Source organism: Lactuca saligna, chromosome 3 (genome assembly GCF_052625555.1).
Source record: "Lactuca saligna cultivar CGN05327 chromosome 3, ASM5262555v1, whole genome shotgun sequence".
NCBI lineage: Eukaryota > Viridiplantae > Streptophyta > Magnoliopsida > Asterales > Asteraceae > Lactuca > Lactuca saligna.
The window spans coordinates 10,651,520-10,723,608 of record NC_136419.1 but is presented as its reverse complement, the minus strand read 5'-3'; the positions used below and the strand labels follow the sequence as shown (position 1 = coordinate 10,723,608).

The window sequence follows — 72,089 nt, the reverse complement described above, 5'->3', positions numbered from 1 at the left end:
CAATCTCCCAACTCTTCAAGGTCCTCTCCTTCACAAATCTCAGTTTCTCGGCCAAACACAGTTCATCAATCTCACTCACTCTCACAAATCATCAAAACAATCATCACATCAAATCATAAATCCATCTGCAAAATTCAATCTTTACGAAATCTTGGGTGGCAGAGGGTTATGTAATGGAGAAGAAGGCCTTCAACAGGAACTGAAAAAGCCCCCACCGGAAAGATCACCACCGCCACCCACCACTACCTCCGATCAAGAAGATCTTGCCACATCAATTATACCTGAAGATGGATTTGATAAGGAGCTATTAGGCCTAACAGGCGGATTCCCAGGTGGTGAAAAGGGTCTCAGAGATTTCATTGAGAAGAACCCACCTCCTAAAAAGCCACCACCACCATCAACAACAACATCAGGTTTTAATGGGAGCTTGGTCCGGAAACCAAAAGCGCCGGAATTGCCATTGTTGATGCCTGGAATGATCGCAATTGTCAAGAATCCAAACAGTCCTTACCACATGTATTGTGGGATTGTGCAAAGGATTACTGATGGAAAGGCTGGGGTGCTTTTTGAAGGTGGGAATTGGGATCGATTGATTACTTTCAAGCTGGATGAACTCGAACGCCGGGAGAAGGGACCTCCGATGGTTAGCCCTCGATCAGTTGTGCTGGAGGATCTGGTGGAAAAGAGTTCTTGATCGATCTTGTGTAGTACCAAACTACCAATGGAACTTTGTATGTACAAAATCATGTTTGTATCTCAATCATGTATAGAGTTCCTATGTTTATTAATATGATAACTTTGTTTTGTCATTGCTTTGTTTCTTTTCATTTAATGAAAATGTGTGAGAACTATTATCTCAGTTTAATTAAAAAAAAATATGAAATTTTAACAATTTGAAAAGTTTGAATTTATAAGAAAAATGAAAAAAAAAATTGAATTATTAAAAGGGTTTAGGTCATTTTTTATCACTTTAACTTTTGGTTTTGTACTCATTTTGTCATTTAACTATTTTTAAGTTTTAAAAAGTTATCAAACTTTTGATTTGGTGCTTATTTAGTCACTTAACTTTTGGTTTGGTCACATTTAGTCACCTAACTTTTAGATTTGTGCTCATTTAGTCACATAACTTTTAAAATTGTGCTCATTTAGTCACTTAACTTAAAAAAAAAAATTAGTGACTAAATGAGTACAATTTTTAAAATTAGGTGATTAAATGTGATAAAACAAAAATTAAGTGACTAAATGCGCACAAAATCAAAAGTTCGATGACCTTTTAAAACTAAAAAAGAGTTAAGTGACCAAATGAGCACAAAATCAAAAGTTAAGTGATCAAAAATGACCTAAACTCTTATTAAAATTATTGAAAACTTTAATGTATTGAATACATTACATATATAAACTCTTTCTAATAAATACTTTACATATATATATATATATATATATATATATATATATATATATATATATATATATATATATATATATATATATTACATTATACATTAAATGTGCAATTTTAATTTAATAAAATGAAAATTACAATAAAATGACAAGTGGAAAATAGAAAATTTAAAAATTTTAGAAAATGCCAAGTGTTCAAATGAAGGAGAAGATGATATGTGGCAAAAAAAACTTTCATTTATTATAGTATATTACACATTAAATGTGCAATTTTAATTTAATAAAATGAAAATTACAATAAAATGACAAGTGAAAAATAGAAAATTTAAAAATTTTAGAAAATGCCAAGTGTCCAAATGAAGGAGAAGAGGATATGTGGCAAAAAAAACTTTCATTTATTATAGTAGATTAGTTGTTGTGATGAGTTAATATATATATATATATATATATATATATATATATATATATATATATATATATATATATATATATATATATATATAAATGTCAAAATATTTAAAAACTTAGAATTTATAAAAAAGTAAGAAAAATAATAAATTATTATAATGAAAATATTTTTTATTTTTAAAATTTAAACTAATAATTTAAATTTAAAAAAAAAAAACTAATGAACTTTAATTTTGGAGAACTTTAAAATTAAAAGTTAAATTCATTAATGAAATTGATATTCATTTATTATTATATTTAATGTAATTATTACACTAAAGTATTATGTGAATTTTAATAAAATAGAAAAACTAATAAAATAACATGTAGAAAAAGAATTAATTCAAAATAATTATAAAATGATATTTGACAAATTAAATGAGAGTGTGACAAGTGACAAAAAAAACCATTCATTTATTACAGAAGATGTGGACAAAACATAAACAATTTAATGCAAAAAAAATTAAAAATTAGGCTTTCTCCATTAATTCGAAACATTTTATAATTTTGATTTCATTTATATTTTTCATTCACCTCACTTGAGTTTGTATAGATACTAAGTTATAACCCATGGAATCCACATTTTAACAACTTAAAATAGTTAAAATAATACATAGTATAATAAGTGATTTGCTAAAAGAATAAACGACAAAATTTAAATCTACAAATATAAATAAAAACTAAGAAATTAAAAAAAAAAATAATAACAATATTTAGATTGTAAATTGACATTTTAATGAGAGATCAAATTATTGATCATTAAAATTTATATAATCCAGATAACAACCACAATCATACACGGTAACACCCTATTGTTTTTCTAAAAATTATGAAACATAAGTTAATCCAACAAAGTTACACGTACATCGTTTCCAAATCAGTCCAACCATTTGTTTTCCAACTCGGTCACAACTCGAATTGTAACACCCGTTCCCATTAGGGATGAGATTTAGAACCGCAAAACCGGACCAGAACCGTTAGAACCGGAATATATAGAACCGGTTCCGGGTTTAAAAATTATCTTTATCCGGGTTCTGGGTAATCCGGGTTTGGGTCCATCGGGTCTCGGTAAACGAGGTCTAAAAACCGAAACCGGTGTTTGGAACCAAAACCACTTTTAGGGATGGAACCGGTTTTTGTGAAACGTTTCAAAGATGCATATCTCATTTGTTTTAACTCCGATTGACATGCAGTTTTTTTCAACATGTACTTTAGAGTTTGTACATGATTTTAGACTATAAAATTGCCATTTTTAGTGTTATATTCATCGACTTACAGTCCCTCAAAGTCGAGATATCAAAGATGGAAGTTTTTAAAACATACATATCTAATTTGTTTGAAGTCGGATTGACATGTGTTTTTTTTTCAACTTGTGGTTTACAGTTTATACATGCGTTTAGACTATAATTTTGTCATTTTTGGCTTAATATTCAATGATTTACAGTCCTCCAAAGTCGGGTTATCAGAACTGAAAATTTTCAACTTTTCAGCTATTTGTTTTTGTACTTTGTATTATGTGAAAATGTTAACACATGCATATCTCATTTGTTAAAAGTCAGATTGACATGCGGTTTTTCCAGAGTGTATTTTAGAGTTTGTACATGATATTAGACTATAATTCTGTTAATTTTGGTTTCATATTCAATGAGTTATAGTCCCCCAAAGTTGGGATATCAATATGAAAATTTTCAAAGATCAACCTACTAAGCAGTAAGTAATTACCAAAAAATTCTGATTTTTTCGATTCTAAACCCACTTTATCCGATTCCAACCTACCAACTTTGATGTTTCCGGGTTTTCCAATTCTAGATCCACTTTATCTGGTACCGTACCCGGAGCCGAACCAAAACCGGTTCCTATATACTGGTCTGGTTTCTGGTTCTACAAAATCCCATTAACCGATTCCAAGTCCATCCGGTCCGGGTTTGGACCCACTTTCATCCCTAGTTCCCATAATAGACCAGATGAGGGGTTGGTGGGATCAAAGACATGACTTTTGGGAAAACTAGGTGCCACGACGTGGTGATGGGAGACCATGATGTGGCGTATATTATGCATGATTGCGTGTTTAGTTGGTCGTCACAACGTGGCAAGGAAAGGCCATGTGATGTGGCAGTTATGGCGACCCAATCCCATGATTTTAGGGTTTTTTCCATATTAAAACACATAATCTCAAGGATTAGGGCATCATTTTAGCATCCTATTGGATTAGATGTCTACGTCCATAACTATTATTGGTATGTACTCGACCCGAGAGTAGCATGGTCCATTTGGGTTGCACTTCACTGGAACAATTTGTATGGATAGTCTTTTGAGAATAGTATGTCTATGGTTTATTAATATATTATAAGTTCTAATATATTAATATGAAATCATATTATTTAATTAGTATTGATCATGAATTAATTTAGTGATCAAAAGGAACTAATAAAATATAGACTCTTATAGCATGGGCCAAGTTCATTTAGGTTGGGCTAATCTTGTATAGTATATGGAGTTTTTAACCCATGGATCCTATGGAAATGAAAGGTCATGGGTATTAGGGTTTACATGGATGTAACCCCAATCATCCATACTATATAAAGAGGTCTTTCTCACATGAAGTGGCACTAGTGTGTAAGTAAACAAGAGTGGGATTATTTCTAGTGTGATTACTATCCTCTCAAGTTTTCCAAGGTGTTTTGGTGATTTGTGATTCCACTTGAGGCATTCACATTATTGGTGTTAGGCTCTTGAAGCTCCAAGGAATCAACCACAAGAAAAGGTATGTCATCCCACTAAGTTTTATATTACAAGTACCCCATGGTATGTTAGTTAGGATGAGAACATTGGAAATATCATATTTGCATGTATAATAAAGAAAACATAGATCCAAGGTTTCTAGGGTTGCATGTACACCATACGAGTGTTAGAATGCTCAAAACCCATCAGTGGTATTAGAGCCTAGGCTTGGTTTTCAATTATACTTGATGCAATGGCTGAAAATTCGAATTTTTATGCTGTCTGGACTGGGGACTCGACAAGTCCAATGAGGGACTTGACAAGTCCAAACACAAATTCATCCAACTCGTCGAGTTGGTTTATGCACTCGACAAGTAGGACCCCCTGACAACATTTCTTCGAGTTTTAAGGCTGGAATTGGACTAGAATCATTACACTAAGTTGTTTTTGAACTTATAAACCTGTTTTTGATGTGCTAATGATCATTCTAATCCAATTACAATGATAATTGTCAAAAGTTTCATGTTTTGTATTATTTTAATGGTTAGGCTAATTACATGAAAATTATTTGATTTGAATTGTCTTGTTCATGTGAGTTTAATCTATATCATAGTTTTTCTTGACATGTTTGTTTTTTTATTAGATGATCTAAATGAACTTTAATGGATTCCATAACTTGTCCTCAAGTTATGGAAAACCAAAAGTTTTTTCTTTAAAAGAATTATTAAAGAGTCTTAGGTTATGAACTTGAAAAGTCTTTTCCCATAAATTGTTTTATGACCTCCATAACTTGTCCTTAAGTTATGGATTTTCAAGAATCTTGCCATTAAAAGCCATATTAAACTCATATGTTATAGAAATGAATTTTTTTAATAGTTTCAAAACTTGCCCTCAACTTTTGGAATTTGTAGAGTCACACACACACTTTAATTCCAAACCCTAGAGTTTTAAAAGTTAAAATTCAACCCTTATACTTTATAGTATTATAAGTTAATAATGTGTGTGTATATATATATATATATATATATATATATATATATATATATATATATATATATAAGAGCAAGTCAGTCTTACCGTTAGTAGGCCTCATTCACGAAGTCGGTCTATAGGGGGGGGGGGGGTATAAGTTTGTTGCCTATAAAATGGCAGCTTAATGGGTGTCCACTCTCACCCACCGCTTCCTTGACTGGTGAAAGGTCGTTAGCCGAATGGGTAGGACAAGGACTATAATTCTCATTATAAGTATAATGATAAATATAAAGTAACTAAACCTTTTATAAATTCCCACTTTAGTTACTTTAGGAAAATATGAATTTGGTTCTAACCCATGAAATTACACTTTGTACCTTACCAAGTTGTTGGTGGAGCGTGTGTGGGTAACCGACCTACTAACATGGACTAGTAAGAGTGGCAAAGTGTGACTTAATGTTTATCATAGATCGATGGAGCGCATGTGGGTAACCGACACATCGATTACGTGATAAAATTAAGGGTACCAAGTCAATTTGCATGGTTATTCACACATTGTTTGTGATCTTTGGCATCCCAGTCACAAACTTGAGAGGGCACAATCGAGATTTAAACATTCCATTGAAAAGTTCAATGAATCTCAAAAGATCTAGGAGTTTCAATCCAATTAAAAACTAATACCTAGTTTGTTTTTCATGGTGGAAATTGGTGAATCATCATTCGCCTACCTTCAAATATTTTGTAGCTTGGGTTACGACATCCCTCTTCCAAGTTATAAAATATTGTTTTGGATCCTAGCCTTAATATTTCATATTGGGTGCTCTATTAAGGACTTAAATCAACTAACTTGAACTTCTCCAATTGTAGATGTCTGGTTCAGACAACTATGGTCTTCCCTAATCTCTTGGAACAAGCTTTCTTAATGAAGATGATGTCCCGCGATTGGATCATAGAAATCATACTTCTCTTCCTCCACCTCCTCCAATTATTCTCCCTGACCCACAAGCTCGAAGACTTGAAAAGTTCAAGATCACTCAAGCCTTACTTGTAATGAAACATAAAGATGGAAGACCAGTGTGTACTCATGTCTTAGAGATGAAGTCACACATTGACAGGTTGAGAATGTTGGGTGTCGTTGTCCCAAGGAAGTTGGCTATTGACTGGGTTCTTTAGTCACTTACTGAATCGTATAGTGAGTTCATTAAGGACTACTATGTGACAGATCACGACATGAACCTTATTGATCTTTCTTATCTGCTTGTTGCTGCTGAATCATAAATGTTTTGGCGCACTGGAAAAGTAAATTTTGGTGGAAGGTCTATTTCTCAAACTTCCATGGACATTGACAATGGTAACATTGAAAGTCCAGAAAAGCTTTCTCTTCCCAGTGGAAAGGCATCGGCCTTGGTCAACCCGGTTGACCAAAAGGTAAAGGGAAAGTGTAACGACCCGTTTCCGGTATGTTAATTAATTTGAATTGGGCTAAGTTTTCAAGAGGGACTCGGCGAGTTCTAGCCTGACTCGCCGAGTCGGGTCGTGCATCTTGTGCACGCGGGAGCCGGCGACTCGGCGAGTCCATACCCTGGACTCGGCGAGTCCGTCCGTCTGGGTGAAACCCTAACTCCCCGGGTTTGCTCACTATTTAAACCCCCATTATAGCCTCCATCTCGTCACTTTCCCCCTGAGAGCACTGTGAGAAACCCTAAACCTCCCTCTTGTGAGCTTATAAGTGATCTTGTTCCATTTTGTGAAGGGGTGAAGAGGGAGAAGAAGAAGGAAGCAAGGAAACGAGTTCTAGTGTCAAGATCCAAGATCAAGTGTGAACTTATTGAGGTATTTTCGGAGTTCTCTTCTGGTTTCATGCTTAAACTTCCATTAGAGCTCTTTTAAGGGCTATTTGATGCTTGTTCCAAGCTTTATGCTTGCTTGAATGTGTTATTAAGCCAAAATACCTTTGGATCTGAGTGTTGGAGTGTTGTAGAGTCCAGATCCACTGTCTTTTTGGAGTTACATTGCTTATTAGCCATGGATCTACCCTTATTGTGCATATTTTAGTCTTATTTCCCTCATTCATGTGGTTGTGCACGTAAAGTTGGAAACTTTACGTGGTAAAACAACTTAATGGACCTAGATCTATCATTTGCATGTGTTGGATTCAAGAGAAATCGAGTAAAAATATGTTGCATGGCGGCGACTCGCCGAGTCGGAAGAACGACTCGACGAGTCAGGTCGCGAGTCCCGAGTTCTTCAGTTTCTTCAGTGTCGAGTGGACGAGGTGAGTTAGGGAGTGGACTCAGCGAGTTAAGAGTAGACTCAGTGATGGAGGGACTCGGCGAGTTTGTTCATACAACTCGGCGAGTCCAAGGCAATCTCCTTGAGGATTAAGAACAACTCGTCGAGTCTGTTCATCTGACTCGGCGAGTCGGATGAAGATCGTCTGAGTTCTTGGATCCAGAGGGTACTCGTCGAGTCGATGCCACACTCGACGAGTAACAGCATGTAAGAGTTGAGCGGAGAGTCTAGGACTCGGCGAGTCGGCCCTGAGTAAGTCAACTTTGACCAAGGGTAAAAGAGTCATTTTACCCTGAGTGTAGTGCTAGTGATTGATTGAGTGTGTTTATGGATTTGTAGCCGAGGAGATTCAGGAGCAGCAGCCGTTAGCTTTCCGAGCCGCACACTCATCCGCTAGCTTACGAGGTGAGTTTCCTTCCAGTAGGGACGGGTCTAAGGCCACAATGCCGGCCCGTTCAGTTAGCAGTAGTCCCGGACTTCGGTCCGGTGTAGTAGTTAGTATGTTTGATGCCTTCGTGGTTCAGACATGTTTTATGTGCTATGTGTATGTGTTTATGTTCCGGGCCACGGCCCGATGCAGTATGCAGTATAAATTGTTATGATATGCTATGCTATGTGCAGTCATTCCCGGACCTCGGTCCGATGCAGGGGACACGGTCCCAGTCAGTTCCGGACTTCGGTCCGATGCAGTCAGTTCCGGGCTTCGGTCCGATGCAGTTAGTTCCGGACTTCGGTCCGATGCAGTCAGTTCCGGACTTCGGTCCGATGCAGTTAGTTCCGGACTTCGGTCTGATGCAGGGGACAAGGTCCCAGTCAGTTCCGGACTTCGGTCCGATGCAGTTTCCGGGACCCCGGCCCGATGCAGTGGGCAAGGCCCAATATGTGTTTATATGTTGTGGTATGGTATGTGGTAAGTTGGGGGAGCTCACTAAGCTTCGTGCTTACAGTTTCAGTTTTGGTTTCAGGTACTTCCGCAAGCAAAGGGAAGAGCTCTGGATGACGGCATCGCACACACCACCGTTTCAGCTTTAGTCTGGATTTGATTTAGTTGTTGTTTTTGGATACAGTATGTTACAGTTTCCGCACAGTACTTTATTATATTTTGGGGCATATCACGCTTGGTTTATTTATATGATACTCTGATTATAGTTTTGATGGTATTAAAAACGAAAATTTTTGGGTCGTATTTTTGGGTTGTTTCAAGTTGGTATCAGAGCCCTGGTTTGTGGGATTCGGATACACTCTCGGGTGTATCTGAACTCAAACTAAGGGGAAATAAAAGATTTTTAATAAAATGTTTTTACAAAAGAATTTTGAAAACACTTAGAAGGAAAAGAATTGTTTTAAGAAAGAGTTGTGTGCATGCGGTCAACCGAGCTCAAGTAAGTACTCCCAAATTACCCATACAAGTTATTTGTTCAATTTCAGTTTAGTAGAACAGCATGCTAGAATAGGACGAAGGGTGTAGAGAGAACGCCTTATGTGCCTGCTTATGTGTTACAGCTCTATGAATATTGCATGCTAGAATTGAGTAGACAGCAGTAGGATAGCCTGTTTAGGTTATGCCTGATAGTATGAGCTTAGCATCCTATGCTAGTGCAGTTTCTTGTTATAAGGATAGCTTGCGTGAGTCTGTTTCCCTTGTCCGAATGCTGCTTGCTTTGTGCTTAGTGGGATTCCGAGTAATGGGAGTTAGCCATTAGGTGGACACGTCACACCACATGTAATCAGGTTTGAATAATCCCAGAGTGCTGGAACTGGCCCTACTGCGCAGCTCTTGTTTGAGTCCAACCGTTATAGGGACGGATCTTTTACTTGAAGGATTATCCGATCCTCATCACATGTGATGGTGTTCAGGTAATGGCTAACTGGCAGTGCAAGGAGACCTACAGCAGCTGAGGACCAGTCGTATTGAGCTCGAGTTTTCTCTAGGGCAAGCCTAGGGTGAGAGTAGCAGAGAATAGCAGCGGTAGAAGTGACTTGGGGAAGTCGAGGCAGTTCTTGAGGAAAGTATGGATAGATGTGGAAGGTAGTAGGGGCCCATACTACTGGAAGCAGAGGATCCGTACTCGAATCAAGGAAGGCCAAGATTAGACCAGGAAGCTAGTAGTCGTATCATGATCCCTTGAAATATTTCAATGTTCTGATGTTGTTATGATATGTTTCAGAATGGTAGTTTTGCGTCCGAGGCCAGCAGCCGGCAGTTCAGATGCCGGAGGAGGATCAGGATCGGGATCCGACCCGGAGGTCGGACAGATGGATGAGCAGACCAGAGAGTTCCTTTCTTCTGAGATTACTCGCATCATACTTGAGCAGACTCCTGTGATCTTCGGTTCGATCAAGGAGGGCATTTTGGAGATGATGGATGAGAGACTGAGTACCTTCCGTACTGAGATGGCGGCCGTGAAGGGGTCGCGCACACTCACTTTCAGGGAGTTCAGGGCATGCGGGGCTCCTGACTACCACGGGGCACGGGACCCCATAGCGAGTACCAGGTGGTTGGCGGATGTGGCCAACGCATTCCGCACTAGCAGATGTCCCGAGGGGGACAAGGTCAGATTGGCGTCCTGTCTCCTGAAGGACAGGGCACGTGACTGGTGGGAGGAGGTGGGACATACCATCGGGGATGATGCGGCATTGGATGCCATGACCTGGGCTGATTTCTCTACCAGGTTCAGAGCGGAGTTCGCACCGGTCATTGAGGTGCAACAGTTAGCCAGGGAGTTCCAGGATCTTACCCAGACTACCGAGACAGTGGCGGAGATCACCGCCAAGTTCAGGGAGCGGGCCCTTCTTGTTCCTCAGTATGCAGCAGACGAGGAGATGAAGAAGGCCCGTTATCACGAGATGTTGCGGAGCGACATTCGTATGTTTGTGAGCCGGTCCAGTTGCAAAACACTGGACGACATGATTGCTAGAGCCAGAGAGAGGGAGATTGATCTCGAAATGGAGAGGAAGAGGAAACCGGAGGCGGTTTCGGGTGCAGGCAGTGTGGGCAAAAAGCCCAAGGTTTCAGATCACAGGTCCAGGGGTCAGCAGAGCCACGGTCGATGTGGCAAGTGTGGGAGGTTGCACGAGGGGGCGTGCAAGGCAGGGAGTTCTGGCTGCCACAGGTGCGGTCGGACCGGGCATATGAGTAGGGATTGTACGGCCCCTGCCACTACGGTTACAGCATCGGATCTGATTTGCTTTCAGTGCAATCAGAGGGGACACAAAAGGTCCCAGTGTCCCAGTTTAGCTGCAGCAGGGAAGGTGCATGCACCTGCCCCTGCTACCTTGAGGATCACAGATGGCCGTCAGGGCCGAGCTGATGCGCCGGTAGCGAAGAGCAGGGCATTTCAGATGACAGCAGAGGAGGCGCGAGCGACTCCTGATGTGGTGACGGGTATGTATATTTCTTTCATCTCTTAATTATTAATATATCGTTTGAATATTATTTGATGGTACGCTTTATTTAGGGTCGTTCTCGGTGAACGGCATCCCTGCTTTGGTATTGTTTGACTCGGGGGCCACCCGATCATTTGTATCGCTTGCGCTTAGCAAGAGATTTAGCAGAGCTCCGGGGGAACTGGATTGTCCGTTAGAGGTTGAGATAGCAGATGATAGGACCGTGAGGGTCGACAAAGTATATAGAGGGTGTTCCCTTCAGATATTTGAGGAGCAGTTTTCAGTGGATTTGGTTCCGATTCCCCTGCGCGGGAATAAAGTTATTGTGGGAATGGATTGGCTAAGCCCCAATGGGGCGGTGATTGATTGTGAGCTTCAGCTAGTGAGGGTTCGCACTCCCAGTGGGGGAGAGATAGTGGTTCAGGGCGAGAGGCCCCAGCGAGGATTGACCTTCTGCTCTGCCGCTAGGGCGAGGCGCTACGTTCAGCAGGGTTGCGCCGGTTATGTAGCCTACGTCTTGGATGCCCGGGATAAGGGCAAGACGACGATCGATGATGTTCCTATTGTTCGAGATTACCCGGATGTGTTTCCTGAGGATTTGCCGGGGATACCTCCTGAGAGGCAGGTTGAGTTCAGGATCGACCTGGTTCCTGGTGCTGCTCCGATAGCCAAAGCACCATATCGACTTGCTCCCCCTGAGATGCAGGAGTTGTCTACACGGCTTCAGGAGCTGTTAGACAAGGGTTTCATTCGACCGAGCAGTTCGCCTTGGGGAGCGCCGATCTTATTTGTGAGGAAGAAAGACGGGTCACATCGGATGTGTATTGATTACCGGGAGTTGAACAAGGTAACGATGAAGAACCGTTACCCACTTCCGAGGATAGATGACTTGTTTGATCAGCTCCAGGGAGCGTCTTGGTTCTCCAAGATCGACCTACGCTCCGGTTACCACCAGATGAGGGTCAGGGATGAGGATGTACAGAAGACTGCTTTCAGAACCCGGTATGGTCATTATGAGTTTGTGGTGATGCCATTTGGGCTCACCAATGCCCCAGCCGCGTTCATGGATCTCATGAACCGCGTGTGTAGACCGATGCTGGATCGGTCAGTGATAGTGTTCATCGATGACATCTTGGTGTATTCCAAGACGCAGGGACAGCACGAGGAGCACCTGCGGGAGGTGTTGGAGACTTTGAGGAGGGAGAGACTATTCGCTAAGTTCTCCAAGTGCGAGTTCTGGTTACGCGAGGTGCAGTTTCTTGGGCATCTCGTTAATCAGAAGGGTATTTTGGTTGACCCGGCCAAGATTGAGGCCGTGATGCAGTGGGAGGTCCCGAGGTCTCCATCTGAGATTCGGAGCTTTCTAGGATTGGCAGGGTATTATCGGAGGTTTATTCAGGATTTCTCCAAGATAGCAGTGCCGCTCACCCGACTAACCAAGAAGTCGGTAGTTTTTCGTTGGGGGCCTGAGCAGCAGGCGGCGTTCGAGACTCTCAGGCAGAGATTGTGCGAGGCTCCGATCCTTACCTTGCCAGAGGGTGTTGAGGATTTCGTGGTCTATTGTGATGCTTCGATCTCAGGTATGGGAGCAGTGTTGATGCAGCGAGGCCATGTGGTGGCTTATGCCTCGAGACAGTTGAAGCCTCACGAGGCTAATTATCCTACCCACGACTTGGAGCTGGGGGCAGTTGTATTTGCCCTCAAGATTTGGAGGCATTACCTGTATGGGGTCCGCTGTACTATCTACACGGACCACAAGAGTTTACGATACCTTATGGATCAGCCGAGTTTGAATATGAGACAGAGGAGATGGTTGGACGTGCTGAAGGACTATGACTGTGAGATCCTGTATCATCCAGGGAAGGCCAACGTGGTGGCCAATGCCCTAAGCCGTAAGGTGTCGGCGGCCCCTATCAGGGAATTGTGTATGAGGATGACGGTAATCACTCCTTTGTTGGAGCGGATCAAGGAGGCCCAGATGGAGGGTCTCAAGGAGGAGAGGCAGAAGTGCGAGAGGATAGTGGGTCGAGTAGCTTCGTTCGACTACGACAGTCGGGGTTTGATGACGCTTCATGGTAGGGTGTGGGTACCGTACTGGGGTGGGGTACGGCAGGTATTGATGGACGAGGCTCATAAGTCTCGATTTTCTATCCATCCAGGGGCGAAGAAGATGTATCGAGATCTTCGACCTGATTATTGGTGGCCCTGCATGAAGCGGGACGTCGCTTGGTACGTTGAGAGGTGCTTGACCTGCCGGAAGGTCAAGGCGGAGCACCAGAGACCTCACGGCAAGATGCAGCCGTTGGATATTCCCGTATGGAAATGGGAGGACATCACCATGGATTTTATCACCAAACTTCCCAGGACCGCACGTGGAGTAGATTCGATATGGGTAGTGGTGGATCGGTTGACGAAGAGTGCCCATTTTATTCCGATCCAGGAGAGTATATCGGCGGAAAGGTTAGCCGATATCTATGTGCGAGAGATTGTGGCACGTCATGGAGTGCCGGTATCGGTAGTGTCGGACCGAGATGTTCGCTTCACGTCCAGATTCTGGAAGCGGTTTCACGACGAGATGGGTACTCGTCTCCATTTCAGCACCGCTTTTCATCCTCAGACTGACGGGCAGAGCGAGAGGACGATTCAGACTCTCGAGGACATGCTTAGGGCATGCGTTCTGGATTTTGGGGGCTGTTGGGATACGTATCTTCCCTTAGCGGAATTCTCGTATAACAACAGCTATCATGCGAGCATTGATCGACCTCCTTTTGAGATGTTATATGGTAGGAAGTGCAGGACCCCGATTTGTTGGGGCGAGGTCGGTCAGCGGGTTATGGGGAGCACTGAAGTGGTGCTCAAGACGACGGAACTGATCCAGCAGGTCTGTAGTAGACTGCAGACTGCGCAGAGTCGGCAGAAGAGCTACACCGACAAGAGGCGTTCAGACTTGGAGTTCCAGGTAGGAGACATGGTTCTTCTGAAAGTCTCACTTTGGAAAGGTGTCATCAGGTTCCGGAAGAGGGGCAAATTGGGCCCCAGGTTTATTGGTCCTTTCAGGGTTTTGGCCCGGGTGGGTCGGGTTGCTTACCGGTTAGATCTTCCTGAGGAGCTCAGTTTGATACACAACACCTTCCATGTGTCGCAGTTGAGGAAGTGTTTAGTGGACGAGACAGCGGTCGTTCCCTTGGAGGATATCCAGGTCGATAGCGGCTTGAATTATATCGAGAAGCCGATAGCAATTTTGGAACGGAAGACCAAGACCTTGAGGAACAAGGTAATTCAGCTGGTAAAGGTGCAGTGGCAGCATCGGAAGGGGTCTGAATGGACATGGGAGGCTGAAGAAGAAATGAGAACGCACTACCCGGAGTTATTCGCAGATCCAGTCGTAGCAGACTTCGACGACGAAGTCTGAAACAAGTGGGGGAGAATTGTAACGACCCGTTTCCGGTATGTTAATTAATTTGAATTGGGCTAAGTTTTCAAGAGGGACTCGGCGAGTTCTAGCCTGACTCGCCGAGTCGGGTCGCGCATCTTGTGCACGCGGGAGCCGGCGACTCGGCGAGTCCATACCCTGGACTCGGCGAGTCCGTCCGTCTGGGTGAAACCCTAACTCCCCGGGTTTGCTCACTATTTAAACCCCCATTATAGCCTCCATCTCGTCACTTTCCCCCTGAGAGCACTGTGAGAAACCCTAAACCTCCCTCTTGTGAGCTTATAAGTGATCTTGTTCCATTTTGTGAAGGGGTGAAGAGGGAGAAGAATAAGGAAGCAAGGAAACGAGTTCTAGTGTCAAGATCCAAGATCAAGTGTGAACTTATTGAGGTATTTTCGGAGTTCTCTTCTGGTTTCATGCTTAAACTTCCATTAGAGCTCTTTTAAGGGCTATTTGATGCTTGTTCCAAGCTTTATGCTTGCTTGAATGTGTTATTAAGCCAAAATACCTTTGGATCTGAGTGTTGGAGTGTTGTAGAGTCCAGATCCACTGTCTTTTTGGAGTTACATTGCTTATTAGCCATGGATCTACCCTTATTGTGCATATTTTAGTCTTATTTCCCTCATTCATGTGGTTGTGCACGTAAAGTTGGAAACTTTACGTGGTAAAACAGCTTAATGGACCTAGATCTATCATTTGCATGTGTTGGATTCAAGAGAAATCGAGTAAAAATATGTTGCATGGCGGCGACTCGACGAGTCAGGTCGCGAGTCCCGAGTTCTTCAGTTTCTTCAGTGTCGAGTGGACGAGGTGAGTTAGGGAGTGGACTCAGCGAGTTAAGAGTAGACTCAGTGATGGAGGGACTCGGCGAGTTTGTTCATACAACTCGGCGAGTCCAAGGCAATCTCCTTGAGGATTAAGAACAACTCGTCGAGTCTGTTCATCTGACTCGGCGAGTCGGATGAAGATCGTCTGAGTTCTTGGATCCAGAGGGTACTCGTCGAGTCGATGCCACACTCGACGAGTAACAGCATGTAAGAGTTGAGCGGAGAGTCTAGGACTCGACGAGTCGGCCCTGAGTAAGTCAACTTTGACCAAGGGTAAAAGAGTCATTTTACCCTGAGTGTAGTGCTAGTGATTGATTGAGTGTGTTTATGGATTTGTAGCCGAGGAGATTCAGGAGCAGCAGCCGTTAGCTTTCCGAGCCGCACACTCATCCGCTAGCTTACGAGGTGAGTTTCCTTCCAGTAGGGACGGGTCTAAGGCCACAATGCCGGCCCGTTCAGTTAGCAGTAGTCCCGGACTTCGGTCCGGTGTAGTAGTTAGTATGTTTGATGCCTTCGTGGTTCAGACATGTTTTATGTGCTATGTGTATGTGTTTATGTTCCGGGCCACGGCCCGATGCAGTATGCAGTATAAATTGTTATGATATGCTATGCTATGTGCAGTCATTCCCGGACCTCGGTCCGATGCAGGGGACACGGTCCCAGTCAGTTCCGGACTTCGGTCCGATGCAGTCAGTTCCGGGCTTCGGTCCGATGCAGTTAGTTCCGGACTTCGGTCCGATGCAGTCAGTTCCGGACTTCGGTCCGATGCAGTTAGTTCTGGACTTCGGTCCGATGCAGGGGACAAGGTCCCAGTCAGTTCCGGACTTCGGTCCGATGCAGTTTCCGGGCCCCGGCCCGATGCAGTGGGCAAGGCCCAATATGTGTTTATATGTTGTGGTATGGTATGTGGTAAGTTGGGGGAGCTCACTAAGCTTCGTGCTTACAGTTTCAGTTTTGGTTTCAGGTACTTCCGCAAGCAAAGGGAAGAGCTCTGGATGACGGCATCGCACACACCACCGTTTCAGCTTTAGTCTGGATTTGATTTAGTTGTTGTTTTTGGATACAGTATGTTACAGTTTCCGCACAGTACTTTATTATATTTTGGGGCATATCACGCTTGGTTTATTTATATGATACTCTGATTATAGTTTTGATGGTATTAAAAATGAAAATTTTTGGGTCGTATTTTTGGGTTGTTTCAGAAAGGGTAAGTCTGTGATAGTCCTGTGTACCATTCCCAAAGAGTCTACATGTTTTTATTTTAAAGAGAAGGGGTATTGGTTGCAAAACTGCCCTGAATACCTGAAAGATCTGAGAGAAGGAAGAATCAAAAAGTTTGACTCTGCTTCAGTTAAGTACACTGTCTAACTCTGTTAAGTTTCTAATTGTTAATTCTTAATACATGATGTGACTAGGTTGCATTTTGATGTTTGGCAGGGTCAAACAAATGGAAGGAAACTTAAAGGAATAGTATGTTGAATTTCATCGCGAAGATGGATTTCAATCATGGTTCGAAGATCGGATTTTTCAGCTACTACTTAGGAGTTATGATAGACTGCTAGGAAATATGTAATATCATAGTTTTCATTTAAAGTTGCATTGTAAGGAAAAAGTTTTTTCGCATTTTATAAATAAATAAAACTTTGTTTTGTTTTATATCTCCTTGCAATGACATCTATGAAAAATTGATGTTTGTATGTTTCTAGTAATATTGGAAATACGAATTTGATTCTTTCATTTGTGGCAGTGTTTAAATTTACAAAATAAGGAAAGATTTTCATCATGCAAGTTTCAATTGGACAGAAACTTGGAATCGTGCAAGTTGTATTGTATGATGAATGAGTTTTTTCATCTTTGGAGAATTAAGACTAATTCCTTGTTCACATGTATATGTGAGTCAAGTGAAGGACTAAGGGATCGAGTACACATTCTTATGCACTAGTCAAGTGCACCACAAAGATCGATAAGACTATTCGTCATGATTTACTTAAGTTTAGTAAATATGGTTATAATTACAAGTTTAAGTATAATTTTGAAACATTGGAAAAGTTTCAATGTATGGCAGAACGAATGAGAAGAATTAAATTAGGCAGAAAGATAAAAGTTTCTCAAATCTAAAAAGATGGGAGAGTACTTTAGTATCCTACTTTATGATCATCTTAATGATTATGAAACCATATCACAATCCATCCTCTAAGGACATCTTAGTGCATTCTTATGCCTAAGAAGAGGAGTCATGAATTGTTGAAGTGGTTAAATCAAGAAGATGAGTCATACTTCATTCCAAAATAATTCTTAGAGTCATACTCCAAGATTGTAACTTGAGTGACATATCTTAAAGAAGGTTTATAACACTTGTCAAATGTAAGAGTAAAATGTTTCCTGCTCTTGTACATTTGAAATTGGTAAGTTGTGATGTTTTGGATAAAACAAAGACCAACTAAGGCCAATTGTGTGAAGTGTTTTTCTTGATAAGAATCCACACTATCTCTTGAATATTTGTTTTTCAAGGAATGGTTCTTGGCAAGAGAGTCTTAATGTCAAGAGGACAATGGGAGTTTAAAAGATCCTGAAAGAGTTTCAAGAACTAATCAAGAATAAAACATGTAGTTTATCACTAGCGCACGACTTGAGGTTTGTAATCTATCGTGTTGACATATTCTTATTTCATTGCTCATTCCAGTTAAAATTGACTGTGCATCTGAGTTAACAAGTTCTCAATTGTCTGCATAACAACCTGGAAGCAATGGTAGGCCTTGTGCTACCAAGTGGCAAGAAGTTAAGATTGCACAAGTTCAGTCCATATGAGTTTGGATTTGTCACTAACCTTGTCTTATGGTTATGATTTTGACAAATTCACATGGATCGGAACACATACACCATAAAATCTAAGTGTCATAAGGTTTCTCTCCGATTCATGAAAATGATGGTGAGGAAACGCTTTCACTAAGTAGATTTTAAGTAGATAGCAATTGTGATATTGACATTCTCAAACTCGTTAGTGGAGCATGTGTGGGTAACCAGCACACTAACATAGACTTGTGAGAAATGTAAAATGTCTAAACAACTGAGACTATGATTACGAAATCCCTTTTCATAGTTCTACAAATTTGTTAGACACACATGTGAGCTATCTAAGAAAAGGTGTATGATTTTGATAAAGTCTTATCAAACCATCTCGTATCAGAAATCTGAACTTTGGTAAGAAAGTCAATAGAGTATTGATTTCTAGAAGTCCAACTGATTTCTGGATACATGTAAAAGCTAGTGGGAGCATAAGTGTTATGATGATAAAATCATGTTAGTGGGAGCATGATTATTATGTTTAGTATTGCAAGTTGGCAATGTTAATTATATAAAACAAAAAGGGTTTCAATGCATATTTTCCTTTTTGTTATTTTATGACTATTTCGGGTACTCTCGAATCTTGTGAGCATAATTGCAGGTTTTTGGGTCTAGCGGAGCGGGAGTGTTCGGGACGTATAGGAGGCGATGAGATTTGGTAGACAAAAATGATGTTGGGCTTGATGGGTAGTGGCGATGATGCATGGAGTGATCTTGATGATTATTTGAAGACTTGGAGAGAAATAAACTTTAAATTTGCAAGATGCGGGGGAATATTCAAGCGTACGTAAATTATTAATCGGGCGAATTCACGAGCTTTGGAGGATTTGGAGAGGTCAAATTGGGCTTAAAATGAAGAAAAACTTGAAGAAAATGGGCTAGGAGGTGATTGGATTCGATCTGGGCCAAGTGGGCTAAGCTATGGAGGCCCAAAACCTCAAAGATGCTACATCCAGGGACCACCCGCGCAACCCACCCGCGCAAGAGCACGCGGGTCGCGCAACCTCCTGCAGGGGCAGTTTCGGAAATTCTTCTTTTGAGCTATTTGAGGAAGGTTGGTGCCCATCTTTTGCATACTCTTGGACACCCGATTTTTGAAGATTCTCTCTGGAGTTTTGGAGACTTTGGAAGGCCAAGAACCCTTGAAGAACATCATATTTTTACCTCTTGATTCTTGCTTAATGTTTGGTACAAATTTCTCTAACTTTGTTTCTTTGGGTTTAGCCATGCTTGGCTAAGCTAATCTTGGTTGACTTTTGGTTAATCCTTTGAACTTTTGTTGAATGTTGAAGAATGTTCTTGAATCTTTATGGAAATGTTTTGTATTTTAACATCTTATCATTACTTGTATGTTTTAGTTCATGAGTTTAAATGTGTTTGTGGTGATTAGTTGGCTAATTTCTTGATTAAGTAAAGGATCCTCAAATTAGCAAGCAACAAATGATTTTTGTGTTGTTTTTGCTTCACACAATCATAAAAACATTTCCTCCAACATGGTGGTGAAAGCATTTGACCCCTCTTGGATTTGGTGACTTTTTGGTTCTTAATGCTAGTTGACTTTCACTAATTACATGCTATTTGGAATTAGTGACTTTGACTAAGGAAATTGTTATGAGCTTCTCTAGCCATTTCAACAATTAAGAAAAGTCTAGGTAATCTCAAGCTCATTGGATTACTATAGCCAAATTGAGGATTTAAAACAAGTATTGCACCATTGAATTCTAATGATATGTTCATCAAAAGTCAAAGTGAGAAAACTTTAAGTCAACCATCTTTCCCTTATTGATTTTACATCAAATTCTTATTTTTGTTGCAATTGTCTATTTAAATCATAGTTAATTCTAGTTTGTTTCAAGTATTTCAAAACATCAAAACCCCCATTTTTAATTTATTGTCATATTCCAAGTATTTTACAAAGAGATTTTTCATAGAGTTATCAAATTGAACCAGTCTCCGTGGATCCGATCCCTTTACCACTATACACTATTTTAGTGTGTAATAATTAGGGTTATTATTTGTGTTGGCCTCGACAACCACCAGAATACTCTGTAATGTCTGTTGACAAGTCTTTGTGACTTTGTGCATAGTCATTACAAGAGGATCAATGCATATAAGTTTAGAATCTAACAAAATTTGGTAAATGGTAGGAATTTGGAATTCTTACATTTACGATAAGGATTTGGGATTGCGAAATGGCCATCATTGGAATTATGTTCAATTGATCTATTCCACAAAGTAAAGATCGTAGATAAACACAATGTGCATACTTAGAGTGTGGCATAGTTGTTGTTTGGAAAAACATAGTGTGCATGCTTGGAGCATGGCATGGCTATTGTTTTTTTTATTCAAGTATAAAGTTGATTATTCGAAACATTATACAATGAATAAGTTATCCTCACTATATCGATAGGGTCTACGACACCAAGGCCGACCCTTTAGTTGTTATTGTTATGGTATGCTACATGTGGTTATGATCTGTTAGATCGGAATCGGGGTAGACAGTATGTTATGCTCTTATGATCCATAGGGATTGGTATGTTAGTGACCTGCTAGGTCGGTACTCTAGCTACAGAATATTTCTATGATTGATGATCAGTGAGACATATATGTTTGATGTTTGTATATGCCAATATATGATAGTATGCACACATGGTTATTTGCTTGTGGTTGGGTTGAGGCGATCCTGCTTTGTGCTGAAGGCCAATATTCCCTATGAGCGGTTCGAGGAGACTGTAGGCCCACGTGGCGGACCAGTCATGCCGAAGGCTCGGGATAGGTTCAGACAGACTGTAGTCCCGATATGGCGGTCCAATCAGGCCGATGGCCCAAAGTGCTTGTTGATTGATTGATTATTACTAATATGGTATTGTCAGTGTGGTATTGGTATTTTGGGGGTAGCTCACTAAGCCATCGGGCTTACAATTTTCAGTTTATTGTTTCAGGTACTTCAGGAGATCATGGAAAGGCGAAGGCGTGACCGTACCGCTCCTCATCCTTATGTTATGATTTTGGGACACTCTGATGGATTTGGATCTGAAAACATTTTTGTAAACAAACTTTTTTTGATTTTATTTACGATTGAAAAAGTTTAAATTTGGCGTAAAATTTATGGATGTTACAAGTTGGTATCAGAGCCTTGGTTTGAGTGAATTGGAGGAACACTCGTGTGAATCCAGTCTCAAATCAAGGAGATTTTTAGAAAATAAGTCTTTTTTCTAAATGATTTTCAAAATAAAGGATGGAGGGTGCATAGGGAATGATCAGCCGGAGCCTGTAAGTAAACCCTAAAAATACCATACAGTTATTTGATATTCTGATATGTTAGAACAACATGCTAGTGTTAGGCTAGGGATCTCTGGGAATCGCATGATAGATTTGCCTGATTATATGATGCCTATTAGCCTAGGGTTTCTTGTATGTGGAATTGACATCATAACTGTAGATGTTTAGTGTATGCATCACAGTTGTGCATAATAAAGACCTTATAGTCTGAGAATGTTGATTCGGCCTTCGGTAGGATTGGATATTCGAAAGTCTATTGGGTCCAGCGTTATGTGCAGTTAGCATGCAATTACACTGCAGGGGATGATGGAAGTTTCATGGATGTATGAGTCATAAGAAGTGGTGAGATTAGATGTGAGATAGTTGATATTCCTCTAGAAGTGAGGGTTGGGCGCATTTCTATGTTGATGATATTGTTAGGGCGTTGTGGTGACACTCGAGACAAGACAACTTCAATCTTCAACGCTCTTGGCCTTTTCTTTTCAAGGTTTACCTTTCGACTGAGAGCATCAGCGACAACATTTGCTTTACCAAGGTGGTAAAGTATCTCACAGTTGTAGTCCTTGAGTAACTCTAGCCAGCGTCATTGCCTCATGTCCAGTTCTTTCTAACTAAAGAGATACTAAAGACTCTTATGGTCGGTGAAACGTTTGCACTTTTTGCCATAAAGATAATACCTCCATATTTTTAGGGCAAAATACTACCGCTGGCAACTCCAGATCATGAGTGGGGTAGTTCATTTCATGTTCTTTCAATTTTCGAGGTGCATATGCTATCACCTTTTCTCTTTGAGTTAGAACACATCCCAACCCGACTCCCGATGCATCGCTATGTATACGAACTCTTCAACTCCATCGGGTAGAGAAAGAATTGGTGTTTCACATAATTTCTTCATTAGCTTCTCTAATGTTTCCTTATGATTTTCACTCCAAGCATAAGTAGCTTCCTTGTAGGTCAAAGATGTCAATGGAGCAACAATCGAAGAAAAGACTTGGGTAAACTTTCGGTAATATCCAACTAATCCTAGAAAGCTTCGGATCTCCGTGGGACTCTTTGGTTGTTCCCACTTTGTTATGGCTTCAATCTTAGCTGGGTCAACCATAATCCCTTCTTGGTTAACCACATGACCCAAAAATTGGACTTCTTTGAATCCGAAAATCACATTTGGAGAACTTTGCATACAGCTTCTTTTTTTAATACATCCACCACTTCTCGCAAGTGTCTGCCATGCTTCTCCTAGCTTTTCGAGTAAATCAGAATGTCATCTATGAACACTATCACATATTTATCTAGGAATGGTTTACAAACCCTATTCATTAAATCCATGAAGGCTGCTGAAGCATTGGTTAGTCCAAATGACATAACCAAAAACTCATAGTGCCTATATTTTGTTCTGAATGCAATATTTTCAATATCATGCTCTCTCACCTTTAGCTGATGATATCCTGACCTGAGATCAATCTTCGAGAAATAAATCGAACCTTGCAGCTGATCGAACAGGTCATCAATCCTTGGCAACGGGTACTTGTTGTTTATTGTGGCCTTGCTCAGCTCTCTGTAATCTATGCACATTCTCATGCTCCCATCTTTCTTCTTTACAAATAACACCAGAGCTCTCCAGGGTGATGAACTAGGTCTAATGAAACCGTTATCCAATAACTCCTGAAGTTGTGTCATAAGATCCTTCATCTCTGTTGGTGCTAATCGATATGGGGCTTTTGCTATCGGTGTTGTTCTTGGTAACAAGTCTGTTCTAAACTCCACTCGTCTATCAGGGGGCAATACAGGATGATTTTCAGGAAAGACCTCCTGATAGTCACACACCACTGGTATGCTGCGCATTTCCTTATTCTCCTTCTTGGTATCGATCACGAACGTCATGTACAATCTACATCCTTTAGACAAACATTTTATGGCTTTCATCAGGGAAATGATTTCAGAATTCACTTTGCGCTTGTCTCCATATAACATAAATGACTCTTTTCCAGACGGGTTTATCCTTACTATATTTTTCTTGCATAATATTTCGGCATCATTGGTGCTAAGTCAATCCATCCCCAGAATGAAGTCGAAACCATTTAACTCGATCGGTAACAACTTCTCATGGAATTTGTTTCCGTTTAATTCGATGACAATGTTCTTTATACATTCGCTAACAGATACGAATTTGCCACTAGCAAATTCTACAATTAAGGAATCATCTAACTTTTCTATAGGCAATGTAGGTATTTTACCAAATTTATGTGATATAAAGGAGTAATTCGCTCCAGAATCAAACAATAAATTGGCAGGCAACCCATTTACAAGAAAGGTACCTGAAGCGACATCCGCGACATCCTTTGCGACTTCGAATGTCATCTAGAAAGCTCTGACTTTTGGATTTGGTGGGAGATTAGGCTTTGCTGCCTCTTTCTTCTTCGGGCAGTCCTTCAAAATGAGCCCTTCTTCGTTGCAGCAATAACATACTTTCTTAATGAAGTTGCATTCATTGGCATAATGCCCACGCTTTCCACATTTATAACATGTGACCTCTCCATCACATTTCCCAGAGTTCTTGTTCTTGCACTTCTCACACCACTTTGTTTCGGTTCATCCTCCAAATTTCCTCGAACCAGACTTCGAGAACTTGCATTTCTTGTTGGAACCTGAAGTTCCTTCAAACTTTCTCTTCTCGCCAACTTCAGCCTTGCTGGTGGCTCTCCCCTTAATCATATCTTCAACAGACTTGGCAGCCCAGATAGCTGCCTCCAGAGTAAGTGCCTGACGGACTGGCATTGCATACTCCCATGGAAGCCCCTTTGTGTACCTGTCAATTTTTTCCAATTCATTCAGGACAATACACAAAGAAAACTCCATTCTGTCTGTGAAGTTATTGGTGTATTCATCGATGGCCATGCTTCCCTTCTTTAATGTCAGAAATTTGTTTTCCAGCTCAAGTAGATTTTGGGCCGAGCAGTACTTGTGCTTGAAATGCACCAAGAACTCTACCCAAGACCCAAGTCAGTTACAGTGGCTCAACAGGGCTTAGGGTATTCCCCAGAGTGTTCCACCAGCGAACAACGCCACCTCTGAACCGACACACTGCAAATATGGTTTGTAACCTGCCCTTGCAACCACATGTCATAAAGGTCAATTCCATTTCCAAGATCCAATCCATTACTCGGACAGGATCTTCCTTTCCAGTAAAAGTTGATGGCTTGCAAGTCATAAAATCTTTGTACTTGCATCCATTTCTCTCGACTCCTTACTCTTGATTATTCCTCCTATCCACAAGCGGTTCAGTCAGACCAACAGATCTACTATAATTTCCCTCCTCTGACTGACCAACATTTAATTTCGGTTGTTCAATAGGTATTGAAGGTTCACTCCTGTTGTTCAACAACAATTGTCTCATTTCCTCCCTTTGTTCAGCCATCATGTCTTGAATCATGACTCACACTCCATTCATTGTGATTGGTTATGGTGTAGCTTCTGTTATAGGCACTTGTTCTATCACTTATGGTTGAGGTTGCTGAATTTTGTTTGCATTTCCAGGTCCACTTCGAGTTTTCGCCATTGTAATCTATACACCAAATAAGGAAAATTTAGATCTTCATCACTCCGAAACATTACATGCTAGTTCTAATATCGTAGTCGTACGCTTATAATCCTGAACACATAAGGTTTCCAGATCCGATCGGCAACAGACCATAGATCCGAACAAATAATGGCATATATGACAAACATATAGCATTTAGCACATAAAAGCATTTTATGCATCTTTCCTAAAATATATTAGTCCTCGTGTCTAAAATATGGTAGACACTCATCTCACAATCATCACTTAGCATTCTAAGTTTAAGTCTAGAAATCCTACAAATTCCTAGTTCGCTTAAACTAATGCTCTGATACCAACTGTGACATCCACAAGTTTCTCAGCCAGAAAAGACCGATTTAATTTATGCTTTTAAAAAAAAATCAGAGTAACCTTTTAAAACTTCGGGATGTCATGTTCTGATACAGACCAAAAACATAATCAGTACATCATAAGCCTTACAATAGTTATTTACAACTAATGACCTATCATCCAAAAATCCCTCTTCATTATCCAAACTATGCTCTGGGTCCACTACCTGTAATATAAAAAGTTAAGTAGGTCAAGCTTGGGAGCTTGGTGAGCATATAGGGTTTTCAACCCACAAATAATAATAAATTTATTAATTTCATTGACCAACAATAAATTTATTAATTTCTTCAACCAACAATAACCCTGATTACACGTTCCCATTATCCTCACTTTACGTCCCTAAGCACCTATCATAAGGGACCTAGCCTAAGGATCATCATCAGGATGAACACTACTACTAAAGGGATTCCTCAGCCATACATGTCCTTAAGATAACCATGAGGGGGATGGAGTACACCAGCGAACATATAGTTGTCCAACACCTATATGTTACGAGCCTGCTAGCATTCCACTGGACTGTCTAGAAAGGTCCGTGGTCGTCATCTATACTCCGCTAGATGACTAGAACAACAACAACAACAAGGCCTCTCATCATTTTAACACACAACAACTATTTCCTCCACCTATATTATACCCAACATATTTGTAGATAAAAATACATATACAGTTTAAATCATTTTAAAACCTGTATAAAACATTTATTCAACACCCATCTCAAATAAATATACATATAGGATGTATTTTGTAGAAAATGCTTCATATCTATGTGTAGGATGAAAGTAACTATACACTTACTTGTTAAGACGATAATTGGGCAGCACCTCGTCTCTTAAAATAATATTTTCAGATGAAATCGAGGTGTTTTCTCAGAAACCGGGTTTCACACGGACAAAGTTTCGGTTCGAAAACTCTTTTTCTCGGGATCTTCGGGCTCTCCGGGACTTGCTTACGATGCTAGGATGATATTCTAGGCTTAGGGGTAATTTTTGCAACAAAATGGAAAGTAGAGGGTGAAAGGATTGAAAAAAAAGTACCCAAAATTCGACTGGCTTCGGTTCCTATTTATAGGAGACCGAAGCACCTTAGTACGTGGGGCGTACAACTCAGGTACGCGGGACATACTACCTCGCATAAGTCTTCGTTGGGCGTAACTTCGTACGTTGTGCGTACGAAATGGATTAGTTCGGACGCGTCAAGGCTACAATACGTGGCTCACATGCGAAGGAGTAGGGAGGGTGACGAACTTCGGAACCCTTACACGAGTACGTTGGGTGTACTCCTTCTGTATGTTGGGCGTACTCCCTCGGACTAGCGTCGAAGTTTGTGCCCTAAACTTCAAAAATCCGTACTTTTCACATACGAACTCCATTTTTGACATTCTTTATATCCACGCATAGGTATGACCGTGCTATATAACTTTCATTTGGACTCCATCGGCTAATTTTGACTTTATTTTTAAAGTTATATTTTTAACAGATCGTGACAAGAAAAGTCCGTTAAAAATTCATACCTTTTTCATCCGACGTCCGTTTTTTTTCTGTCTTTTTACCGTTGAACTACTATCAACAAGATCTTCAATTCTTGTTTAAGTTGTTTTGGCTAAAAACCACTCGATCTAAAATTTGAGTTTCGGGCTACATACTACTATGTCAAATCTTAGAAAATTAATAACATCCTAATACGAAGTCAGATTTTGACATTCTTTTTATGCATGCTTTCGGTTTAACGAATATTACGACTTTCATTTAGATTGTTAAGGCTAAAAATCACTTTATCGTAAATTCACTTTTTATGTCATACATCGTCGTACCGGTTCTGTTGCGAAACTTCGACAAGTCATAACTACTTCGTTATAACTCGGATTTCGGTATTCTTTATATCTCCGGAATCCTTGTTTCAACCACTACAACTTCCTTCATAGATATCGGGTTTATCTAACGTTTATTTTCGACGCTTATTTTTATTCTTAACTTATTAAATCATAATAATTAAACAATAAACATATAATAATCAAATAATACATTTTTATTATTTCAAAATAAGTTACAAAGGTTGACCTAGACTATTATATCAACATTAGTGCCTAGCATAGAAACACGAACGTTACATATAAAAGTAAAGTTATAAACTTATTGTAAAACAACATTTAAAATGAAATAAAAAACAACGTTTTAAAAACAATTTGTGAAATAACATGTACAAAACAATTATATAAACGAAAAAAAAAGTTAAAGAATCTAAGAAATGTAAATCAAGTAATTCACGGACTTAAGAATTCAAATAAGAAAACAAATAAACTTCAGTGTAACTGCAACCTTATTTAAAATGTAAACAATAGTAATGGATAATTTCGTCAGGACTAAGGGTGTAATTGAGTCGAGTGGAGTTGAACACTGACAAGCTTGAAACTCGACTTAACTAAAAAACTCGAGTTCAAGCTTGACTCAAGCCTTAACTGAAAGCTCGAGCTCAAGCTTTATAAGGCCTTCGAGTTTGGTTTGACTCGACTCGACTCAATTAGCTATTAGAAAAATTAAATTACAATAGAAATGTGATTAAGCTCGTGAGTTTGACCTGAGTCGATTTTATAATATGTGAATATGAAGAAAATAAATTAATGGTAAAAGTGTAAATACAACAATGATCGATTAAGCTCGCGACTTTCACAAGCCAAATATTCCAATACTCAATCTTAGTTCGATAATATATTTTTCGAGTAGTTGGAGCTCGAGCTCGACTCAACTTGAACCGAGTTGATTTCGAATATTTTTTGAGCTGGTCTTGACTCTTCAGTATCTCACGAGTTGTTTCGACTCAGTTACATCCCTAGCTTGAACCGATAAAAAGAGTGGTTGACTGGAGCTTTTTAGTCGATGTATGCATGTATTTTTATTATTAAATAAAAGATTTAAGATATGCAAGTACATACTAATTTTTTTAATCGGCAACTAACCTACTCCTAAAACTACCCATATCTTCTAATGAAACTTGAACTTTTAACTTCTTATTTGAATCTTCTCATTTGAAAGTGTCACTCCTTACTTTTAAACCAAAAACTCTTTATTAATTAATTAAGTGTAAAGCTAAAATTAATATTACATCATCAATAGACAATAGCAATTATTATCGATCATGTAAAACATATTACATATCGATGTGTTACTCTAATTAATTTGTTGCCCTAGCAATAATCAGCAACTCAGTTTCTTAAAACCCATGGGTTTTGTTAATCTAAATTTATAGCCTCAAAAGTTCATGATATGTGTAAATTTATAATATTCCACAATATTTATTATGCTCATCTCTCTTTCACACGGAATATAGAATATAGATACAATTAAAACAAACCCGAAATTCTCATTTCAATAATGAATTGGGATTAGTTTTTTATTTCTTGATTTCTTGGAGTTCATTCATAATGTGCAGTCTCATCTAATACGTTGATGAAATTATGAGGAAGAACCAACCCCATGTTACTGTGGAAATAAGAACAAATTGTTGTAATTTCAGATACTTTGTTTGCGAGGAAAAATGTTTTTATGGGAATGAGATTTTTTGGAGTTACGCCTTCGGAATGGGCTCAAAGTTCCAAGAAGACTCGGAGTATTATAAATTGAGTAAAACTAGGTGGTGTGAGTGTTCATTTCTTTGGTATAAAACAATACGATTAAAATGTAAAATTAATTAGCACTTTGCCATTTTTTTAGTTTCAATCAACGACTTATCCAATAAAACCACTAAAATCGATTCTCAATATGAAATCTTTTGTTATTTGTAGAGTAAATTACTGAAATCGTCCATATATTTGACTAAAATTACATGTTTGGTCCCTAACGGGGTTTTTGTACTCGGATCATCCTTATGTTTTGTTTTTGCTTCCCGGCCGACTTAAAATGACCATACTACCCTTATGTATTTCTTTTATAATTAATTTTTGTTTATGTATAATTATTAAATTAAAACAAATAGTATAATAAGATATGGGCCTCACCATGCTACAAATTACCCACAACCCCTTAATGACCCTTTCAATCAACGTCGCTTCCCACCTCCATCTCTCTTCTCTCATGTCTCGACTCCGCCTCTCTCACCGGAATCTGCCGCCTCCATTGAACAAGCATCAACCACCTTATGTCTCCCTCTCCTACAGTCTCAACTCGCTGGAAGATCTAACTTCCTAAACCTTAAGTAATCTGACGAATCTGAAGTGTACTAAAAAGATCGTCATTGGAGATCAATTTCTTTATGTTCACCACTTTCATCCTTATTTTCTCAAGTACTATTATGTGATGTGGGTTTGAGTTTACATGCAACCAACAAACATGTGCACATTCATATAAAAAAGTAAACATGCAAATCTAACATATCACTAATCATGGCAACCATCCTATAATCAGGATACTAATCTAACCGATGACTAACATAGCAACCATCCTATAACCAGGATATTGATCTCACCGATCTCTAACATAGCAACCATCCTATAACCAAGATACTGATCTAACCGATCTCTAACATAGCAACCATCCTATAACCATGATTCATATCATAAAGCATAACATGCAATAACCAGGATACAAACCCGAAAAGGGCCGACATTGGTGCCTTCGACCCTGTTAGTATAGTGAGGACAACTCACCTCGTAAATGTCGTACTAAAGTGATAAGCTCAAACTCTTGAATCACAACCACATACTCCACCACCTATAATTGCCATAAGACCACTTCCATAAATTCTCAAATTACCAAAATAACCCAGAAGTCAACTGGTCAACCCTTGGTCAAAGTCAAAGTCAATGGTCACGGTCAACAGTCCATGTAGACCCTACTCGTAGAGTCCTTCCAGAACTCGAGAAGTTGTGAAAACCTCCAGTTGACTAGTCGAGTTTCCAGGTAAATCGTCGAGTCTGTGCGTGTCTAATTGTCAGGAAAACTCCAACTGACTCATCGAGTCGTCATGCTGACTCGCTGAGTCCAGGCAGAACCAGAACAGAAAAACCCTCTCCAACTCGCCGAGTTGGATTATCTGACTAGTCGAGTTTGTGCGGTCCATCCCATCTCCAAGTGATTCTAAGCTATTCCAATGCTCCAATCAGTAGATCTAGCCTCTTGGGGCACGTTTGTCACATAATGTTGCAAACTTTACATGCATGCAAGGCTCAAATAGTCAAAACCAAGATATATAAGAGGTTCTAAGGGAGGAAGAAGGTATTAAATCACTAAAGGCTGAAACTTTATGACCTTAGAGATCGAGATAAGCCTAGATCTGAAGTTGCAACTTCACATCACACCCAATACCCGAAATAACATAAAAACATTTCTAAAATGGACCTAATCATACATGAATAGATCTAGATAGAAAAAGGTCAAGGTAACAACTTGTTACCTCAAAAACGATGCTAAGATGAAGTAGGGCTCGAATCTACAACATTCCTCTTGTTCCAAGCTTGAGTACTTCAAGACCTTGCTTCCACAGTCCACCTCAAGGCTTAATATCACACAAAAGGAGAGAAAAACGGTAATTTTGGGTTTCTGGACTCACAAGGGGATGTAAGTAAGGGGCAAATGATCCTTCAAATAGGGTGCAAATCCCCAAAAATTAGGGTTTCATCCTCCATCTATAACTTGTCGAGTCGTGTCCTCCGACTCGTCGTGTTAGTCACTTAAGCACGTGGCCAAAAATGTTCCTACTCGACGAGTCAGGGCATCTAACTCGTCGAGTAGACCTTTCAAATATGAAAAATAAAGTTGTAAAGTTCATACTTGATAGTCGGGGTGTTACACGTTGATTTTGGCATTTTCCCAAGCCTAATCCAGCTCAATTTCATCTTTGAAATGTATATGCTTTTGATAATAGTTTATATTATAAATAAGAGTAAATTATTGAAATCGTCCTTATTGTTTGGGTAAAATTACGCATTTAGTCCCTAACATTTTTTTTTGCACTTGGACAATCCTTGTATTTTGTTATCGTTTTGTTTTTGGTCCCCGACTGACTTAAAATGACCATACTATCCTTAGTATATATTTTATGTATTTTTCTAATTGTTAATATTAATTAATTTACTTATTATTATATAATTGACGAATGTACAACCCTTTAAGCTGATGTACAACCACACTCAAAATAACTTGTTCAAAGTGCATATGTAATCTTGATAGCCACCACCAGAAAGTTACTCTGCTGCTGTATCTCTCTCCTCTACCGGTCACCACCTCCGGAAACCACCTCTCTAGTATCCACGAAAATCAAACTTGATGCTATCTTTTTAGAAAAAAAAATCCAAAAAAATATTGAATGAAGCAAATGAAGAAAACTGAATGTAAACCTAAAACAAACTTGAAGGAATCCGAAAGTGAACCTAATCAAACCTTAGATAAACTTGATGCAACCTTTCAAAAAAATCCTCAAGCATATCTGATGCAAACCCAACCTAATTATATTTCAGAAAATCAAATAAGAAAAAAAACACTGAAGTGAGAAATCGATTTCCAAAAATCCGCAAGCAAACTTGAAGCATACCTAACCTAAAATACATCCAAATGAAAAATTGATTCCGGACAATTGATTTTGTGGAAAAGGGTTGAGGCAGGTTCTGATGTGTGTAGTAGGCCAAGACACCCTGGGCGGACCGGGTAGACTGCAGGCCCGAACCGGGTAAATCTAGTTAGGCCGAAGGCCTAGCGAGCGGTCTAGATAGACTGAAGGTTACCATGGACTTCATTATAAAGTTACCTCGGACGACGCGCGGAGTTGATGCGATATGGGTCATCGTTGATCGATTGACCAATAGTGCCCATTTCATACCAATTCAGGAGAGTATTTTGGCCGAGAAGCTGACAGGCATCTACATCAGGGAGGTGGTAGCTCGACATGGGGTGCTGGTTTCTATGATTTCTGACAGGGATGTGCGGTTCACTTCCAGATGCTGAAAGAAATTTCATGATAAGTTGGGTACTCGTCTGCATTTCAGCACGACTTTCCACATGCAGACGGATGGTCAAAGCGATCGGACCATCCAAACCTTGGAGGATATGTTGTAGGCATGCGTTCTAGACTTCGGTGGTAGCTGGGATACCTACCTTCCCTTGGCAGAGTTTTCCTATAATAATAACTACCACGCTAGTATCGACCGACCTCCTTTCGAGATGCTTTACGAGTGGAAGTGAAAGACCCTAATATGTTGGGGTGAGGTTGGTCAGAGGGTCATGGGGAGTACCGAAGTGGTACCCAAGATGATGGAGAAGATCCAACAGGTCCGGATTAGACTCCGGATGACTTAGATTCGACAGAAGAGCTATGCCAACCGACTTCGATCGGACTTGGAGTTTCAGGTCGGGGATATGGTTTTTCTAAAGGTGTCACCTTGAAAAGGTGTCATCCTCTTTAGAAAACGAGGCAAGTTGGACCCCATGTATATCAGACCTTTTAGGGTTATAGCTCGGGTGGGCAAGGTAGCATATCGGTTGGTTCCAAAAGAGCATAGACAGGTCCACAACACTTTTCATGTTTCGCAGATGCGAAAGTGCATAGCCGATGATTCTGTGGTGTTTCCTCTAGAGAACATACAGGTGGATGATTGCTTGAACTACATCGAGAGATATGTAGCCATTCTAAAAAATAAGACGACGACTATGAGAAACAGGTAAATAGAACTGGTAAAGGTGTAGTGGCAACACCATAAGGGCTCAGAATGGACATGGGAGCTAGAGGACGAGATGAGGGAGCATTACCCCGAGCTATTCCCAACAACAACAACAAACTTCGAGGACGAAGTCTAATTCAAGAGGGGGAGATTTGTAACATCCGAGTCGCCAGGTTTTCCTTCGATTTAATTAGGCGTTTTATATATTGCAATTGTGAGAAAGGTTGTATGCTAGCGTACGTACTTTACGCACGACGTACACGATTGGGGCGCGAAGTGGGGCGGGGGGGGGGGGGGGGAAGCCTTGCGTATGCTAGACGTACCCAAGCGTACGCTGGGCATAACCTGTCCAGCTGCAAACCCTAAATTTTAGGGTTTGTACCATATATAAAGACATTAGCTCCGTCCCAAACCTCATTCCTTCAGCCTCCATTGTCCCTAAAGAATAGAAATCGAACCCTAAACCTCTTTGCATGCTTTGTGAGCTAATTTGGTGCACTTTTGGGTGATTTTTGGTGGTTTTGAAGAATAGGAAGTTAGAAGGAGGAGCAAGAACATGAGAGGGGATTGTAGATCTAGGATTTTAGCATATTTTCTGACTTATTTGAGGTATCAAGCTTAAAACTTGACCATTGCATGCTTAGTTGTAGTTTTGGGGTGTTTTATGTGACATTTTGACTACATAGTTGAGATTTCTTGTGGTTTGGTAGTTCCAGCCCATAAGAGTTGTCCTTTTGAGCTCTTGGAAGCATTTATAGCCATAAAAATCGGAACTTGATGGTTAAGCCACAACCATGCAAGAGTTAGATGGTCAAAAAATGTGTTTAAGGACTTAAATCATGTCTTAACCCCCATCCATGCATGCAAAGGCATAAAGTTTGTAACTTTATGGTATAGGACGTCTTAAAGGATCTGGATCTATGTTTTGGACGTTAGAACTTAATGGATTAAGTCACAAAGGATTTATAAGGAAACTAGCCAGTACGTCGGGCGTACCCCTGGTACGCTGCGCGTATTGGGTCAATCTCCCCGAAGTGGTCAAGACCAGCGTACGTTGGGCGTATTTGCCAGGTACACTGTACGTACACATGAAGAGTGTTCAAATGGTATTTGGGCCTTAGGATGTTAGGCTTGAAAATAGTTAGGCCTCATGACCCACTGTGGATTAAGGCTTCTGGGCCTAGACCTAGGATATATGGTATTGGGCCTTAATGGGCCTTGAAACTTAAATGAATGGACTTGGGCCTTAATTTAATTAGGAGTGGGGCCTTGGGAGAAAGAGGTCTAATAGGCCAAGGATTAGGAAACCTTGTCGTGGGACATGAATTGGGCCATAAGGGAGTCCTATTTGGACCCAATAACTGACTAGGGAATTTATTATGCTTTAGGGAGAGTTGTTACGAGCTAGCCAAGGAGTACGATTTCAGCATACATAGTGAGGTGGGTCTCCCTTTGTAGAACTGTGGGTTGAAGGCACTAATGCCAACCCACTAGTATTGGTATGGCCTAATAATTGTCTTCGTGATAATTATTAAGGCGGTATGTATTATTGGTGCTTATGTGTGATATACATGATTTATGTGGTAGTGGTAGGGGTGAAATAGACCCCGTAATCGGTTAGAATAAAACCAATGGGTAGGTCGGTCACCCATGTATGTTTGACAGGGGTAGGTCGGACACCCCGATATGTCTGACATGGGTAAGTTGAGCACCCATGTATATTCAGCATGGTGGGTCGGCCACCCATATATGTTTTACAACATGTTTATTATTTGTATGTGGTATGGTGGGGGATATTCACTAAGCTTCTTGCTTACGATTTTTAGTTTTGGTTTCAGGTACTTCTAGCTCGAAGGGGAAATGACCGGCTTGATCGCATCGCATCACACCATGATTTTACGCATTAGTGATTTTGGGATTATGACTTTGATGATGATTTATATGTATCGTTGGATAACACAACTAAACTATTTTATGTTTACATGGTTTTGAGAAATTTAATATGGTTTATTTTATGATTTGATGAACTTAAAAATGAAATTTTTGGTTATAAATTTTGGGATGTTACATATAGCCATGTATTCTTTATAAATGTATGTATGAACATTTTTTTTAATAAAATTGTAAGTAAAAATATATTGTTTTTTTACGAGAGTAATCTAAACGAAAATTGTATTAAACTTAATTACGAACGTATGGATATAAAAGTCATTAAATTTTGAGATCATATGAAGAAGTTACGATGTTTAGAACACAAGACCTAAGCCAAATCATAAAACCTAAGCAGTCCAGGCCACGATGGCCATAAACATCAACATTCCAAAATACCTTATTAATGATTGTCTCACGTAGGATGTTGTGAAAAAAACTTAAAGAAACTATACGTATTAAATGTTTATAAAAACAACAAAGCTAATTTTACAACAAAAACAATATTAAGAACTAAGTGTATACAAAATAAAAAATATATAGTCTATTAAGGAGCTATTTGTTTCACCTCCTAATGATCCTATTAAGAGGTTGATTCTGGATGTCCAAGAACATTTTTACGCTCTTAATTAGTGTGACTGAATCCATAAGACATGAAAGGAGTCTGAACGATTTTTTTTTGTCTACCGCCCTTTCCCTAAAAAAAAACACGTCGCCACTTTTTTCTTCCTCTTCCTACACATCGAAAACTGTCCTCCCCCATTATCCCTCTTCTCTTCTCAGGCGACTACACCTTCTCTCTACCGCATCCGGCAGCGCCGCTCCGCCTCCGTCTTCGCTTCCTCTCCCTTCGTCGGTAAGCTTTTCTTTTTGGTCGTTTTTTTCATGCCAATCTTTTTGGTCGACTTTTTCCAGCCCCAAAGCATGTCCTGCTCGATCTGTGTGAAACTGGTGTTCTATCTCTGTTCTTGCTCCTCGATTTTTTCAGGCTTTGTGTGAAATCAATTTTTTTACTTTGTTTGTGAAAGTATTGACATCGATTTGTATGAAACTCATCATATGTGTGTATTACTATGAAATCGATTTGTAGGGTTAATTCATGTAACATCCTTGTTTTTAGGTATGAAATTCCAATTCTTAAATTATTAATTGTTGCATTTTTGGCTTGGCCGCACTAAGATTAATGAAACGCGTGATATAATAGTGTCTAATCTATATGATATAATTGTATGATTTTGATATGATAAGTATCGTTGCAGGAAACGAGCATGGCAATGAATTGCATAAAGTCGTTGAGAAATGTTGGTGTCACTAACAGTGGATTAGGAAGCTGTAGAACATTTGCTGTTGGAGGTAAGGCGAAAAAGGGTAAAGGTGGAGGGGCTTCTGATGCTCCAAAGCAGTCGAGTTTAAGCAAAGAAGTGAAATCTACAACAGTTGTAGGGGCAAATATCCTCAAGGAGGGGACTGACCCTAAAATACTTGCAGATTCTGAGTATCCAGAGTGGCTGTGGCATCTTCTGGATAAAAAACCTGCACTGAGTGAGCTTAGAAGGAAGAATATTGAAACTCTTCCATATGAAGACCTCAAAAGGTTTGTGAAGCTTGATAACAGATCAAGAATCAAAGAAAACAACACCACCAGGGCCAAAAACTAAAACTGATTTCAATGTTCTTCCAGGTTTAGGTTTATGTTTAGGTGTTGCTGCTTATCCATAGATATGATGATTATTGCATATCATAATATAAACTTGGCACTTGTTTCTTTTTTAGCCCTTTCATCTCTTTCTTTTGTCTGTTGTTCATCTGAATGGTGAGTGAACTTTGAGATTTATCATCTTATTGACCAATTAATAACAACCATGTTTTTTATCAGTTTTTACCCAATCAGGCTAATTCATATCAGTCAAAGGTGTGGAAAAAAGAAAAATGATAGGGCGACTTCAAATTGATGAATCTGGGAACAATTTCACTTTAATCATAATATAAAGGATATCATCTTCATTTCACTAATGAAGTGCAAACCCGCCTTGAGTTGCGTTTTTGGGACTGGTTTACCTTTATTTTTAAATGGTATAATTAAAAAAAAGAAGTTCATGGATCATGACACTTATATGTTTTGTTACCTGAAAATTGCTTTAATTCTTCTTTTAATATTAGGATAATGATTTAAGAGGGTAATATATTTTTCGATTTGTACACATTTAGTCATTGGGTTTTTTTTGTTCGTATTTACCCCTTCAACTTGTTAAACTGTACACATCCAGTTCTTATGATCGGTTACTCTATGTTAGCCGGAAAAAATGACTTATTAGGGTAACATATTTCTCATTTTGTACACATTTAGTCCTTAATATTTTTGTACATATTTGGTCCTTAATATATATTTTTTTTGTTTCAAAATAAGTCATTTTTTGTTTTTGTACTAATTCAGTACTTATGAATGATTTATTTAGGGTTTTTCTCACGACATCTAACGTGAGACAATCATTGATGATAGGTACAGCTCTCTTTGGGTGCTTGCAGTGTACCGACAACCTCTGCTTTTTCTGTACGCGGTGTAAATTTTTTGATATTTTTCGATCTTTTTCTCTTTATTCTACTTACCGGCAACACCTACTATCAAATCTTGCGTCCGTCCCTGATTGATGAGGTGTTTGGGGTTGTTAATACTTATGTCCATCGCGGCCTCGACTGCTTGGTTGCATATTTTTTGTGGTTTGACTTATGTTTTGTATTTCGAACATCGTAACTTCTTCATACGATATCTGATTTTAACGATTTTTATATTTATGTGTTCGTATTTTAAATCTGCTATAACTTTTGTTAAGATTACTCTCGTTAAAATATAATATGTTTTTACTTACGATTTTATAAAAGAAAAACATCAATACATGCATGCATAAAAAACGTATGAATATAAAGATCGTAGTTAAAATATATATTACTTTTTAACGGGATAATTTAAACGAAAGTTGTAGTAGACTAAAATATAAATGCATAAATATAAAGGTCGTTAAAATCCGCGATAGATGAAAAAGTTATGACATTCAAAACACATGACCTAAACAATCAAGTCGGGATCACGATAGACATAAACATCAAAAGTCTAAAACACCTTATTAATGATTGTTCCATGTAAGATGTTGTGAGAAAAACTTAAAGAAAATATTCATAAGTATTGAATGAGTACAAAAACAAAATAAATTATTTTGCAACAAAAAAAAAATTAAGGACTAAATGTGTACAAAAATATTAAGGATTAAATGTGTACACAACGAGAAATATATTACCCTATTGAGATATTTTTACCGGTTAACTTGAAATAACCGGTCATAAGGACTGAATGTGTACAGTTTAACAAGTTGAAAGGGTAAATGTAAACAAAAAATAAACTCAGTGACCAAATGTATACAAATCGAAGAATATATTACCTTTTTAAATCATTATCTCTTTAATATTTAACAGAGGTTTGAACCAAAGTGTACACTTATATGTAAAATTTGATGTTGATGTAAGGCTAGAGGGTACGGTGCCACCGAAACCGTACTCCCTTCGTTACCACGTAAGCGCTACGTCATTTTTACCACAAAAATGCGGTTCTTTGCCACACCCAAGGAGTGGTGCCACACTTTATTTTTAAAAAAAAATTAATTTAAATAAAAATTTTAATTTCTCTCAAACCAATCACAAGCTAGTCAAATTATCCCCACACAATCACAAACTGCGGTCATTTTTTGCCACACTACGGTTTGAACTGCACCCAAACCGCACCCTGGGGGCGGTGTTTGCTGCTTATGTGGCAAAACCACACCCTCTCTACCGCACCACTCCCTCAAACCTAATGACTAGTTATGTTATCTTGTTAATTCCACTCCTTTCTAATTTCATTACATCGAATCCAATCCAACTACATAAATCAAATATGAAAACCCATGTGATTTACTAATCAATTATCATTGTAAATATCTTATCTTTCATGTCCCTACTTTCAAACTATTATTGTCTTATCATTCGTCCCTACCTTTGTCCAGCTTCACATTTTTTGTCGTTTTTATGAGCCAATAACTTGGTGCGTTTTTGGTATGGAACTAAATCTATAAAATAATGGAAGATAAGATAAAATAAAACAATAACGTCATAAATTTATTGATGATTGATACACACCATTCATTCACTAATCTATATTCCAACATGCTAACCCTTTGCATTAGTGACAGAATCCCAAATAATTTCCAAATCTTTAGCAAACTCTTTTTCTCTTCCAATAATGACAGCTGTATGACCAACACCATTTATGATCTTGACCTCTGCATCAGGAACCTTAACTTTAACATTATTGCTGCATTCCACCGGCACCACCAGGTCTCTTGACCCCTGAACCACGCTCACCCTGGCTCGAGCCGCTCTCAAGGTTTCAAGGCACGGGTCCATCATCTTGGCTCCACCACATATCACATTATGCATCGTGTGCCAAGCCGAATGGTGCGTGTGCCTCGTCAAGTCTATCACTAAAAAATTCAACTTCCTGCAAATTACATCACATCATCATATAAAAACCTTTTTATTTAATGTCATGAATGATAATTGAAAATTTTTAGTGTACCTTTGGCGAGTGATAAGCTTCAAAATCTTTTCCCATGTCGTGTGGTGCCTACACACGAAATAACACACACATCTGCCTAAATGCTCGTACCATGTCATGAATGATGCGCCAAACGATAATGGTGGCCATAAACGTTTGTACGCCAGTTTTTTTAATGCTATTTGAGTAGCATCCTCTTCTCCACTCGACAAAAAGCAAGGCTGAAAAAAGAATTCATGGATTCTAGTAAGAACAAGTTAAAAAATGTTTAGCAAGAATTAATTAAGGAGCTTAACTTACTGGAGCAATTAGAGTGATGGATTTGAGATTGTTTGGATGCTTTGCTGCTAATGCTAAAGCAATTATGCAGCCCATGGAGTGTGCAACCAAATGGAATGAAGTCAAGTTGAATTCATGGATGACTGACTTTTCGATCATTTCCGTATGATCATTCAGAGTGTAGAGACATTCCCTTGGCTTTGGGCTATTTCCAAATCCCAAAAGATCTACAGCAAACAGTTTGTATTTGCTACTATTTAACTCAGGAAACACCGTTTCTGTCCAAAGAAAAGAAGACGAAAGAAACCCATGTAGAAATATCACGTTTTCACCGGAATCATCATTGTTTCCTGCCAACACACATAACATAATTCTTTACATATCTAGGGTTCATCAAACAGATAAATGAAAAGAGGAAAGAGGAGTACCTTTACCTTTTGATGGATTCTTAACAACAACGTGAAGCTTCGCATCATCTCCATTTTTCATCCAAGAAACACAGGATGCACAACCACAATCAGACCACCTAGTCTTACCCATATCATTACTTTGGGAACTCTGTCTCTGACCCGATCTGGAAGGCGTAATTCGAGAGAACCCCATTTCCCTAAAAACGTTTTTCCTCCCAAACAGAGTATCCGAAATCCCAGTGTTTTTCTCTTCACAGTTACTTATTCCATTTTGACTTCGACAGTAACATTCGGTTGGCTTACCCTCCAAAATTTTATCAACATAACTGAAGAAAATGCACATTACGACATCCAAGAAATCAAAAACTATGAAAACTAATTGGTTTATTACAGAAATAAGAAATTCTGCTGTTTTTCTTGGCCATTTCCCCCACAAATCTGCCATTGAAGTTCTCATTCTAACTAAATCTCAAGATTACATAAACCCTAAGGTTTTCTCTGCATATGTGTACATATGTTTGCGTGTGTGTGACTGTGTATGTCTCCCTCTCAGTGTATACAGAGAGAGAGAGAGAGAACCAGGGAGAGAGCATACTTACATGCGACGCATTTCTGGCCACGTCACGTTGAATTTTCTGAATGTTGGATAAATTTCAATTTAGCCCCTTATACTTTACATATTTGAAATTCGTCTGGAAATACCAATAAAAATGAGAGAGTAAATTACACGAATCGTCTCTCGTCTAGGTGTCAAAATGCACGTTCAGTCTCTATTTTAAAAAATAAACTCGGACCGTCCCATGTTTGTTTTAAACTTGCACGTTTCATCCCTCATTAGTTTAAATTTACACGCTTCATCCTTTGGCAGACATAGAATGACTATATTGCCTTTATGAATTTATTTTAATATTTTTATTATTATTTACAGTTAAAAAAAAAGAATATGCCACCCACTAAGATTTTAATCCATTTCGTTGCATCTCTACCACCTGTGACCATCCACCTCCTGTGTCTACCTCCTCTTAAACGCGCTTATTCCCTTCTTCTCTGACTCTCACCTCCGGCGACCGTCTACCTCAATTCCACCACCACCTGATCGTTTTCACATAAAGCGCAGATTGATTTGAGAAAATCAAATCAAAACACATTGATTTCAAAGTGAAGCAGTTCGATTCAACACCAAGAAAATTAAACACCATCGAAAACTAGATCCACTCAAAATTAGCCACTGGAAAACAAGATCTACATGAGAGTTTAAGTGATAAGAGGGGGAAAGAGAGAGAGAGAGAGAGAGAGAGAGAGAGAGAGAGAGAGGAGCTAGTTCAGATTTAAAATCGACATCTTGTTTCTCTAACAGCCAAAACAAGAACTGATAAGAAGATTGAGAGAAGATGAGTGTGCTAGATGAATTTTCCGACCAGCGATGGCAGTGGGTCGTACAGATTGACGAAGTGATTCATTTCTCTGACACTACTACCCAGAAGTGTTTAGAGAGACGATGTTCATTGTACAGATCGAAGAAGTGTAGATCTACAAAGATACAACCAATTTAGGGTTTGATGGGATGATCTTCAGAATTTTCTAGATGACTTTTCCAACCACCACCATCGATTGACTGATTCTGGCATTTTTGGTGGTGCCCTCGATTGAATCGTTGTTGGAGATGGTGCAGATTTCTACGCTTAATTTAATGGCTATTGGAAATGGTGATTGAATGTGAAAGATGGAAGGCAACGATGAGTGTTGTGTTGTTGATGATTATGATGGTTATGGTTTCTGGGGAACGTAACAACAAAAGGGGAAGGGGGAGGGGGAGGGGAAGAAGAGAGGGGTGGGTTGTGGTGTGGTTGGTGGTGGGGATTTATCTATTTATTTATTTTTAATAAAAAATGATAAATAAATAAAATAAAATAAAAAATATATATATTAAGGGAAAAATAGTCATTTTATGTCATCAGGGACGGTCCTAGTGAAAAAGTAATAATACAGGGACGATCCGAGTTAATTTTTAAAAACAAGGACTGAACGTGCATTTTGGCACCTAGATGTGGGACGATTCGATAATTTACTCAAAATGAGATTTTGACCTAAATAGACATTTTTGGGGGTATTTTCCAAAATATAGTAATAAAATAGGCTATTTCCATATACAGACATGCAATCCGCAAAGCTACCTCAAAGAGTTCCACAGAATGAACTTATGGTCCGATAAATCAACGTGACAAGAAAAAAAAGCACAAAAAAGAAAAAAAGAAAAAAATGGAGTTCTACGAAACGACATCTATTCCTTATAGGGCTCCGAGGAACTGTTCCTCAGCATGCATCCTTCCGCGGAATTGTTCTTCAGCTCTTTTTTTGTGATTTTTTTTGCCACGTCGATTTCTCGGAGCAAAAGTTCATTCCGAAGAGCCCTCGAATGTAGCTTTGCGGATGCAAGTCTATATGTGAAAATAGCCTGTTTTATGTCTGTATTTTGGAAAATACCCTCAAAAAATGTCTATTTGGGTCATAATCCCATTAAAAAATTATTTAGAAGGGAACACACACAATTTCATAAAGTCATAGCCTAGTAGCATTAGGGATGAGTGTGTGACAGAACCGATATCAACTGACACCGTTCCAGTTTCCTGAAAACTGAATTTGCTCGAAAGTAAATCTCGAGTATCAAAGCAAATTAATATTACCGGTACTGGTACCGGGAATGATATCAGTTTTCGGTACTAGCACTGATACCAACAATATTAAATCCCGAGTTTCATGATTTAAGAGTACTGAATATCGTTCCATATTTTTAAAATCGGTACGGTTTGATATCGTTTCCTGTACAGTATCGATAGGAGATCATGATTTGCTACTAACTACTCTTTCATAAGTAGCATGCAACTTTCACATATTTTCTATTAAGACTTATTACTATTTGCTTTAACATTATCTATGATTTATTATTATTGGAGCTATAAGTTTATTTTTTTTATTGACTATCTAATATATACTTATATATATTGAATAGTAAATATACTTTCATGTTTAGTTTATTTAAACCCTTATATTTTTAATCACATGTCTTTGTACCCCTTAGTTGTATTTTAGTTTAAATATTTGTAAGTTATTTACAAGATAATTATTTTTATAAAAAACTTAATGATATTTTATTTATGAAATGTAAATTTATAAGGATTATATAATATCTTTAAACCTTTTTATAACCATGCCATATTTTTTTTCTTCGTATTTTATGTTTATAAATTAAAAACCCGCCATACTTTTATTTTTATTTACGTTTATTTGCGGCATTCAACATCTATAAAATATATGTAACGTCTAAAAAATTAAGACAAAAATTTTAATTTTTATATTGAATAAACCATCAACCCAATCAATTTCATAAAACCATAGTGAAAATCAGAGCGTGTCAAATAATATCCAAATACAACTTAGTCATAGAAAACGCAGAACAATGTGGTATGTGCAATGTAGTCATCCTGAGCTCTCCCCCTTGGAACCAGAAGTACTTGAAACATAAACTGAAAATCGTAGGCACAAAGCTTAGTAAGTTCCCCCAAAATACCACATAGCATACATATCAAACATATAATAGGCCCCACCCATCATCGGGCGCCACCCGACATCGACCCCGCTTGGAACAAATTTGTCAATCATCAGGCCCCGCCCAATATACATATAAACATATAAACATATAATCATATAAACACATGCAATAATCACAAAGATAAATAGTCTACAGGATATTCATCGGGCCCCGCCCGATATACATATCAATATCATACATGAAAGAGTCACACAGACACCTAGCATCCTGATCATAATAAACCATGGGCCGACATTGGTGTCTTCGACCAGCTAAACATAGTGAGGAAACTCACATCTAGCTGCTGAATCTCTCTAATAAATCTCAGTCTGCTGGTCCGGAAAATCTCCGTGCTAACATCATCAAATAATATCCAATAAATAATTGGATCTCGACCTAACATCAAGAATCTAAGCTACTTGTCCAACATCCAGGGTAAAAGACAATTTTACCCTTTTTTCTTACTTGGCCCACAACCAAGGCCCAACCCATTTGCTCAAAAGGCCCAAAATCCTAAGTGACATCCCAATACCTAATAAGGCCCAACTTCCAAATAGGCCCAAAAATCATCATGGACCTAATCCCAAGCAAGTCCATATTCTATCTATGACCCAAAGTCAGAAATCCACTGGCCCAACAAGGCCTAAACCATAATAGCACAAAATATGACCTGAATCCGAGGAAGTCAACACAAAAGTCAAACAGTTGAGTATGCTGGTCATACTCAGACTTACAATTGGCGTACTCCATTCGGGGTCAGTACGCTCAACGTATGAGTTGGGTACTCCCTAAATCACCAATCCAATTCATTAAGCACTTATTTGGTTAAGCCACTCGGGTGTTGTGCGAGCCTCCTCAACGGTTAATTGAAAAGCCCTGCTCCTCACCATAGGCATATTTGCCTTTCCCTGGTGGCCATCAATAATCTGTAGAGTTGCTGGAGCGGGTGCTACCCTACTGCTGCCAAACTTGGACAATGGGTCTTCTTGTGGCCTCTCTGATTGCAAATGAAGCAAATCAGATCAAATACTGGGGTGGTGGTGGTGGTATTAGTAGTGCAATCCCAGCTAATATGACCCGTTCGACGACCGTTAAAGCAGCCGGAACCACCCACCCCGCATGCCCCATTATGCGTCTTACCGCACTTGGCACAGCGGCTCCGACCCTTCTGGTCTCTCGATCTCGAATCAAATACCGTGGGCCTATTTCCCGACCCCCTGCCACCTGAGCCTGATCCGGCTTCCTCTTCCTCTCCATCTCTAGATCAATCTCCTTTTCTCCAGCTCTCGTAATCATATTGTCCAGTGTCTTGCAACTAGATTGGATCATGAACTACTGAATATCACTCCTCAACGTCTCATGGTATCTCGCCTTATTCATCTCCTCATCCGCCACATAGTGCGGAACCAACAACGCCTTGTCGTGGAATATAGCAGTGATCTTAACCACCATCTCAGTAGTCTGACGAAGGTCCTAGAACTCCCTCGCCAACTGTTGCACCTCAAGCACCGGTGCAAACATAACTCAAAATCTAGTCACAAATTCATCCCATGTCATCGAATAAACCATTTAATCACCCACGAAGCACCCAACCTCATCCCACCAATCTCAAACTCTGTCTTATAGAAGACAGGAAGCAAGTCTGACCTTTTCCTCATGGGAATAGATGCTAGTGAGAAGGCGTTAGCGACATCCGTTAAACATTGTCTGCTTGAGACCGACTCCTTCTCCCCGAAGTACTTTGGAGCCTGACATGCTCAGAACTCCCGGAAGGTCAACGTGTGAGCTCCCATCAATGCCACCATCTCAGACCGAAAAGCGCTCAAACACTCATCCATAATGTCTAGAATGCCCTCCTTGACCGTACTAAAGATAAAAATTGTCTGCTCAAGTATGTTGCGGGTAATCTCAGACGAAATGAACTCCTGCGTCAGATCATCCAACTTCCCAGCTCCAGAACTTGAGCCCGAACCCTCACCAGCACCAGAACCACTAACTGACCTACCTCGAAGAGTCACCATACTGAAAATAGACCATTCAAACCATCATAAAACACACACACACACAAACACACACACACACACACACACACATATATATATATATATATATATATATATATATATATATATATATATATATATATATATATAGGTTTAGGTTCATTTGAAACCATGTTCATTTTGTGAGATCGTGTAACACCGCGTTTAAAGTAGAATAACTAAATAATAAACCCTTGACTCCGAGTAGCAATTATTATTATTATATATTATTATAGTCCAAAATCAAATAATAATTAGTGGGGTGTTGGTTTTGGGAAGCCAAATGACGAGATTTGAATCTTCGGGGGTTAAAGTGTAAGTCGGGATTTAATTTGAAAAGGATTTTAGAAGTCATGGTGTGTTTGGTATTATATGGACTTTATATATAAGGATTTATGGAAGGAAGGATTCAAATGGTAAATTTTAGTATTTGAATTGAGAATAATAATGGAGGAGGGACTGAAATTGACAATATGGGCCAATGTTTGAGAGTTAGCGGGACTTATAACCCGTCACCTGTAACATCCGGATTTCAAGGTATATTTACTATTCATTTAATTTTTGGAGTTTGTGGAGGAACTCGGCGAGTTGCTGCCAAGACTCGCCGAGTAGGGACGCAGATGTTCACTCTAGTTCATGTTTGGACTCGGCGAGTCCATTCGTGGACTCAGCGAGTCCACGCTGTTTAGTGAAGCCCTAATTTCCAGGGCTTGGGACCTATTTAAAGGCCCTTATGGCCGTCCATTGTGGCTACTACACCCCAGAGAGAGAGTCTCAAATCATTTGAGAAGCAAGGAGTGACCATTGTTGATCTTTGTGGTGTCATTGAGTAAGAAGAAGGAGGTTCTAGCCAAGGGAAAGCAAAGGAGGTGCTATTCTAAGCATTAAAAGCTAAGATCATTCATTTGAGGTATTATTTCGACTCTTCTTCTGTTTTGAGAAGGATATGTGGTTTTAGGGTTTCTTGTACCCTTAACTAAGTTGATTTGAGGTCCAAAATAGTCCCTTCTGGAGATGAGGCTTTGTACCTGGACCCATAGAGGTCTAGAGAGCCTTATTCTTCAAGCTTTATGGAGAACAATGGAGGTCATGACCTTGGGTTATGGTATTTGGGACAAAATCATCATTTGATGCTTATTGGTTGAGTTATAAGCATCAAGATTCAGACTTTACGTGACATTTATGCTTGGGAAGGCCAGATCTATGGATTAGGGGCACATATTTGACCACAGGAGATCAATAGAGTTTGTGCATGGCATGAACTCACCGAGTTGTTCTTGGGACTCCGCGAGTAGGGTTAATGTCCACGCAAATCACTCAGTGAATAGACTTGCCGAGTTAGGGATAACTTAGTGAGTCCGAAGGGGGTTAAAAGACTGGAGTTCAATGCGGTACTCGCCGAGTTGTTCTTGAGACTCAGCGAGTTGATTCGGGGTAGCCCCACGATTCATGCCAGGTGTGACTCGTCGAGCATAGGATAGGACTCGACGTACCAAGCGGGACAGAGAGTTAGTGGACATGTGTGTACTCGTCGAGTTATCGGAGTGCACTCGACGAGTTGGGTCAAAGTTGACCGTTGACTTTTGTTGACTTTTAGGGTTTGGTCAACAATGGGGTCCTTGAGTCAAGAGGGGGTAAAATAGTCTTTTACCCTTCTGAGGGTGACAATAGAGGTTTGAGTCTAGCCTCGAGTGTTATGTTTATGAGGGTATTTACTTTGTATGAGTAGGCGGAGGCTAGGTAATACTTCTACCGAGTTAGAGATTTACGAGACGTCTGAGGTGAGTCTTCTCACTATGCCTTACCCGATAGGGTAATTATATGTGACCGAAGGGTCTTATGTGTATGATGTATATGCGATGTAAGTTATATGTGATATGTTATGTGATATGAGCATGATGTGGGCTGGAAGGTCAAGATGATACGGACCGGAAGGTCAACCGAGTCGTGGATGGAAATCCCCTGAGACACTTGGATCGGAAGGTCCTATGGCCTGGAAAGGCGTATGTGATATATGTGGTATTTTGGGGAACTCACTAAGCATTTATGCTTACAGTGTTATGTGTTATGTGTTTCAGGTACTAGCGATGATCGCGGGAAGGCGCCGGCATGACTCGTACACACGCACACTGGAGTTTAAATATTTTGATCTTGGGGTTTTGTACTGATACAATGTTGATACAATGTTTTTATTTATGAATGCAAACTATATTTCATGGTTTTTCAAAAGTGAAAAATTGTTCAAATTTTTACGGTGTTACATCACCCCTCGTCCTAACCCTAAACCTAGCAACACACATCCAACTGCCATATTCTTCTCCCTCATCCAGCTGCATCTCCCTTCGACTCCTTCCTATTCCGATCAACCAAAGGCCGCCGGCGGACCTTACTGTTGGCAAGCACGTCTCGTTCCACTGTTCTATTACCAACGACAACCACACAACATGGGTGTAGCTGCTCCCGTTCGTTGAGAGCCTCCAGGAGGATGGTAGCGTCCATATTTCATGGTTGCCGCCGTTGCTTGTTAGACTGCCTTTCAGCCTCCGTTACCACCATGGAAACCCTCATCCGCCACCCGTTATTTTGCCATCGTAGCGACACCACCACTACCGGGAATGTAACCAACATCCGGGAGATCCACCGAAGGATGGAGGTAGAACAAAGAGTGAAGGTGGGTCGTGAACCATAAGGGTTGCTGCTGGCGGGTGCCGAATCATTGAAGACCTGCCACTGATTGCTACGCCGCCAACCCGAGACCACCCTCTGGTTTCTGTTGACGTCGCTGCCACCATCGGCAGTGGCTGTGTTTATATGTGTGTGTGTGTGTTTTCATTCCACTGTGTTGAATTTAATTTCACATGTGTGTATGGGTGTTGTTTTTGTTTACGTGATGGTGAGGTGTGGATGGAAAACAAAGAAGATAAACCCACCACCACCGTGAGGTGGTGGCTGTCACCGTCTACCACCGCCTGCCACCGCAAGGGTGGTCATGGGTGTCTGTTTATTGTGTATTTAGGTGTGTTTTGAAGTTTAAAATTGTATGTATGTTGTATCATTGTATTGTATTGATTGGAATAATAAAAGAAAATCTGTCACCACCAACGTTAGGTGGTGGCCGCTACCATGAGCCGTCGTGGACCACCACTACCCGAGGTGGTAGTGGGTGGTGCCTGGCTAATGAAACCCTAATTGACCTAATAAAACCCTAGTGGGCTTAATGAAGACCTAATGGACCTAGAAGCCTGACCATTTGACTAAAGGGCTAGTATGTTGGTTGGAAACCCTAATTAAGGTTTGGAAAACCCTAATGTCTGGAAACCCTAATTTTGGGATTAATCGGGACCGCACGAGAATTAATTATTAAACCTAAAATAATAATTAATAATCATTGGCAAATTAACCAAATGCAATATTGGAATTAATGGATTAAGTCCTTAATGGGTTAAGCAAGAAACACCTAACCCTAATCGTTATTTCTTGTGAAAAGCCTAATTTCACTTGGGCCTTGAGTTGGCCCTTTCTTCTGGGCTTTGGTGATTGGACTATTAATGGGCTTTCCAAGAATAAGTAATTGGGCTTTGGCGATTGGACTATTAATGAGCGTCTTGGGACCCATTTTGGAAAATTGGGCCATAGATGGGCCATAATTGGACCTTTATGATTATGAGATATTGGACCGTTGGAATGTCAAGTATTTGTACCAGAATAGGTGGTAGGGCCTTAATGTAAGGCCCATGTGAAGGGTTGGGCCTAATTTGGAAAATTGGGCCATATGTTGAGTTTTGGCCCATTACTTGACTATTGGGCATTTGGACTGTGAGTTGGACCTTGGGCTTGGAACCCCCTTATTAATTGGGTATTGTTTGATGTTGGCAGTTCGGAAATCTATCAACCAACAACTGGAGTTTCATTGCGAGACTTTAGTAGTGTCAGGTGAGTTTTCCTCACTATACTCAAGGGTTTAAGGCACCAAGGCCGACCCTTTTGGATTGCTATCCTAATATGTTATATGTTGTTATGATATTTTAGATCAATATCCTGGTAGATAGGATGTTGTATGCTATGATCCATACCAGTATCAAGGTAGATGGGATGTTATATGATGTTATGATCCGTTAGATAGTATCCTTGTAGATAGGATGTTGTTATGCTGTTATGCTATGTTAGATCAGTATCCTGGTGGACTGAACGTTATATGTTACTATGATCCGTTAGATCAGTATCCTGGTAGATAGGATGTTTGTTATGATGTTATGATCTGTTAGATCAATTTTCTGTCTATAGACTGTTATGTGATTATCTGCTATATGTGCACATGTTTGATTGGTGGTTGAGGCTTGTTTGCTTTGTGCAAAAGCCAATAGAACTGAGCATTTTAACCTGTTGGTTGTGGGCAATGAGTATTCCATCCCGAGGATGATTGGACTCGTAGTATGTGGGCATTCCAACCCGATGGTTGTGGGTCGAGGGTATTCCATCCCGAGGATGACTGGCCCCATTATATGTATGTTTGCATTCCAAACCGATGGTTGATTGGACCCATAGTATGTTGTTTGTGATTACATATGTATTGTTGTGTGTATGGGTATTTTAGGGGAACTCACTAAGCTTTGTGCTTACAGTTTCAGTTTATTGTTTCAAGTGCTTCAAATATCTCGGCAAGGCGAAGGCGTGACTGTACATATCCTCTTGTTTTGAACTTATGGTTTCTGGGATACTCTAATATTAAACTATTTTGAAAACATTTTGTAATAACTAATGGTTTTTGGATGTTTGAAAAAGTTTTAAATTGACTTGATTTTTATAGGTGTTACAAGTTGGTATTGGAGCCTTGGTTTGAGTGAATTGGAGGAACACTCGTGTGAATTCTGTCTCAAATTAAGGAAAGGATTTTCAAAACGACTTTTAAATGGTTTTCAAAATACTAAGGGAGGATGCATAGTGTACGGTCAACCAGAGCTAGTAAGTAAACCCCAAAATACCATACAGTTATTTGATATTCTGATATGTTAGAACAACATGCTAGTACTAGGATAGGGATCTTGAGGAATTGAATGATAGAAGCCTGATTACATGATGCCTGTTAGCGTAGGGTTTTCCTTATATGAGATTGACATAATTCCTGTAGTTGCTTAGTGTATGCATCACGGTTATACATAATTATGATCTTATAGCCTGAGAATGATTGGTTTGGCCTTATGTTTTGTTCTTGTATGATTGGGGGATTAGGATAGGATTAGATATTCGAAAGACTATAGGGTCCAGCGTTATGTATGGCTACCATACACGAGTGTTGTAGGGTTGGTGGACGTTTCATGGGTGGGTTGTGTGAGGCCGGGAGGACAGTTATGAGATATTTAGCATTCCTCTAGGAGTGAGGATTGAGAACTCGCTATGATTATGTATATTTTTGGGGCGTTATGATGATACATGAGACAAATATGGGTAGGTGTGGAAGGTAGTATGGGCCCGTACTATTGAAAGCACATGACCCATACGCTTAGAAAGGAGGTCACAACCCCTAGGGTTTAGTTGGGATTTGGTTCCCTGTTATTATATGAATTATCTGAGATCTTTTTGGTGTATTAGCATAATGGTGGTTACGAGACATTTTGAGATCGGGTTCGGGTCAGGATCGGGAGCTGGCGGCCAGGATAGGCCAATATTGTTAGAGGATCATGTTAGTGAGATCATCTAGGAGGAGGTGATCGAGATTGTCCAGGGACAGTTGTTAGAGATATTTATCTCTGTTAAGGCCACCATGGTTGAGTATTTCGATGAGCGCTATGCAGCAATTACTGAGACGGTTGTCGCGATAGCTATATTAGCTGTAACGACGACAAGGGGAGGAGCTGGTTGAGTTTTCCGGTACCGGGACTTGTTACTGGGACATATTTTGATGAGCGGAGGGTCGTAGTTATTTGGGATCATGGAGATGTTTTTTACTCATTACACTCCGCGGGTTGAGCGGGGGAGGCTAGCACATGAGTTTCTAGATTTGAGGCTTTGGGGGTTTTGCTCGAGGCCGAAATGTGAGTCGCGAGGACTTCGGAAAGGAGTGATGATTATTTTTAGTTGGGTTTTGCAGTTGGAAGTATAATGGTTAATTGGTGGATTGGAATGTCGTTTTATAGGGATACGATTGCGCCTCTTTAGTTTTCAAGCTCGAAAGAGTGAGCAGACTTGGGACCCCAGGATCAGGTTATGTTCCAGCTTGGGTCAGTTAGTCACAGGGGTTGGCAACAGTATTTCAGCGCTAGTGAGCACATGTGGGTTGATGTGGCATAAGTATCTTGTGAGGCGTACGCGATTACCATTCCGACCCATAGGAGCTAAGATCCGACTCACCTTGGATCTCTTGCATCTGACGGTAAGGATTGATTGTGTGATCTATTATAGTACTGGGGATTTGAGACTATGTATTGGGAGTAGTTTGTGGCCGGTTTAGGGTAGAGGTTGTTTTAGCTACTGCAGCTCATCTGTGGATGATCGAGCTCGTGAGTGAGTCAGGGTGCGAGACCCTGAATGATATGATTTCTAGAGCCGAGAGTGGGAGAATTGTCGGAACACTTTAGGAAGAAGGGTATTATGTGGGAGGTCTACAGACAGGGTCCCACAGGATGGTTATTCAGCATTGTCAGGATTCAGGGGTTTTAGTAACTGTTATTGATTCGCGGATGAGAGCGCCAAGGGAAGTAGCTCGTTGCTGAGATATTAGTTGGAGCACTTATCTTTAGGTCTTCAAGATTTGAGTATGGGATAATTCAATCATTAGAGACTGTCGATTTCACTGGGTTCAGGAAGTGTTCAACTAGTTCTTAGAAGTGTGTGATCACTGGATATTGGCTGGTAATGGAGCACTAGTTGGAAAGTGTTGTAAGACTGTGGGGGTAGTTGTAGCATTTACTAGCGATCAGGTAGTATGGAAAGTGTTGTAAGACTACGGGGGTAGCCATAACATTCACTAGCAATAAGATAGTATGGAAAGTGTTGTAAGACTGCGGGGGGTAGCCGTAGCATTCACTAGCGATCAGGTAGTATGGAAAATTTTGTAAAATTGTGGGGGTAGCCATAACATTCACTAGCAACAGATAGTGCTAGAAGTGTTGTAAGTCTGCGGGTGTAGTCGTAGCATTCACCAGGTTAGCAGATAGTGCTAGAGTGATGCAAGTCTGTGGGTGTAGCCACAACATTCACTAGGGTGGTAGATAGCATGAACACGTTGTTAGGATGCGAAAGGGACAATAGTAAGCACCAGTTTGGGTGTGGCAGTGAGGATATGGAAATCCACAGATGGGTTTATGGGTTTCCCTAGAGGGATTAGACCTGGTTAAGCTAGTGATAAGACTGTAGGAATGTCACTACACTTATGGGATCAAGAAAGCAATGGATTGCTTAAGGTTGCTTGTGATGTAAGGCTACCATTGGTCTTGTAGCAATCATTTTTAGTCGTGGACTTGGTAACGACGGGATTCGATGCATGGATCCGATCGGTTGGTTTAGGAGGTTGTTAGAGTCGCAGTGACATGATAATTAGTGGCAACTGGTTCCAGAGAAGGATTTCATTCGGAAGTCGTGATGCAACTATGTGGGAGTCCTTTAGCTCTGCGAATGGGGCGGAACCCGGTATGTCAGATGATTGGTGAACGAATTGAGACCAGGGAGGTCTTGGTAGATTTTGCAAGGCAACCATGTGGTAGCATACTGCTTCAGGCAGATCAGTGTTCAGACAGTTTTCGTGTTTAGGGAGGTATTGACAAATTGGGTCTTTAGGTTTGTGAGAAGTATCTAGATGATCGAATCCCTAGATATAAGAAGTTTAATAGTTAGATGAGAGACAAGCGGACTGGGCTCAACAATAATGATTTGGTATGAAAGGTCTGCTAGGGAGCCAGACCATCTTTGGACTTCGGATTTCGAATTGAGTAAAAGTTATCATATTGCAAGAAATTCATTTAACTTCAAGATTTAGAACCCTGAGAGGGTTGGTTACAGTTGACTTGTAAAGGTTGGGGTTATGATCGTAGCTGTGACCGTGTTGCATAAGTTGTTTGGCGTGTAAGGAATGATGAGAAACAATTTCGAGGACAAAATCAAATTTAAGTGGGGGGAAAGTTGTAACAGTCCGTATAAAATAAAATAATTAAATAATAAACCTAGGACCCCGATAAGAAATTATTATTATTATAGTCCAAAATCAAATAATAATTAGTGCCATGTTGGTTTCGGGAAGCCAAATGACGATATTTGAATCTTCGGGGTTTAAAGTGTAAGTCGGGATTTAATTTGAAAAGGATTTTAGAAGTCATGGTGTGTTTGGTATTATATGGACTTTATATGTAAGGATTTATGGAAGGAAAGGTTCAAATGGTAAATTTTAGGATTCAAATTGAGAAGAATAATGGAGGAGGGACTGAAATTAACAATATGGGCCAATGTTTGAGAGTGTGCGGGACTTATAACTCGTCACCCCTCGTCCCAAACCTAAACCTAGCAACACACATCCAACCGCCATCTTCTTCTCCCTTGTCCAACTGTATCTCCGTTTAACTCCTTCCTGTTCCGATCAACCAAAGGCTGCCGGCGGACCTTGCTGCTGGCAAGCACGTCTCTTCCGCCGTTTCATTGCCGACGACAATCACACAACGTGGGCGTAGCTGTTGTCGTTCATTGAGTGTCACCAGGAGGATGGTAGCAGCCATATTTCGTGGTTGTCGTCGTTGCTCGTTATACTGCCTTTCAACTTCCATCACCACCATGGAAAACCTCATCCGCCACCCGTTATTTTGCCATCGTAGTGACACCACCACTACCGGGAATGTAACCAACATCCGGGAGATCCATCGAAGGTTGGAGATGGAACAAAGAGTGAAGGTGGGTCGTGAACCACCGGGGTTACTGCTGTCGGGTGCCGAATCATTGAAGACCCGCCGCTAACTACTACGCCGCCGCCCGGAGACCACCCTCTATTTTTCGTTGACGTCATTGCCACCATCGGCAGTGGCTGTGTTTATGTGTGTGTGTGTGTTTTGCGTTCAACCGTGTTGAATGTAATTTCGCATGTGTGTATGGGTGTTGTTTCTGTTTGCGTGATGGTGAGGTATGGCTGGAAAACGAAGAAGAAAAATCCACCACCACTATGAGGTGGTGGCTGTCATCGTCTACCAACGCCTGCCACCACAAGGGTGGCCGTACGTGTCTGTTTATTGTGTATTTAGGTGTGTTTTGAAGTGCAAAATTGTATGTATGTTGTATCATTGTATTGTATTGATCAGAATAATAAAAGAAAATCCGTCACCACCACCATTAGGTGGTGACCGCCTCCGTGAGTCGCCGTTGACCACCACTACCCGAGATGGTAGTGGGTGGTGCCCGACTAGTGAAACCCTAATTGACCTAATAAAACCCTAGTAGGATTAATAAAGTCCTAATAGAATTAGAAGCCCAACCATTTAACTAATAGGCTAGTATGTGGGTTGGAAACCTTAATTAGGGTATGGAAAACCCTAATGTATGGAAACCCTAATTTTGGGATTAATCGGGACCGCACGAGAATTAATTATTAAACCTAAAATAATAATTCATAATCATTAGAAAATTAACCTAAGGTAATATTGGGCTTAATAGATTAAGTCCTTATTGGGTTAAGCAAGAAACACCTATCCCTAATCGTCATTTCATGTGGAAACCCTAATTTCACTTGGGCCTTGAGTTTGGGCTTTGGTGATTAGACTATTAATGGACTTTCCAAGAATAAGTAATTGGACTAAATAATTGTGCGGGTTTTAGGATAAGGCCCACGTGAGAGGCTTGGGCCTAATTTGGAAAATTGGGCCATAGATGGGCCACAATTGGGCCTTTATGATTATGAGATATTGGACCATTGGAATGTTAAGTATTTGGACCATAATAGGTGGTAGGGCCTTAAGGTAAGGCCCATGTGAAGTGTTGGGCCCAATTTGGAAAATTAGGCTATATGTTGGGTTTTAGCCCATTACTTGACTATTGGGTCTTTGGAGTGTGAGTTGGACCTTGGGCTTGGAACCCACTTATTAATTGGGTATTGTTTGATGTTGGCAGTTTGGGAATTTGTCAACCAACAACTGGAGTTTCGTCTACGAGACTTAAGTAGTGTCAAGTGAGTTTTCCTCACTATACTCACGACTCTAAGGCACCAAGACCGACCCTTTTGGATTGTTATCCTGATATGCAGATATGTTATATGCTATTATGATCTTTTAGATCAGTATCCTGGTAGATGTGATGTTATATGCTGTTATGATCCGTTAGATCAATATCATGGTAAATGGGATGTTATATGCTATTATGATCCGTTATATCAGTATCCTGGTAGATAGGATGTTGCTATGTTGTTATGAACCGTTAGATTAGTATCCTGGTAAACTGGATGTTATGTGTTACTATGATCTGTTAGATTAGTTTCCTGGTAGATAAGATGTTGTTATGATATGTTATATCAGTTGTTGGTCTATAGACTGTTATGTGATTATCTGCTATATGTGCACATGTTTGATTGGTGGTTGAGGCTTGTTTGCTTTGTGCGAAAGCCAATAGACATGGGCATTTCAATCTGTTGGTTGTGGGCCGTGAGTATTCCATCCCAATGATGATTGGACTCGTAATATGTGGGCATTCCAACCCGATGGTTGTGGGCTGAGGGTATTCCATCCCGATGATGACTGGACCTGTTATATGTATGTTGGCATTCCAATCCGATGCTTGAGGGCCTGGGGTATTCTAACCTGATGGTTGATTGGACCCATAGTATGCTCTTTGTGATTATATGTGTATTGTTGTGTGTATGGGTATTTTGGTGGAACTCACTAAGCTTTGTGCTTACAGTTTCAGTTTATTATTTCAGGTGCTTCAAATATATCGACAAGGCGAAGGCGTGACCGTACACATCCTCGTGGTATGGACTTATGGTTTTTGGGATACTCTGATATTAAATTATTTTGAAAACATTTTGTAATAACTAATGGTTTTTGGATGTTTGAAAAAGTTTTAAATTCGCTTGATTTTTATGGGTGTTACAGATCGTGAGACGCGATCTAAAAATAATTTTAAAATTCAAAATAAAAGGAAAAATCCGAATTCTTTTTTTCAATTATTATTTTCGTCATTTTCTTTACCTAAAAAAATAAAAAATAAAAAAAATCCGTTTTTTTAAATACATGAAATATTCTAATAGAATATTACATTGTAAAATATGTTAATGTGATTTTTAGAATGTTAGAATATTCTAGTAGATTTGTCAGATATGTAAATTATTATAATATTCTATTAGAATATTTCACAGATATTTAAAAAAAAAACGGTAATTTTTTTTTAATTTTTTTGGATAAAAAAAGCGACAAAAATAATATTTAATTTTTTTTTTCGAAAATTTTCAATTATTTTGCATTTTAAAAATATTTTTTTTATCTACAAATGAGTGGTTAGGATTGCGTCTCCCCATCTTATAAAATATAGTAGTCCCACATGAACCTAAACACACACACACACACACACACATATATATATATATATATATATATATATATATATATATGTATATATATATATATATATATATATATATATATGTATATATATTGAGGAGTCTCACACTCTACAAGCTTCCTGGTTTCATCTTAGCTCTCCTTAACTCGTGTACGGATCCTATATGTCTCATAAAGATTACATTTTTATGGACAAGCGATCTCAATGGCTTCACCTTGCTTCTGGGGTTGACAGATTGAATGCCGAAAGAATAATCTTCATTTCTTGCTCCTTCGAATGAGAATTCTTTGATGCTCACGGATGAAGCCTTGGCTTAGAAAATCTTCGATACAGTCTCCATGAGTCTCGTCTACATCTGAATCCATTTTTCAAGACAAAGAAAAACTGAAAGATAAAACAAAACTAAAAACAAAGTTAGCGCACAATATTATTGGATTTTTTAAAAAAATTTTCTGAACAAGAAGTATAACAGAAGTAACACTATTTTTTTTTTTGGATTTTGAATTTTCTGATTTTTTTTTTTTTGATTTTTGAATTTTTTATTCTCTCCTTTTATTTGCGCATAGAGGAAAACTATGAACAATTTAACAAAAATAAAAATACTTGGGATCAAAGTTGTTAGACAGCCTTAATTCGTTTGTTGGTACCTCCCCTTTCATGAATAGATCTGGTTGATCGCTGGTATTATGGTCCACTTAAGCACGAAAAATTGTGATAAATTTTGGACATGCTATCAGTGACAAGACATTTTGATCCTATATTCCTAGATAAACTTCCTAAGGACCATTTAGCTGAAGACGACCAAGGATATTGTTGTCGACCTAAATTGAGCATCGAGATCTACAGGCAACCTATAATTGTTCAATTTTAGTTGTACTAGAACGTGTTTCCCGCTTCCTGATATACCCCAATAATCAAGAGCTTCCGAGATACTCCTTACTTTAGGTGAGCAGACTATTATTAATAGAGATGATAGATTTAGAATGCATATGTTGTACACTCAGGTCGGATTTTTCAATCACGCAGAGAGTGAAACATATAACTGACTAGAATTTCAGAGGGATTGAGAAGTAGAAGGTTGCATATGATGTGTACCAGGTCGGATTATGAGTCACACAAAGGAGACAACATATGGCTAACAGATAGGAAGAATTACATAAATAGTAGATGCAGAGAGACAGATTTGCATATGTTGTAGTCCAGGTCGGATCTTTCGATCACACAGAGGAGGCAACATATGAATAACAGTAAGAAAGAAAGAAAATAATTTTCTACAGACCTACTATATCGAAATTCCCAAGTCGCTCCGTCAATACTAGAATTAAGGACATAATCTGTACATCGAGGAAAAGTAAAACCAAAGTTCTAGATACGGATTCTTTAGTGTGACTGGTGGATTCTCATGTATATCTCCCTGCTCAATCTATCGGAGCATCGTATTGTCAGGCTAAACAGAATTATCTAGGTCAGAATTTATCAAGTCTCTAGATTCCTTAATTTCATCTATGCCTAGTCAAGTCCATTTAAATCTTTCGTGCCTAGCAGTGCATCGAACACAAAGCCTAGACAATTCAGCTTTGGTACTTTACACAGACCCAAATTGTCTGTTAACACAGGCTGATATCACTTCCCCATAATACCTACTAACGAAAAACTAAAAGAAAGTAAAAGATTGTCTTCAAAATGAATCAGTGTAAATAAACTTAGGAGTATCGAGAAGAAAACTCAAACCGTAAGTCACCGATTGAATCTGCATCCAGAAGGTCTGAGAACAGCACGCATAATCTCAGAACAGATCCGAAAATTCTTCATGTTGTTAAGCACAAACCCCCATGTGCGATCCTTTCGTTTCTTCCTTTACCACAAAGGACACATACTTTCAAACAAAGTTCTGAATGTTGTACAATTAAGAGATCTCCCCTATCATGTGCCGAAAGCAGCCACTATCAACAAACCGAAGTCTGATGATATACCTCCATAGCTGCTCTGACACAGAGCGGGATCAGTTGGTCTTTGGAGCCCAGTCTATTTTGAAACCGGGTTGACCTTTGTCATCTTTGCAAGGAACTCTCTCCCACGACATATCCTGCTTATCATAAATAGAAGATGACGAAATATTAGAGTCATTAGGAGTTTTGAGAGATTGAACCTTTGGTACCTGTTTGTAGTTGGGTTTGACCCATTTCTTGCTTGCTCCGATGGGTGCCTTAGCACTTGATTTTGAACTTGAAGTCGGTTGCCGAGATGACTTTGACCTAGCCGGTCTTGGTTTCGTTGGAGCATCTCTTGAATTGGCCTTCTTTGCTGGCATTCCCTTATTGTTCTTGGGAATTGGATTTTTGGCCTTGGGAGTTGAACTCTTGCTCTTTTGCGCATTCCAATCGCCATTGTCTGAACGTGGCCTCGAATGATTTCCTTTGTAGAATCCCCCACTTTGCGCATTCTGCCAGCCTTGTGTGTAGTAGGGAACGTATGCTTGATTTGGATAATTTCTGGCAATGTGTCCAGGTATTCCATAGTGAAAACATGTCTTTTTCTTCACTGTGAAGTTGTTTCTTCCTGCCCCTGGTGGCGTGTCCTTGCCTTGTCTCTGGTTTTTCCCACATGCACACTTACAACAAGACGTCGGTTTCGCTTCTTTTGGTGGCCTGTACTTCTCAACAACAAGTTTGTTAGGAGTAACAAAGTTCGAAGCAATAGATTCAGAGTTCAATGAGTCATTGGATTGTTCAATTGTTTTCTCCTTGTTCTCATCTTCTGCTACTTTACCTGCACATGTAACAGAATCATTAGAAACGTTCACCTCAACCTTTTCTGGCACAACCACAACAGGTTTCCCATATTGAAGATGTGCTTCCCTGTCAATTTCTTCCTGTGTCGTATGGATGGATGTGTAGTTATGATTGAAAGGTGGAGGAACACCATCATACCTTAGACCCTTGTTTTGATTATCTTTGAATTTTAATTGGTTTTCAAATAAGGACTCGACTGTCTTACTTGATGCAGTATAACTTTTGAAACTAAGATCTGTTTTTCCACACTTAATTTTCAAAGCGTCAAGTTCTTCGGTTACAACAACAAGTTTTTTCTTAATGTGATCGTAATTTTCACACTTGTTGCTGTAATCTTCTTGTAACTTACGGAAATCCTTGATTTTGGCTTCTAATTGAGCTTTCAGAGGTTTCTGACCTTTCCTAAGGGTATATCCTTCGTATTTTAGGTCCTCATTTTCCCTTTTTAGCAATCAATTTGTTCGTGAAGAAATTTAATCGTAGCTTCGCAAGATGGATTACATGAAACTTTATTTACCGGAATGGATGAGAATTTCATTTTTTTTTAAAATGTGCCCTTTGACTAAAAACTTAAAAGTCAACCTTAAAAGTCAAATTAAAAAAGTCAAACTCAAAATTCAAACTTAAAAGTCAAACCAAAAATCTAAATTTGAAAATTTAAAAGTCAAACGAGAAAATCAAAGTTTAAAATCAAAGGTTAAATTTTTAAAAGTTAAAGTCAAAATTTTAAGGTCAAAAGTCAAAAAATCAAAATCAAAAATTAAAAACTAAAATTTTTGGTTGAAAATGGGATTTTAAAATGCCATTTTTCGAAAGTTGAAACCGAAAAGGACAACTTATGTTTTAAATTTCAAAGGGATGACACAAAGGATCTGCTAGCCGAGTTGGGTAAGGCGTAGGGTTGATCAACTAGAGGTCGTGGGTTTGATCAACTGCTATGCGAGGATGCGAAGCTGCTGACCGAGAACTCGGAGGCGAGACCGAAAACGTGTGTGTACCGAATATGTGCACCGTAAACCCACCAGACCAAACAGGTGCGAACCTCGGACCGAAAACTCTGCCCGAGAACTTCGACCGAAAATGAGACCGAGAACCTCGGAAATCGCTGGTTACGACGAAAAACAACCTTTTTGCTCCAAAACTCGATCAAAAACTCGTTTTTATGAAAAACGCGAAGAACAAATCCCCCTGATTTTGCCAAGATCTATCCAAAAACGGAAAAATCTCTTCAAAATAAGATCAAATAAGCTCCAGATATGAAAAAATTGATTGATACAACCAAGCTCTGATACCACTTGTAAGTACCCAAATCTGCTTATGTATCAATCAGATCCAATTGATGGTGCGGAATCCCAATCAATTGGATGATGTCAGATCAAAATAGAAGAGAAGGGGAAGAAGAAGATGAAACTATGATGTATTCAATGAAATGAGTGAAGCTCCATACACATAGTTCACACACACTCTTCTCTCTATAGTTTCTCTCACACCTTAGAATGCACACACTTAAGCTCCTTGGCTATTATGCTCCTCATATATATATATATATATATATATATATATATATATATATATATATATATATATATATATATATATATATATATATATGGGCCACAAACAAAAGGCCTAAACCTAATGGACCAAAAACACAATGCTAGACTGAAAACACATGGGTTTTCATTCCAAGCTACAAATAATTAAATACTATTTTCGGCCCAATTAATAAAAACAATAAATGCTTAGAAAAATAAAGTATAAACCATATTTTTGACCCAACATAGCAGCTTTCAGAGTGGTTGCTTGCTTGACCATTGGACCAAAGTTCACTGGTAATCCGTGGGCAAACTTGTTGACCTTGGAGAGTTCATGTGGAACTAGATAACAAACAAGCTTCATCTTTTCTATAAAACTTGCATCGTACTCAGTGACGCTCATTCTTCCTTTCTTCAGATTCTAAAACTTATTGTTGATTTCCAGAAGATCCTGCTCGGAGCAGTACTGCATCTTCAGTTGCACCAGGAAATCTTCCCAAGACATCTTGCTAGCTTCTCCCTTGGGAATCGTATTATCTGATAGCTTCCACCAGCTCAATACTCCTGACTTTAGCAGAGGAACCACGAGAGCGGTCTTTTGTCTATTGTTGCATTAACAACTCTCAAACATTGTCTCCATCTCGGAGATCTAGTCCATACCTTCCACCGGTGTTGGGCTTATAACCTCTTATAATTTTTTTTCTTTTGTTTTTAAGCATATACAATATTTTTAAAGTAAATACTAAATAGTATCAAATAATAAAATTAAGTAAATTAAATATGTAACAATAAAGTATGGAGTCTTTTAAAAAAATATTACTTAGCAAATAGAAAACAATATATATATATATATATATATATATATATATATATATATATATATATATAATGTAAATTTTTTAAAATTATTGCAACTTATTAATACTTTTTAATTAGAAGTTTATAAACTTTTAATTTTTTTAATACAACGTTTTAAACTTGTATTTAACGAAAGTATTTTAAAATGTTATAAAAAATGTTAAATTGTCATGTAAAATATGTGAAACACTTTAAACATATTGTAAAAGAAAGTTTAGAAATAAATGTGTAAAAGTTATAAAAAAAAATTGTATGAAAATATGGAAAAAAAAAACTTGTAAGAAAATTTTTAAATATTTATAAAATATTTGGCACTTGTATTAAAATTATATGAAAATATAAATAAAGTTTAAAAAAAATTATAAGCAAAATTTAAAATATTGTATTAGAAAAATCTATAAGAAAAAAATGTCATAAAAATGTTGTAATAGATTATAAAAGTTATTAAGAATTTTGTATAAAAGAATTGTTCACATTTAGACAACTTTTTAATTTAAATTTGATCATTTAACATATTAAATGTGTTCACATATTATCATTGTCACCTACTATAGAAGATGACAATGATAATATATGAACACATTTAACAAATTAAAAGATTAAATGTATAAAAAAACAAAATTATCGAAACATGAACAAGATGCAAGGGTAACTACCTTTGGAAGTCATTTTCCCAACATAACATCACTCCCTCAATTTCTAAAGCAAATTACAATCCAATTATAAAAAATAATAATAATGAAATAATATAATATAAATAAAAACACGGAAACCAAAATTGCAGTGATTACAGTTAGATTGTTATCATCTGGAAAAGGAATCGTCAATCGTATGAGTATGAAAGCAACAATCGTGATTGAATAAAAGAGTTAGATTGTTTCAAAGTTTCAAACATATCTAGCTATATATTGGACTCTTAAAAATCAAATGTTGATTATGGATAAAGCTTCTTGTAATTGTTCTTACTTCAGGATGCAAGTCAAATAGCTTAGGAATACAAGAGTTCACGGCCGGCATCATTGTTCAGCGTACCATGAACCACATGACATGACATGTCACATGGGAGTGAATTTCAATGCTTGTTACTCGCAAAAAAGCACAACAAATTCAACAGTTCATTAATTTGCTTAATAATAATAATAATATGAATTCAAGCAACAAATAAACTTTGACATGAGTTGACTATTGATCACTATTTGCAAGAACGAAGATCAATCTCATACGTAGCAATATCGACTAATCCAGACACATCCACCGTTCGATTTTGCATAACATGAACAGTGACTATGTGATATAACTACTCATGCTTCAATCAAAGAAGCCCAATAAAAAAAAAAAAACATAATTACAAATCTGGGCATGAAAGAGAAGGAGATGGTGAGGGGTAGGGGTAAAATAGTAAATTGAACTCATGGTGATGACGATCTTTCCATGTGATGATGAACTTCTGGACTCTCCATGATGCTTTCTAAACGAGGTTTCCACTTTGTAACACTTTCCCCTGTTACTCTGCTCTTTTCAATCTCCCCCAACATTTCTTCCAGTTTCCTTCCTTCATTCTTCTTCAACTGAAGCAGCAGCCACTGTAGCTCATCTTTTGTTAATACCAGTTTTACCCTCACTTTACTACTCTCTTTGCTCAAAGTATCACTTGTTTTTTCATAAGATTCTTGCTTCTCTTGTTGCTCCTGTTTTTGTTTCTCTTGTGCTTCTTCTTCTTCTTCTGTTGGTTTTCTTTGAATGCATGTTTCCATGTAGTTCCCCATGTTTATGTTGCCAAAAAACAAGAAAATGTCGGAAGAATTAGAAACAATTGAAATCTTTCTTCTCTTTGCTTGCTTTTTGAATCCAAAAAATACGTGTTTTTTTATTTTATTTTGGAAACACCGATTTTTTGGTTTTTTGTGATGAGCAAAAGGGATTTGGAGAGAAAGTTGGGGAGTTGTTGGAACCTTTCAACTAATGCATGTGATGGGTGGGGAACCAGGGGTATTTATAGGTCACAATAGTTAATATTAATATATAAAGTTTTTGAAAATAATTTTCAAAAAAATTAATATGATAACTTAAATATATTGTAATAGTTATAAAATTAAAATTATATATATTCATAGTGATGTCACTAATATTTTGTAACAAGTCTAATATGTAAATTAAGAATGAAATTTACTAATAAACGCTTAAGCATACTTGAAAAATAAAAAGCTGGTTGTATTTATTTTATATAAGAGAATTTTAATAAATTTACTAATAAACGCTTAAGCATACTTGAAAAATAAAAATCACAACAGTCTTGTTTTTCTGTACGTCTTTTCTTGATGCGTTTTTTGAAAAGAAAACACAATATACGATTTTATATGATATTACAAATACATGGAAGTAAAATTCTAAAGATGAATAGTACACTTTTTAAAATATCTTTTAAATTTTTTAGAGCTTTTTTTTTTAAATATAAAAAAAGATTAATGTTGATTAAGACTTCTGGAATGGAACATTTATCAACTTTACTCACACATTTAATAGTTTGATGGTACTTACAATGCATCTATTTTGTATCTCATCCTTCTCCCTTTCTATTGTACATTATGCCTTCAAACTTGTACATCACTCATGATATGTTGTACTCTATGTAGTAGGGTGTATTTACGTAGTCATGGTATATGTATGGACTATGGAGTCCCCACAATGTGGTATCCCCCATCTACTACTGCACAGATTATTGTCTAATTGAAATAACTACTTATCGTATGATTTAATTTACATAATAAAGACATGGAAATTATGTCACACACTTAATACAAAGAAGTATCTCTTTATTTTACTTTTTATTAATTTATATATTTTATTTATTATATAAATAGATTATAGATGTAAGCAAGCATACCAGCTTGTACTATTTTCTGGGTTCACATGATAGGCCGTTGTCTCTTATCAGTTGGTTATATATTTGTTTTTAGTGAATGGAATATTCCATGTAATCACAAAACTATAATAAGTACAATTAGTAATCGCTTAAAGAAGTCTTTGGTAGAATTTAGAAAACCCTATAATACGTTGCCAATTTGATTTTTCCCGATGATGATTTCACATTGCAGTAAGGACTTGTAAGTTATGCATTTGGGTTTGTACCATACGGGTTTGCCATGTATTGAGTATTGACTGGTTCTTCAAGAAAGTTGTCCGATGTTAATTTGTTGATCATTGACTGTGATTTGAAAGAAAGTTGTCCCATGTTAATTTTGACTAGATGAAGTATTTAATACGTACCATAATTAAACACTCTCAATCCTAATTGGAGAGTGTTTAACAAGTTGTAAGCTCTAACTGAAAAAATTAGTTTTGATATCTATATACGGTTTTTAAGACAAAACTATAAATTTGGTCCTTGTGGTTTGCAAAAATCTTTGGATGGGATCCAAAAAGTTTTCAGCTTGCACAGAAGATCCAAAATCAAGGTTTTTCTGGGTTTTTAATCCAAAAAAACTTGAAAAGACGGTTATACCCTTATTTATTTACTTTTACATTTTTTTTTTACATTTTATTAACATTTTAATAATAATAATAATAATAATAATAATAATAATAATAATAATAAAATAGGTAAAACTCTATCTCTCTTACGTCTCTTTCTCCCTCCCTCCCTCCACTGATACTTCTCTCTCTCTCAGTCTCTCTCTCAGTATATCTCATTAGAGAACTTTGCATTCTTTCTGTACCTTCAAAAATCATCTCCTCAAGAACACACTCACAAAACTTTACACACACATAGTGAAAAAGATCTAGTTTTACTAAACCTTATCCATGATTTCTTCAGCTCCGAGGATTAAAGACCCATCAACGAATTCCCCTTCTCCATTGTTCGTGCCACTAAGTTGTGCTTCTCTGACTATTACTAGGGTTTCATCTCTGGATTCAAGACCCGCTGACGAGTTCTCCAACTCCGGCAATAGCTCTAGACATGTATCAGTGGTGGAAGCTCCAACATATAGCAGTGGTGGGACTGCAAACAGAAGGATGAAAACATGGAGCAATAGTGGAATCACTATTAAACCCTCTTTTCAATGATGTATCCTTCAAAATATCGATAAACTTGAGTTAATCCATACCTCAATTTCTATTTAAACCATCTTATTGCAGTGAAATTATGGAACCCCTAAATGGAATATGGTTTAGACTGAACACAATCACAACAAATCGAGAAAAAATTGAAAACCCAGATCTTCAAACGCTCATAGAAGATTATTAGTTGAACCCCTCCGTGAAGCAATCTTGCCACAATTTCTCAGAAACGACGATCTCAGTCATAGTTTGTTTCCCCTTCTACATCACTCTCTTGTTCATTTCAAAAGTTGTTGATGTAGACTCAGTTGAATACACTTATTCTCGAAAGAAATTTGAGTCATCCAAGTTCTAAGTAATTTTACAAATGATCAGGAGATGAATTATGTAAACATACTAGGAAGTATGTGGGTGGGGTTTTGCAGTTTTGATGATGGAATGCTATTTCCAAGTTGTAGATTGGTGTGTTGGAGAAGACGAATAGAGAAAGAGAGAGAGAGAGAGAGAGAGAGAGAGAGAGAGAGAGAGAGAGAGAGAGAGAGAGAAAGAGAGAACGTATGAGTGGGTGGGGATAATACATTTCTTTTCCTTTTATTTTTAAGTTAAAATAATATTAGAATAATTGTAAAAAATTAAAAAAAGAAATTAAAAGGGTATAATCGTCTTTTTAAGTTTTTTTGGACTAAAAACCCAGAAAAACCTTGATTTTGGACCTTTTGTGCAAGCTGAAAACTTTTTGGACCCCATCCAAAGATTTTTGCAAACCACAAGGACCAAATTTGTAGTTTTGTCGGTTTTTAATCATTGATGTATTATGCCTTATATTTAAGGTTTTAAAAAGTTCGTTATGACACGTCATGGTTACAAAACTTATATCTGCCGTTAAGATTTACCAAAGCGCCCTTAACTTATATATATATATATATATATATATATATATATATATATATATATATATATATATATATATATATATTTGAAAATACATATAAAAATATTAATTATATATAAAATTATCGTTTTAAGTCATGTCTTACAAACGATGTGGCTCGTCAAAACTTGAAAAAGCTTGAGGCTTGACATTGCCGATAAGTATCGTTTTACGTTATTTAGAACATTGGTTATAGTTACTCGTTTATTGGGTAAAAAATGTATTATAATTTTAAAATATTTCGGAGAAATATGCCATTTCTAGCATAGTTGGATATCATGTTTTTAATCAGTTTTTAAATGTTTGTCTAAGATAAAAATTTACACAAAAAATATATATATGGAATAAAATGTCTTTGAATATAATCACGATTTTTTTTGTTCAATGTGTATTGTGATTTACCTAATCGATACTTAATTACTTATAAACCAAATAATAATTCTGGTCCACTTTATAAAATGTATCTTCGCATTTTATACGGAATATCAATTCATTTTTTTCCTTCCATTTTCAATAAATTTTCAATTTTTTTAAAGATGAACCACCCAAATATAAGTCTATTGATAACTGAAAAAGCTATAAAAAATGATTTCAAAACAAAGTTTTCCATAAAGTTTGGAGAAATTGACTTATTAGGTTAATTATTTTTTTTGATTTGTTCATATCTATGTAACTGTTTTATTTTTATACATATTTAGGTAACGAATTTATTGGAAGTATTTACATATGATCATTATGATTGACTGCAACAGGTTACATAATGTCATAATAGTTAGGGGTGAGCGCGGTGCGGTTATTAATCAAAACCTCACCACTAACCGCAAATATGGTTAATCCATGCATTTTCAAAACTGTTTGGTGCGGTTATTTTAGCGGTGCGTTTAGGCGGTTATTTTAGCGGTGCGGTTTTGTTTTGTTTTTTTGTGTTGCGGTTATTAACCGCATGGATTTGGTGCGGTTATTTTGTGTGGTTTTTAACCACAATTTAGAGCTCAAACGGTTTTAAAAGTTCAAACATGTTACTTGTAATGATAAAAAAAACTATAAAATATAATACAATTAACTTAAATCACAAACAATTAATATTTTAAAAGCGTAAAATCAATAGTAATTAAAAATAAACATCTTAAAATTGTCTAATTTCACTATTTTTCAAAGTTAAACATAACAAAAAACCAACATTTTTGTCTTTTAGTATTTTATCAATCTTTCATTCAAGAAACTTATCTTATTTTTAATATTTAATGTATAAATAATTAATAAAAAAATTGTATATAATATATGCAGTGCGGTGCGGGTTTTTTGCGGTTTTTGAAAACTAATAACCGCACCGTATCGAAGATTTGCTGTTTTTGAAAAACAGAAAACCTGACCATCGGTTTTTATTGTGGTTGCAGTTTATGCGGGTTTTGCGGTTAATTTTAGTTGCAGTGTGGTTTTTGCTCACCCCTAATAATAGTTATATGTGAGCTCTTTTAAAAAGATCATTACCTAGATGTGTAAATAAAAAGAAGTTGTCAAAATATGAACAAAACTTGATTTCATTTATATATTAATAGAATAAAGTTTTACATAGATGTAGCGGGTAAACGAGCAACAAATTAAGATGTAACCCTTTTTTGGATGACAAAACTAATTATTTTAAAAACAACATTTATAAATCTTGGGGTCATAACTTTACTATGCATAGCCATAGTATTGGACATCATAAGGGTGACAGACTCAGGATTGGGTCTTGAGCTGAATATCAAGAAAACCGAGCTATTTTGACCTTCGTGTGATAGTTGGAAGATTTGTACAAGTTTATTCCCTACTGACATTGGGCGACCATTATTGGGGGTGAAGCTTCTTGGGGAGCTGCTAGTAGAGATGCGAGTTTTATTAGCGGGTTAGCCATGAAGAGGGTTGTCGAGGCTAATGATTTGATACGCCTTCTACCACAGCTACATGACCCCCAGAGTGAGCTCCTTTTGCTTCGATCTTGCATGGGCATCGCCAAAATTTTCTTTGGCCTGAGGACGTGTCAATTCGTTCACATGGAAGAGGCTACTTTGTGTTTTGATAAATGGTTATGTAGGTCAATTAATGACATTGCTGTTTATGGGGGCCCTTTCTTTAGGGACCTTCAATGGCGACTTGCTTCGTTACCAATTATATTTGGTGGTTTTGGGTTGTAATCAGCGGTAGGGGCTTCCTTCTATGCTTTTGTAACCTCACGAGCTCAATCATGGGTGTTACAAGATCACATCTTACAAGATAGTGGCATATAGGATATGGATTCAGATTATGTTTGTGCTTTGGCCTGTCTTCGTGATACAAATTTTGGGCTTTGACTTCAGCAATTTCACTGATAAGGACACCGCCCCCTCCAAAAGCCCAACATTCATTGGCGAGTGCCCTTTTTAGTAAAATTGTCCAAGACATGGAAGTTCACTTTGACATGAAGATTAGTCAGAAAGCAATTTCAGAGTGTCTAAGGGCCCCATAAGCTCATGATTTTCTTATGACTATTCATATTGACGGTATTGGCCAACATATATCGTCAGTAGAGTATCGTGCAATCCTCAAGTATCGCCTTATGGTCCCTTTATTTCCGGATGATAAGACTTGTCCTGTTTGTTGTAAGGCATGCTTGGACACCTTTGGGGAGCATGTAGTTCACTATAGAGAGCTCTCGAGATTCAAGTACTGACATGATCTGGTTAGGGATGTTCTTTTCGACGTATTTAGGCATTTCGGGGTTTCTGGCACAAAATAGGCACATGTGAACTTTCTGAATGGCCCATTGGAAGGAAGATCAACACTTAGACTAGCTGATATTTTTAGTATTTGGATGGGCTAGAGGGAAGCATGCATGCATGGATCTAATAGGCGTTTCCCCTCTAGTGGGATTAGGGAGTGGGGTTTTCACTATGGGGTAGTATGCTTTAAAAGTTGTATCATGCAAAGTGACAAAACATGAGAAAATGTGTGTGGAAAATCAACACATGTTTACACCTTTTACGTATGAACAAAACTAAAAGGTAATTACCTTAATAAGTCAATTGCCATTTTTATTAAGGTAGTCGATCAAAATGTTTTCAATATTAATAAATCCAATTATATTTCGTTAAAACAATATGTATTACCATTTATGATCATTTAAATTGATCAATTTACAGATCAAAAAATCGTAGTTTTTTTTTTTTAAATTTCGCTTGAAAAAAAATCAATTTTTTTAATAAAAAAATTTTTCAACAATTTTGTGTTAGAAGGTGCGATTTTTTCATAAAAAAGTTTTGTGATCGCTAAGCATTTTTTTATGCATTTTTATGATTTTTAGGGTTTTTTATTTTCCATATAACCTAAATAAGTGAGAATATTTTTTTTATGTTATTATTCTATTATGGATTTTGTATATACAACTTTATGTCATTATTTATCAATGAATATATGAACAACCAATCATTAATATCCATATTAAAATTTACTAAATTACTACACATATATGAATTTTATAGTAGAATAATGACATAAAAATGAATATATAAATACTTATATGTTAATATTCACATTATAATTACTACTAATAAAATAAAAGCGGTGTTCTCATGTTATTTGTTGTTCTCATTTTAATATATATATATATATATAATACTATCGATGTAGATAAAAGCTACTTGTATATTTTGTATTCTAAATTCCTATAATACATGGAGTAAACTTTATTGAAGATTGTGTTCATCACGTTTAGGTAATTTTTTTGTACACATCTAGGTAACGAACTTAATAGAAGTGTTCACATGCGATCATTGACAGGTTGTAACCTGTTATAGTCGGTCATACTTGTCATATGTGTTTCAAAAGTTCATTACCAGTACAAAATAAAAGTTACCCAGATGTGAACAAGACGAAAATATAATTACCTTAATAAGTCAATTTCCTAAAACATTGTATATTAACAAGTTTTTGTCAAAACCATTTTCAGTAATTGAGAGAGTGGAGGGAATGAGTCCATCTCTCACACCTGCCACCAAAATGAGTTTTTTTTAAGGGATAATGACTTAAAATGATAATAAATTTTTGATTTGTATATATTTGGTCACTAGGTTTTTTTTCGTTCATATTTACCCCTTCAACTTGTTTAAACTGTACACATTCAGTCCTTATGATCGGCTACACTAATTAAACCGGAAAAGGTGACTTAAGGTGCTATTTGGGAGCATCTACATGATTCATATCTGAATAATGTAGAGACCAGAATGATGTAGAGGATTTGTATGAATCTCTATCTCAATGATAAATTGATGTTTGGTTAGACATCTGAATATCTTTCTATTAATGAGGAAAATGACCATTTTAACCTTCTAATTGTTTCCAA

General features: G+C 38.3%; 3 protein-coding genes across 4 annotated transcripts in view; 2 read left to right on the top strand and 1 right to left on the bottom strand.

Moving 5' to 3' along the window:
* The window catches only part of NDHS (NAD(P)H-quinone oxidoreductase subunit S), a 922-nt gene extending 113 nt beyond the window's left edge, over window positions 1-809 (top strand). The window contains exon 1 of the mRNA XM_078982853.1: window positions 1-809. This exon is cut by the window's left edge and continues 113 nt beyond it. Within this exon, the coding sequence (XP_078838979.1) occupies window positions 1-694 (694 nt within the window). The 3' untranslated portion in view covers window positions 695-809.
* Window positions 810-35,822: 35,013 nt separating this feature from the next.
* On the top strand, window positions 35,823-36,898 carry LOC145034439 (large ribosomal subunit protein mL54-like). Its single transcript, XM_078982852.1, has 2 exons — window positions 35,823-35,982; window positions 36,386-36,898. The coding sequence occupies exon 2, from the start codon at window positions 36,395-36,397 to the stop codon at window positions 36,782-36,784; it is 390 nt and encodes a 129-aa protein (XP_078838978.1). The 5' UTR covers window positions 35,823-35,982; window positions 36,386-36,394; the 3' UTR covers window positions 36,785-36,898.
* A 2,348-nt stretch (window positions 36,899-39,246) lies between these two features.
* Window positions 39,247-41,011, bottom strand: LOC145034437 (alpha/beta-Hydrolases superfamily protein). Of its 2 annotated transcripts, none has more exons than XM_078982850.1 (4): window positions 40,419-41,011; window positions 40,012-40,340; window positions 39,733-39,932; window positions 39,247-39,654 (listed from the first exon to the last, which is right to left on the bottom strand). In XM_078982850.1, exons 1-4 carry the CDS (start codon window positions 40,855-40,857, stop codon window positions 39,324-39,326), a joined length of 1,299 nt encoding a protein of 432 aa, XP_078838976.1. In that variant the 5' UTR covers window positions 40,858-41,011; the 3' UTR covers window positions 39,247-39,323. The 2 variants fall into 2 exon arrangements, with proteins under 2 accessions (XP_078838976.1, XP_078838977.1); XM_078982851.1 differs by having other exon boundaries at window positions 40,425-41,010.
* Between the last annotated feature and the right edge of the window lie 31,078 nt (window positions 41,012-72,089).

Bases quoted from the DNA above. Each gene is read 5' to 3' on its own strand.
- LOC145034439 (XM_078982852.1), top strand. From the start codon at position 36,395: ATGGCAATGAATTGCATAAAGTCGTTGAGAAATGTTGGTGTCACTAAC.
- LOC145034437 (XM_078982850.1), bottom strand. From the start codon at position 40,857: ATGAGAACTTCAATGGCAGATTTGTGGGGGAAATGGCCAAGAAAAACA. The intron at 40,341-40,418 runs GTACTCCTCTTT...GTGTGTTGGCAG, and splicing joins GAATCCATCAAAAGGTAAAG to GAAACAATGATGATTCCGGT. The intron at 39,933-40,011 runs GTAAGTTAAGCT...TTCTTTTTTCAG, and splicing joins CCATCACTCTAATTGCTCCA to CCTTGCTTTTTGTCGAGTGG.